Here is a 72,089-nt window from a genome sequence, read left to right on the forward strand (position 1 = left end):
GTACATGCTCCAAGGAAGTCAGATTCCTTACTGCTGATCTCAGACAGCGCCAGAAAGAATAATGGACAAGAAAGCACACGCCAGGGGGCAGAGCCAAGGACCACAGCAAACAGTGTACAAGCAAGTTCCTCCATGAACCAGAACCACAGCCCAATGAAGGAACCTCCTTCACCTCCCAGGCAGGGAGCCTTCATAACACCTGGCCAGTCGGATTCCCCATTGTGATGGACTAGTTACTGTTATGGATTTCCCAGTCTGCCCTTTTCCAAATAAGAGTCTCTGTGGTTCTCATATTCTTGACTCTTAATGTTGATGTGAGGCGTGTCACAGAGTTGGTGGGCATAAGGTTTGCCTTTGAATTCACAGGTCTTTGAGCCAGAGGAACGCAGGACCCAGAGTGCCTAGACCTTGTCCTGGACGTGATACCTGGGTGGAACTTTGTGTTGTCTCCTTCAGGAAGGAGGCTGCACAGATAATTGGTGGCCAGGGGCCAGTCTGTGGCAGAAATAGCTAACTGCTCCATGAGTTTGTACTCCCTTCCCTAGTGTTCGGTTCTTACTGGGATGTGCTACAGAACCAGTGATTGTGATCAAAGCTCCTCGAAATCTGGTGTATCCGTGTAACCAGCTGCTCTTCAGAGAAAGTGAATAGAAGGGCTATGTGCTTTGTCTACTGCCTGTTTCCCCTTCCAACAGCTAAAAACAGAGGTCTCAGTGGACTGTCTGAAGACAGCACACACAGATGGAAGGAGCCTGGATCCCAGAGTTGCCACAGACAGGAAATCTACCTGGTGTCCAGGAACACCATCATCAGACTATTCTACGAATGAGAGACTGACATCTGTTTTAAGACATCACTGGAATTAAAAAGTTTCTTTGCTATAGAAGCTCACATTAATTGAATTAATGTGCCCCTGAAAGAGGTGAAGGAGAGAGCAATAAATCTCTAGGCAGAGGGAAACAGGTCAGTAAATGCATGGCCCTTGGGCAGGAGAATACCAAATGTGTTCAAGGATTAGCAAGGAGCTGAGTGTGGCTAAAGCAAACATGGGAAAAATTGAAGGTGATAAGATCAGAGTTGTAAAAAGGTCCTTAAAACCTTGTATGCCACTGTAAGGACTTTAGCTTTTACTCTGAATAGGGTGGAAAGCCGTTGTAAGTTTTGGGAGAGAGAGGAGAACATGATCTGACATTTTAATTTGGATCACTGCAGCTGGTGCTTAGGAACAAATCACAGGGGAACAACAGAGAAATCAGCTTGGAGACTATGAAAACAATCCAGGGGAGACCTAGAGGTGGTTTGGAATTGGGAGGTGGTGGTGGTGGTGGTAATCGGTGTTTAGATTCTGAAAGTATCTTTAGGGTGTACGTCTGAAACTCAGGCACACGTGGCATTATGCTTCTGGGTGGCTCAGATTAGAGAACTATATGTGCATGGAGAGTAGAAATTGGTTCCCAGCAGCTCACAAAGTGCTTGGTGTCCTCTGCAGTGAAAAGGGAATAGTGCTATTGTCTTGGTACGGGTATTAATAACTAATGTGTAAAATGTTAATGAAACTACCTGAAGGTCTTATGAATGCCTTCTGAGTCCCCAGCCCATAAAGAACTCCTCACTGAGATTTAATGCTATTAACCTACACCCATCTTCGGTGCCACCTTTTATATTAACCATGAGATTGTCACTGGCCTCAGAGCCCAGGCTGCTTTGGCTTCGTTCTAACAGTCAACTACGACTGTTCTAAAGCAAACAAGCAAACATCGGCCACCTTTTTAAATAGGAAAACTACAAAGATGTCAGTTTAATCGCCATGAAATTCAGTGAAGCTTCCCCTCAGGCTACACGGAGGTTTCTTTCTCTTACTTTCTCATTGCATGTTGAACAAGAGAATCATCAGAGAATAGTGAACGCAAGACTATTCTTACTAGTGTGCAGATTTTAATTTATCTCTTGCTTTTACATGTTTAATTTGAGGCTGATAGTTGCAACATGTGGTATTCCCCACCAGCACTATCGTCTGCTTTTCCTCCCTTCACATGTCCCCGTTAGGCTTCAGCTGAGCTTGTAATTGTTTTCCTCCTATAGAGGAGTCACTGGGGGTGGGGGGGGGGGAGGTAAATCATTTATATAACTGTGTTTTTCCTCAACTAGCAATTTTGCTTGGTTTACACTGACACTGACTAAGGTGAAATCTTGTTGAAATTTTTCATTATTAAAAAAAAAAATTACAAGATTACAGAAAGTTGAGGAAAAGAGCAAACACCAATTACCCTAAGTGGATACTCCAGCATCATGCCCTGTAATTGCAAACATCAATAAAATATTTAACAACCATGAGACAAGTAAAGAAATCATGAAAATGGAAAAACACATTTCCAGGGTAAATTTTAGCAAGCTTAAGAAAACAGAAGTGGCCGTGTGGGAAGATAATTAAACAAAAAGAAACCCAGTAAAACTGGGTGTGAAAATAGGAAGAGATCCTCCTTGAATCAAAAGGATAGACAAAATTTAATTTCATCAGCCAAAAAAATGTTGAATAACTGAAATAAACAGGATTTTATACACACACACACACACACACACACACACAGGATATGAGACCATTTTACTATGCTGGTGTAGGTCTAAGGGGGAAAAATAAATGCAATAAATATTAGATATTATTTGCAAAAAAAGAACACATAAGGGTAGAAAAATATTGTCACTTCACTTAAACTATGTAAAATATAAGATAAAGTAAAGGAAATCATTCTTTCTTGTGGATAAGGACTACAGCTTTTAAAAATAACATTAAACAGAAGAAACATAATATTTTTGGCATTCTTTTGGCCAAAACACAATGATTTTTGATGGGCCTTTTATAACAGACAACATCTGGAGAAGGGAGAAAGAAAACTTATTTAAAGTATGTTCATCTTTAAAACGTAGATCAAGGGTACCTGGGTGGCTCAGTGGGTTAAAGCCTCTGCCTTCAGCTCAGGTCACAATCCCAGGGTCCTTCAAGCCCCACATCAGGCTCTCTGCTCAGCGGGGGACCTACTTCCTCTTCTCTCTCTGTCTGCCTCTCTGCCTACTTGTGATCTCTCTGTCAAATAAATAAATAAAATCTAAAATGTAGATCAAAAGACTATGTCCTAATTCTTAGGGACTTGTAGGTTCCTGTGCGATATGGTATCATTCTTCATACATGTGTGCAGCTGAATATAAAAACAAGACAAAAGTCTCTGTTCTACCATCTCAGAAGCAACAATTTATTTGCTAGGCATGCTCTCGATAACCAGTGAAGATTTTATTCATATCTTTTAAATCTTTGACAAGAATAATAATCTAGGGATCCTGAATGACTTTATTAAGTTGGTCAGGAAGGCTGCTGTTGTCCACACTACCTTCTGAATCCTTCTCCTTTTATGAGGAGACTCTTTCCTCCTATCTTGTTAGGTACACAGTGTCACCTTCCATTCAAGGCTTCCTCCAGGAAGAAGGACCAACTCCCACCCCAGTGTTACCAGATTCCGCTCACATCTGCAGCACTCAGCTACGGCACCCTGAGCTCTTTCTTCTTGGGGCCGATGCCTTCAGGGTCCTATTCTCTACAGCCACACTGATATACTTATCTGAGAGCTGTGAGGCCTTTAGTGCATATGCCCAAGAAGCAGCCATGTTAGTTTGTGACCAAAGGAGTAGAGAGGAGCATCTTGGGAAATATTTATGGAAAAAGGCCAAACTTTGGTCCAATCATGATGTCTCTGCTATTGAGAGGGAAGCAATTAGAAGAACATAGTGTCTATAGTCCAGATTTGGCCACCAGCCCAGGCCCCATGCTTAGAAAGGGGTAAGAAGGTAAAAAAAATAACTACCAAAAAAGATTGTTCTCAGACTCCCTATTTCAGCACAGAGAGGCACTGGCCTCATATGACTTTGCTGGGGGGTGGGAGGAGGGTGCGAGAGGACCCCAAGGCCATCTCCCGTACTCCATGGCAATAGCACCTCACAGAAGCAGCAGCGGCAGCAAGGCCAGTCCTAAAAGCAGTGAAGTTCCAGTGCTGGACTCATGTGATGACAGCAGTGGCAGCTGTCACCCTTGATGGGGGCACAATGGCCTCACAGAGTCTCCCAGACCTGAATGCCAATAGCTTTGCTGGCCAGAGGTGGCCATGCTCCTTGGAGACCCCTGCTGTCCCACATCACTTGTAGGGGCAGAAAGAAACCAACATATGATGTTCCCATCAGACAAGACGGGAAGGACCTCTTTGAGGGCATGTAGGACCGGGGACTCCCAGAATTCACTGGGGAGGTAGGGGTAAGTCTCTAAACAAGGCTAGAAAGAAAGTCCAATGTATTATGTGAAGTATTACACAGAAATTACCCCCATTTTCATCCCCAGGGGTGGGCTGACGAAAGATGTCCTACTGTGCTATGTGCGTAATGTTGGCTAAATGATTACTCTCTCCGGGAACAGTTGACATTTTAACAGGGGCTTCTGGTAGACAATACATTTACCTCTGTACATGAACACTTCCCTTTGGTTGTTAAGAGGAGGCCTGGGCTAATACATCTCCATTTGGGCTCCACTGGGCTCTACTTCTCTAGTTTTTCCAAGGTGGAAGTCCTTGCATGTGATAAGGTGGCTTTGGGTTAGGAAAGGCAGTATCTCTAGTATTTAAACATAAGATTCTAGTCCTGAGCTGCTAACTCCAAAGTCGTCTTTCCACCACTTCCAACCCCAACCTCCTCTTTCTAGTGCACAGTGAAAACATCTTCATGTGGTCCTGCAAAGGATTACAATGAATAAATGCTATGAATATCATGCTATTAGATAGGTATAAAAAGTACATCAAGCCATCTAATTCTAAGCTTAGAAGAATGAAGCTCACAAAGGTCATTCTTTGGCCTGATATTTTCTAACATTCTCCTTATTAATGTATGTGCATCACATAATGTAATAAGTAGAGATGTAGTCAGTTTCACCAAGTATAGAAATAAAAAATGATTTCAGCAGTATCCTTATATATCCATACTAAGTGATAAGGACTTATTACCAAATGGTTTTAAGATGATAACCTAAGTGTCAAATAAGTATTTAGAATGAATTGGCAGGTTTAGAGGACTTCCAAATCAACCCTACCACTTTATTTTTATTTTTAAAAAAGATTTATTTATTTGAGAGAGAGACAGAGAGTGCACATGAGCAGACGGAGGGCAGAGGGAGAGAGAATCCTCAAGCAGACTCCCCACTGAGCACAGAGCCTGGCACAGAGCTTGATCCCAGGACCCTGAGATGATGCTCTGGGCCAAGAAAACCTGGGGCCTAGGTATGCAAAACTTTTGTTCAAGGTTACCCAGCAAGTGCTGGCCAGACTTGGTCTAGAAACTCACTACTCTTCAAAATGAAGTCCTTCTCTTCTATAAGGCTCTGGAAATTAAGGTGAAGCTTGTACCTCATCTTCTCCACAATCTCAATTCCAGGGCACTGGTCAATTCCCATTTTTACTGTCCCACTCGCTGCGATCCCTCCGAACCACCACAACCAAACCTGCAGTATAAATATGGCACCATATACAGGGAGGCCCCATTTTATAGTCTCCACTATCACATTCCCAGAAACACCTTGACCAGCTCAAAATTCATCCTATCTATTGTGTTTTAGAACGTTTGTTACAGCACAACCCCTTCTCCACATCCTGGCCTTCAACATGCACACACAATGACACACGTACCACACATGCGCACCAAGGATGCTAGCTTTTCGTTCAGTGAGAACACAAATTACATGATCACTAAGGAAAATAACCTTGCTCCACAGTGCTAAAGATGACAAGGAGTCTGTAAAGATAAAGAATGAATTCCTCTGTTCCCTATGGGACATGTAATCACAGTTGAAGCACCTCTCTTAGAACAGCTGGACATCTGGATGCAATTTGAGATGGGAGCCATAACTGCCCTTTGGTATTACAATGATATTTTTTTTTTTTAAGTTTTCTTACTAAGGCTATGAGCATGAACCAATCATGGACTTATTCTCCTGACATTGCTTATAGTCAGCCAAGAATAAATCGTCTGTCTTCCTGAACTTGCTAGCAGTTAAAGAAACAAATGTATCACATTCCCAGGCCCCTGAATGGGTGAAGACAAAGGCCATTTTAAATGAGAGTCCTCAGTTTAAGAACTGTTAAACTGATCTACTCAAAGAGACCTGAGAATTGCCAGGATGTGAAGCCGAGGTCCTTCTGTTGCCCGTGAGGAGAACAATCAGGATGTCATTCCCTCTGTGACTACCCTTTTGAGAACAGATGCTCCACCGAGATGGTACCTGCGGGAGTGGAAGAAAAGGACAACATCTGAGGAAGCTGAAACAGTAACTGGATGGCTCAGACTGACGCCATGAATGAAGTATAATAAATCTTGGGATTTGGAACCCCAAAAGGATAAAAGACTATTTGCAAGTTTGAGAGGCTATGGAGCAAGTCTTTTGCACAGAGGAGGGTCACATGTCACCTGTGTCTATTCTCTAGATCACAGCCCTTGCTGCTCATTCTTCTGGTAAACTTTTACCTCACCCATGAGTTCTCACTGACCACCTCAACCCCTTCCAATCACACAGTGACACAGCCACAAACCAGTAAGAGCCAGTCGCCTGCAACTCTGCACCTACTCCAGAGAGTGACACACCCGCCCAAATCTTCACTGATGGCACCGAAAGCTCTATTTCTGAAACCATGGATTCAGAAGCATTCAAAAATACCGATGAGTAAGCATACAACCAGCACGACGGTAAGGAAAAAGACACTAGGCATTGGGGAAGAAATACCCAAGCCCAACTCCAGAGGAGGTAAACTGGAAGTCTCTGGGTATGGGATTCGGGTACTGGTATTTTTAAAAATCTCCCCAAGGGATTCTAAAGCACAGACAGAGTTGAGAACCACAGGCCTCATACGATATGGAGCCCCGAGGACTATGGCCATGTGCGTAGTACGATACTGTTCCAAAGTCAATGACCTTCCAGGCACAGCTTATAGAGGCAGAATCGCAAAATCAGCATGAAACCTGGTGTGACAATTTTAAAATATGGCGCCAAAGTGTTTGACATTTCTTCCACCAAAAGGTAAGGTCTGTCAAAATAAATTCAAAATGGATGAAAGGCCTGAATATGAGACAGGAAACCATCAAAGTCCTAGAGGAGAACACAGGCAGCAACATCTTTGATCTCACCATAGCAACTTCTTACCAGACACACCTCACCAGAGGCAAGGGAAACAAAAGAAAAAATAAATTATTGGGACTTCATCAAGATAAAAAGCTTCTGTACAGCGAAGGAAAAAATCAACAAAACTAAAGGCAATCTACGGAATGGGAGAAGATATTTGCAAATGACATATCTGATAAAGGGTTAGTATCCAAAATCTATAAAGAATTTATCAAAATCAACACCCAAAAATAGATAATCCAGTTAAGAAATGGGCAGAAGACAGGAATAGACATTTTTCTAAAGAAGACATCCAGATGACAACAGACACATGAAAAGATGCTCCACATCACTCATCATCAGGGAAATATGAATCAAAACCACAATGAGATACCGCCTCACACCTGTCAAAATGGCTAAAATTAACAACAAAGGAAACAACAGATGTTGGCAAGGATGCAGAGAAAAGGGAACCCTCTTAAACTGTTGGTGGGAATGCAAACTTGTGCAGCAACTCTGGAAGACAATATGGAGGTTCCTCAAAAAGTTAAAAATAGAGCTACCCTATGACCCAGCAATCGCACTCCTAGGTATTTACCCAAAAAATACAAAAATACAGATCTGAAGGGGTACCTGCATCCCAATATTTATAGCAACATTATCAACAACAACCAAACTATGGAAATAGCCCAAATGTCCATCTGCTGATGAATGGGTAAAGATGTGTGTGTGTGTGTTTGTGTGTAATGGAATACGACTCACTCATCAAAAAGAATGATATCTCACCATTTACAACAATGTGGAGGGAGCTGGAGTGTGTTATGTTAAGCAAAATAAGACAGAAAAAGACAAATACCATATGATTCCACTCATCTGGAATTTAAGAAACAAAACAGATGAACACAGGGGAAGGAAGAAAAAAGAAAGAGACCATTAACTAATGGCCTAAGTGATCTAACTAAAATAAGAGACCATTAACTACACAGCACAAACTGAGGGTTGCTGGACGGGAGGTGGGCGAGGGATGGGCTAAATGGGTAATGGGTATTAAGAAAGGCACTTGTGATGAGCACTGGGTGTTGTAGGTAAGTGATGGATCACTAAATTCTGCCCCTGAAACCAGTATTATCATATATGTTAACCAACTAGAATTTAAATAAAAACTTGAAACTAAAAGAAGAAAAGAAAGGTAGTGTGTGTGTGTCTTTTCCTCTCAAATATGGGTGGATTTTTGACTGTTTCGTCCAAAAAATATAGCAGAATTGATGTTATCTTCTTTCAAAGGCTACATCATAAAAGGCAATACAATTTCCACTTTGTGGGCTTGGGAACTCATTTTGGATCCCTGAGTCCCCAAGGAAGTCCAACTGCCTCAGCCACCATGCCATAAGGAAGGAAGATCAGGCTACACTGAGAAGCCATATGCAGGGATCCTTCTTGATGCTCCACCCAAGTTCCCAGTCACCATCAGTGTCAACTGAAGAATTGAGAGATTGACAGCTTATCTACAAAATCTGGGGCTTGAAAGCATCAAAGTAAATAAGTGTATTGGAGTAATGTCTCTGAATTTGCCCAACAAATGCTCATTTTCCAGTTTTCCTCCAAATTTAAGATCACTCTTACTTTAAGCAAACGATGAAATTACAAGAGTCGGAAGCTACATCATGAGTTTTTCTTGCTCTGAATAGAGGCTACATTTGAAATGAAATAGAAAAAAGACTCTGAAAATGCTAGAAAGGTCTGTAACAAAACTGCCTAACCTCAAAGTAACAACCACTATCATTTTGAAATATCAGAGAAATGAACAAACTTTAATAGTTTGAATGTGAGTCTAAAAAGCAGAATAGCCGAATAGTGGTCCCAAAAAGGAATATCCATGTCCTAATCCCTGGAACCTACGGCTGTCACCGTATTTGGAAAAGAGGTCTTTGCAGAGGTAATTGAGTTAAGGATATTAAGATGACACCATCTGGAATTAAACAATGGAAACTACATTCAGTAACAAGTGTCCTTGCAAGAGATACACAAGAGAGTTAACAGACAGAAGGATACCAGGCAATGTGACCACTGAGGCAGAGATCTGAGTGAGCCGGCCATACATCAAGGATTGCTTATAGCCACCAGAAGACGGGAAGAGGCAAAGAACAGATTCTTTTCTAGAGCCCCAGAGGGAAGGTGGTTCAGCCAACACCTTAAATGTCGACTTCTGGCCTCCAGAACTGTGAAAGAATAAATCGCTATTATTCTAAATCAAAGTCTGTGGTGATTTGTCACAGCAGCTACAGGAAATTAATACAGTTGGGGGGAAAAAAATTTCCTAATCCAATGTTCTGCTTCTATAGAAGTACAAAATTTAATAAATTAGTTTTATTCTTTATATTTTCTCCTTATGCTTCTACCTATAAGATAAATTTCAGTTCAAAATGTCATTTCTAATATAAAAATGTCAAATTACTGTTGTTATTTTTCTATATGTTTAATGTTTCCATGCTTGTCCTTTGAGTATGATCTAACAGTGATTTTTAGACTATGTTTATCAGCAGCCTAAACAGTACAAAGTGAAGGACTTGATTGGGCATTCTAAATTCTGCAGACAGTGCACTTAAATTCTGGGAGGTGAGGAGTGAATCTCAGAGCACTAGTTACAGAAAGGATAAGAAGAATGATATCCCTTCTGTAAAGTATATGACTTGTAGGGCAATGTCTGTAGACATGCTTTAAAAAGGCTGTCTCAAAATCCCAATAGCAGGACATCCTACAAAATGACTTACCAGTATTCCTCAAAACCATGGAAGACAGCAAAAACGAGGAAAGTTTGAAAAATTGTCACAGCCACAAGGAGCCTAGGGAGACATGAGCACTAAATGTACTATCCTGGAAGAGAAAAACATTAGGAAAAATGTAAGGAAATCTGAATAATGACTTCAGTTAAAGAATAACATATCATTATTGGTTCATTAATTCCAACAAAATACCACACAAACATAAGTTGTTAATAAACAGGTAAAACTGGGTGCCAGATGTAGGGGCACTCTGCATCCTATTTTCTCAATCTTCCTATAAATGGAAAACTGTTCTAAGCAATAGTCTACTAAAATACACACCGCATGCGCACGTGTATACACACACACACAAACACACACACACACACACAGCTGTCTCTATCAATATTCATATTTCAAATAAGAAACTAAAGTTGAAGGAAGTGAAACATTTAATACAAATCGGTAATGTTGAGGAAATTTTCTCGACTACTTCCCAGAATGCTGGTGCATGTCGCAAAGAATTATTTAATAAGGCTTTTTGCCCTTAATTATTGGCGATGTTCTCAAAAAGGCACACCACCAAAAACACTTTTCTGGAATTACAAAAAAGAAAAGAAAGGAAAGGAAAAGGAAGAAAAGAAAAGAAAAAAAAAAACAGCTGGTTCTGCTTGCAGTCTAGTTTCCAGGACTAACTGGCGTGCCATCTGCTCGCAGCATAGAGTGGTAACCATGGTTCCTGTGTCACACCAGCGTGCGGTGTTAGGAAGTTTGCCTCAACAAGCCTGGACACCTTAGCTTCCGCGCAGGTTGCGGGGGGGAGGGGGTGACGGCAGCGGCGTCCAGAGTGCGTATATCGTTTTTTTCCAAACTCCATCTGCTTTCCCCACCCCTGGCTGTGCCCGCGGTCTCCCAGCGCGGCAAGCCGAGGGGACCGGAGCGGGCCTTTTACGCATAACAAAAGAGCCCTCCTCCTCCTTCTCCCGCCGCCCCGCGCCGCCCCCACCTTGGCTTCCCGCGGCCGCCCGGGCCCGCGTCCCCGGCAGGAATTGGCTCCCGGGCCCGAGGTTTCCAGGTACCCGGAAGGGGGAGGGGGCTGAGGCGGCAACAATTGGGCGGGTGAGAGCCAAACGCGCGGCCCGGAGCGCCAAGACTTCGAGGGGCGGCGAGCCCGGGCCGTGCCGCCACGTGATTGGCCGGGACCGCCCCTCCAGCCTCCGCTGATTGGTGGATTCTCAAATTCGGTCTCAAGGCGCCAGAGGAGGTGTTTTAGCGGGGACTGCGATCCAGGGCTGGAGCGCTGGCGCTGCCCGGACACCGCGGGGTCCCAGCCAGCTCAGGGCACTCGGAGCGGGGATCGGCGCGCCTCACTTTCCCCGCCCGATGTCGCCGCCCGCCTGCTGATCGCCTCGTCCCGCTGGTCCAGCGCCGGTGTGGGGATCGTGGAGGTCCCCAGAGGCAGGAAGCCTCCTCAGAGTGGGAGTAAGTAGCGTGCGGCCCTAAGCGCTGTGAGGAGGCGGGAATTGGGGCGAAAGGGGACACCCCCGCCCAGGCTGCCAGCCTGCCACCCCTCTCCCCTGCTGGCGGGGATCGAGGCATTTCTGCCGCCGGACCAGGAGTGCGTGGGGTGTCCTGGTTCCAGCTCTGCCTCCCGTGGAGCAGTAGAAGAGACTTGTCTTTCCTCAGGATCTGAGGGGTTCATTGGAAGAGTTTATCCTTGGGGTCCGCTTGGAGGCCTGGGACGGGGCTGCGCTAAAAGCTGAGTGGGTTTGGTCTGGCGATCAGATTTCCTCCCCACCCCCCCATTCAAAACCCCCTCAAAGCCGAATTCCTCCCAGTTCTTTGCGCCAAAATTAACTGACCCAGGAGACCCTTTACTTTCTGACAGATTTGCCCTCCACTCTCCTGACTTGGTAACTTTGTTTTGTGCTGTTGCTTTTCATAAAAAATTACCATTTTTGTCGATTTCTTTTTCTTCACAGGTTTTTAGTAATTTCCAAGCACACTTTAAGTGTTCGTGTTCATTTCATGTGTGTTTTAGAGTTGGGGGCTGGCTACACTCCTGGAAATTCCCAGGATGAGTTTAGGGAAGGGAAGTTCATGTTCACGAGCAAGTGATAGATATTTTTGTTGGAGGAGAAAACATCCAATTGTAAAATCATAATTGTGCTTTACAGATGGAGGTAAATTGTTTAACACTAAAAGACTTGATCAACCCCAGGCAGTCCAGACTAGATTTTGCAATTGAAGATGGGGAAAATGCGCAAAAGGTAAGTGCACTTAAATACCTTAAAGCTCTAACATATTTAGGTTGGTGGTGTCTAATTCAATAAAGAGTGCCAACATGCCACCCATACTTGTCTTGTAAACATAATAATTAATTTGATGAACATTATAGAAATATACTTTTTTTTTTTAACAATGGAGACTTCCAAACCATTATTGTTGAGTTTCTCACTGATTTTGCAGTGGAAAGAGGCTAAGTTAAATGTAATGTTGGAACCAATTTATATGAATCAAAGATGTGCTGGACACTGCAATTGAAAGTTTGTAATACTTATTTATAGCTGTCAAGAATGGAGTTAGCTAATGCTGAGCAGAAATGTTAAGCCTCAATTCCCCAAAAAAATAGACCTTATACTGTAAACACTGTATTATTAAAGTGCTGTGGAATGTTCTTTTGTACCAATGATCGATCTCCTAGAGGCTGTTCCATTCACCCAAAATTATGACCTGTGCCTCCTGTATATGGGGAGATAAAATGACTTGGCCCACTAGTGTACTCTGAATATTTGGAAGTGCTGCTGCTGGTTTTGTACTAAGCCTCTCCCTCCCTTTTGGCACCCCTTGTGATTTTTAAGACCGTAGTTGTGTCTTCAAGAAACGTAATGAAATAAAGTGGTCGTAGTAATATCTAAGCTATCACTCACTATTGCCACATCAGCACAGCTGCACTCACCAGCCAGTGCCCTACTGAAAAGGTATAGTAGCTCGTTAGCACATGTCTAAGCATTTTTAGGCAGAAGCCAAATAGATATAACAAGCCCAGATATAGAAACTTTGCATACAAATCTGAGCATCACAACTTACTTGGGCACTGAACTTCTCTAGGTCTCTATTTTTAGGCTTAGTTAGCATCAACAGTGAAACTGCCTGGTGGAAAAGCACCTGTTATGTGGACCTTTGAAGAATACTTGACGACTGTTTATTTGGATAGGTGTGCAATTGTATGTTTTTTGTAGATTGTTGTTCCTAGCATTCAAAATTTTTTTGTTGGGAGAAGTATGCCAAAACATTATTGTTTTCAAGAGGACTTTCTAAAAATTACCTAAGCTATATGAAGATGAAATGCCCAGACTTTAAAATGTAGATTGAGAGTTTTGGCTTTGGGAGTTTCAGAGCAAGACTTTTTGTTTTTCTTTATAATTTGGATGGAACAGCCTTGAAGGAATGTGTATACATTTATATAAAGCCTGAGTCAGTGTCCACTTCTTTCCTTCTGGGTCAGTGATTTTTTTAAGTGCCTTCCACAAGGGCACTCTACTCTAGTTAGCATCAGTAAGGGCTATGTCCAGTTGAACTTTCCCATTTTAATGCATGTGGAGAAGAACTCAAATTACTCAAAAGAGATTGGAAAAAGTTAAAATATTTGAAATGGAATGTATGAGCAGGGATTATTTCACCTCTCAAAGAGAAGGAAAGGAATGAGAACAGTGCTTCTGCCCGGATACAGGAGGGGTTTTGTCCTTTTTTCACTTTGCTCTGTAGTAAAGAAAGGATTTCTAGTGATGGCGAGAACATGGGATTTGCAGTAACAGAGATCAGGGTTTGATTTCCTGCTCTGCCGTTCATTAGCTCTGTAACCTTGAACTAATACATTTATTCAGTCCCTCAATAAATATTTATATTCTAGGTGCTGGGACATAGCGGTTTAGGTTTCCTCACCTTTCTCAAGCCTGTTTTTTTCTTCCATAAATTAGAGCTAATAAATAACACCTCCCTCTTTAGGTATTTGTAACCCAGTAATACATGCTGTTCACGCTATCCTCAGTGGAACTGGCGACCCAAAGCCAAACGAGTCATCCCTGCCCTTACTTACCTGCAAGACTTTCAGGGTCTCAGATGCAAAACTAACCAACTGTACTGTGATTTGGTAAGTGCCATCATAGGAGCAGGCACGAAATATTTGGCAAAATAAAGAAGGAAGAAATAAATTCACAGGGAATTCTGGGAGATTTGGGAAGGTTCACAGAGGAGTTAACATCTGGGCTAAGCCTCAGTGGCTGAGGACATTCAACCTACAAAAAAACAAGAGTGAGCAAGATGGACATTGGAGGCAGAGGAAACCACATGAGGTGTAGGCATTCAAGAAATGCTCAAGATTTTCAGAGTGGCCAGAAGCTAGTGGTGTTGGATTGTTACTTGAAACCCTCTGAGAAATGCCTAGTACAGTGTTTTGTGGGTCAGCTGGCGTTTAGTGGATTTCTTTTTTGACTTTCTGCACATTAGTCAACAACTGTTAAGTACTGTATCGTGCATGCATTTTCTTGCTACTTATGAAGAAATTTTTGTAAACATATAAGAGCTTTCAATTTCATTACCCAAGTTTACTGAGTCCAGTTATGAGAAATAAACCAGAGTCTCTTCTTAAGTTGTTTACAGCTCTTTTGGGGAAGACAAAAGGAAGCAAGTGGTTTGGCACACAGAGGTGAGCAGTAAGGATTAAGCTGTCGGGGTGCTTAGTGAGATAATGCCTCACAAGAGCTGGAAGGAAGGAATGCTAACTTAAGTATAGAGGAAGGGAACTGGTAAGGAGTAGAAATGAGCAGGTATGTTTGGAGGCAATACTCAGACTTAGTGGGCACAGGTTCTCCTTGTAGGTCATTCATAACTTTTAGGAGTAATTAAGAAAAAAGGTTAAGTTCAATTTAGAATATATCTATATTTGTTTCTGTGTGATTACAAGTAGATAGATATGTGCAGAAGGCACTGGTTGTCTGATTTTGGAATTCATGAAAAGTTCTAGCCAGATACAAACTTGGGAACTGTCAGCATACAGGTTGGTTTTAAAGCCATGGACATGACAGTAGGTGAACTCTCCCAGAGCGAACAGAGAAGACTGAAGGGCAGAGGTTTTAAGAGTGGAAAAAGAGGAACCAAGGAAGAAGACTGAGAAGAAATAGTCCAAGAAGTAGGAAGAGAACCAAGAGAGGAAACGTGCTATTTTAGAAGGGCTGTGTGTTTTTTGTAGAGCAAAGAACAGTCAACAGTCTCAACTATGGCAGTGAGATCAAGTGAGGTATTTTACTATTGAACTGGCCAGTGAGAGGTGACCTAGGTGAAAGCATTGGATCAGAACAGCCTGGTGGTTTGAGGAACCCCTGGGAGATGGGCAGGGGAAAGCCCTTGGTGTGGATTATTCTAGAAAGTGTGCTCTGAAGGGAAAGAGAGTTATTGGTCGGTAGCTAGAAGGAGACACTTCCTAAGGTGTCATCTTTACAGTGAGTCCTAAAGCATAGATAGGGTTTCTGTGGGTGAAGTTTCACTGAGAGCATTAAAGACAAAGTCATGGTGTAGGGCAGGTTTGAAGAAAAACAAGTGTACTCTTTGGGTAAAATATGGAATAGGCGTGAGATGGAACTGGAAAAGCAGTTAGCAAAATATTGCCAAGGGCCTGGACAAGGCTGATCACCATATATGTTATTTGAGGGACACGATCAAAGCTGTATCTGAGACACAAGCAGGACTCGAACCAAGATCTACTAACTACAAAGCCTCTCTCTGGCAGTGTACGGCAGAGTCAAAATGCTGGTGTAATTCATGATCACACACATCTGTAAAGCACTCACAAGTTACTTCTCCGATCCCACCTTCCCAGCACTTCTATGGCAAGTAAGCCAGGCTGTGTGGTCTCCATTTGCATATGAGAACTGGAGAGCCTGTTTCATGGGTCACACTTCCCAGGCCCTCTCTAGCCAAGGAGGGGAGTTCCTGCGCATCGCAACTTAGGTTTCCTGGCAGGCAGATCTGACATGGAGTCAGTGCACAGGAGGTTTATAGGGGGATTCTGGGGGGTCCAGGCATGTGGGTGGAAGGGGAAGACCGCGGAACTGGACAGAGGGAGAAGCAGATCTGTAACACAGTCTCAGGGGAGGTCTGGACTTAACCCAACTGGAAGTTCTAGGATGACCCCTCAGAGCCATCCTGAGTCATTCGTTCCTGAAGAGATCTCAGTGGCTCCCTGTGACCACCACACAGCTGGGAAGCCTTGCTGGAAAGCCTCGGAGGTAGTTTCTATAGTTGGAACCCCTCATTTTATGATAAGGAAACTTGGGCCCAGATGGAACAAGCATTTCGTTCAGGATCAAAAAGATACAGAGCTGAGACAAAAGCTACATTTCCAGGTTATAACTCCCTTTCCTCTTAACACGGTGTGAGGACTGCAGGCTAGACAGACGAAGCAGGGTCCGGTTAGGGTATAGTTGACTTTTCCTGCCCATCTGAGATCTCAGAATGCAAATGCACGTGGCATTTTTTTTCTTTTGATGTAGATGTATGCTGCAATCATAACCTAGCAGGTAACCTAACTCCCCTCCTGCTTTAAGTTTTACTTAAACTGTAGTGAAAATATATCAAAGTGGTAGAGGAAATAATGCATCTAAATTGTTCCTCCGTAGGGAAAAAGTAGGAGCTCATCATTCCTACAAGAATAGGTACCCTAGAGGCAGTACAGAAGGAGGGTGGATCTCTGGCTACCTCAGTGAGCCTGGGCCACACCCTTTACCACAGGGATACTTTTTGGAAAACTAGATAAATGAGGCATAGTGTTCTTTCAGCATCTGTAAGGGGCAAGGCGTTGTGCCAAAAATTGTGAGGAATGAGACACATGGAACTTGCTCCCTGACCTCCAGAAGTACACAGTCTCATTAATGAGTCAAGATATGCACCTGAGAAGTTAAATAGCAATATGAGATGCTATGTATCATATTAGCTCTGAGTGCCAGAATGAACAGGAATAAAGAATGGGACAGAGGGTAACAGGTAACAGCTACGTTTTATTGAGAGCTCAGTATATGCCAGGAACTACTCTAATAACCCTTGAGGTTGGTATTTTTATGAACTTCATTTTCGGTGGAGAGAATTAAAATTCATTGAAGACAAGCAGCTTGCCCGTGCTCACACTGCTGCTAAGTAGGAGAGGCAGGTAACCTATCCCAAGAGCCTGCCTGCAGAGCTCCTTCCCCATACTGCCTCTCCATAGGTGTCAGTGAGGATCTGGGGCCTGCTGGGTACCTTTTGTGGGAGCTATGGTAAAGGTAACTTACCCCCAGTTTGCACCCAGGACAGGCTCATTTCTAGATGCAGGATTTCAGAAACTTCTGCTGTCAGCTCTTTCTTGCCTGCCAATGACTTCTATACTGAATGAAGGTCGTATGTGACCTCGGGCAAGTTATTTTACCTCTCTGTGCCTCAGTTTCTTCATCTGGGTCACAAGATTGGATGTAGAAAATAATAGCACCTAGGTCACAGGATTGGATGAGGAGGTAATCGATGTAAAGTACATAAAAAGGGTTGTGGCCCATAGGAAACATTTAATACTTTCCCTTCAGAGTTCCCTTGTAGGAGACTTCATCAGAACTGCACACTAGTAGGGATGTGTTAAGAGATGTGGATAGATGAAGTTTCCGGGCGGGCTGCTTACCATCGCTGTGGGGGGAAATCATCGCCCTCATCCCCACCTCCCTTCCTTCCAGTGACACGAGGGCAGAGCCTCACCATGGCCGACTGGCAGCTTCTGCCGATCCAAGGAACCAGAGCTGGGCCTGCTAACACAAACTCCAGTTGCTTCCAGTCTTTTTTGCCTCTCTTCATATGCTGCTCATTTATAGGAAAGCACCTTTTTTAAACCACTGCCCAGCCAAAATGTAAGCATGCAGTAGCTGCAGAGTGACGTGTGTATAGGAAAAGGAATGACGAATGTTTAACGCATCTGCCTTCATCATTACGTGAGATACTATTGCCTGGAGGTGAATTCTGGTATAGACCGAGTAGAATCTTTCTGTTTTTAAAAGACAAATACTTATTTTAGGGGAAAGAAACTTGTTTTCATTGCTTGGTAGTTCCAAATGTGGCTTTCATATACCCAGTCCTTCATAGTTGACTAAGGAACATATTGGATCCATCATTGATCTTTTCTTATAATTATCTAAGACAGTCTACTCAAAGTGTGGTCTGGGGGCACATTGCTAGTCCATAAACTATTACTGAACTGCAAAAAATTAAGAACAGAACTTGAATAATTATCATATGATCTCTCTGACATGAGGAATTTGAGAGGCAGGGCAGGGGCATTGTAAGGGGAAGGGAGGGAAAAATGAAGCAAGTTAGGATTGGGAGGGAGACAAACCATAATAGACTCTTAATCTCAGGAAACAAACAGGGTTGCTGGAGGGTAGGGGAGGGAAAGATAGGGTGGCTGGGTGATGGACATTGGGAGGGTATGTGCTATGGTGAGTGCTGTGAATTGTGGAAGACTGGTGATTTACAGACCTGTACCCCTGGGGCAAATAATCCATTATATGTTAATTTTAAAAATTGCAAAAAAAAAAAAAAAACAGAACTTGAGTCAAACGCTTAGAAAGCTCTGTAGCAATCTGATCTTGCCCCCTGTGGCATCTAAGCCTATAATCAAGGGTCTCTTCCCGTTGAACAGGCTGTAGGTTGTTTGAGTGACAAACTCAAACGGAGAGTCACAGGTGGTGGAAGTGGCATGTGAGTCCTATGAAGTAAAACCATGTTTCAGTATGTGGGAGTTTGGAAATAAAAAACCTTGGCCCTTCACCATGGATAGTTTGAAAAGCACTGCTCTAGGGGAATTACAGCCCTCCAGGTTGGTTTGACATGTGGCATTTTGTTGGATACTTTTCCATTGGTCCTACTACTAATTGCTGTCTTAGCACCGGTGAACATTGAATGACAAAAGCATAATTGTACTGCACTAGTTCGTGCAAACTTGTAAATAGGGAAGCACTATGGACTCAACCCACAGTTGCCCTTATCATCCTCAACTATTACAAGCATCTACCAGTGACAGATACACTCATGACTTTGTTCACAGAGATGCATGAGAAGTATGTTTAGAAGTGGTAAATGATGGGCACCTGGGTGGCTCAGTCAGTTAAGCATTTGGCTCTTGATTTTGGCTCAGGTCATGATCTCAGGGTCTTGGGATCGATCCCCACATCAGGCTCCATGCTTGGCAGGGAGCCTGCTTTGAGACTCTTTCCCCCCTTCCTTTGCCCTTCTCCCTGCTCTAAAATAAATAAATCTTAAATAAAATAAAATTTTTTTAAAAAAGCAGTAGATGATGATCATTTTCTCGCTGAGCCCCTCTTGGATTCCATGAGTTCTTTTGTCTATTTTCATTAGTCCTAGCCTGATATTTTTCAGCCCTAAACATGGGGTCTCTTTGTATCTTCATGTCTTGGTGAATCATGGGAACAAAATGCTCTTAGCTTATACCTGCCCTTTCTGTTTCTCGCTAAAAGGTCTTTTTTTTTTAAATAGGAAAATATATTTGTTGATCGCTCAAGGATGGCCCCGAAGACTCCAATAAAAAATGAACCAATTGATTTATCCAAGCAAAAAATCTTTACTCCAGAAAGAAACCCCATTACTCCAGTTAAGCTTGTTGACAGACAGCAGGCAGAACCATGGACGCCCACCGCTAACCTGAAGGTGCTCATTAGCGCCGCCAGCCCTGACATAAGAGACCGGGAGAAGAAAAAGGGACTGTTCAGACCTATTGAAAACAAGGATGGTGCCTTTACAGACTCTTTGCAGGTAAACAGGCTATACTCTTCAGGCTTTATAGATTTTTTAAATTTTTACTTGATTATTTAAGTCGTAGAATTCTCAATTCTTCAGTTACTATTGAGCCAAAAGCAGTATTAAACAAACATGCTTTCTTTTTTTGTTGTTTATTTGTATATTCTTGCTATTGGGGTGATTTAATGGCATGTCAAATACCTGTAATGGTAAAATACCTTTAGGTAGGCAGTATCCTTCATCTACAAATCCCTGTTGTTTATAGATATCAAAATATATCAAAACCTAATATCTTATTTATAGCTAAAATGGAATTCTTACTCTGTCTCATTTTTTTCATAATGAATGCTTTTTTCTCTTCTGTATGCTACTCCCTTGAGTACTCCTAGTACACATTTTAAAAATGACAATTATTTTTTTAAAATAATTTTTTAATAATTTTTTAAAAAATAACAATTATTTAAACAAAACTATAATTTTGATTTAATAAAGAAGCTTAGACTTTTTTTATGTTGCCACAAATTATAATTTTGCTCCTATTTTGAAGGCAATAGTGTATTTTAGACCTGGGAAATTTCATTGTTTTTATATATGTTCAGTTCTTTGGTTTGGGGCCTTAAAGTTAAATCATCTTTAAGTTATCTGTCCTCTAGGGAACCAGAGCTATTGAATAAACAACATATCTATATTTAAAAAAAGAATCAGTGTCAGTAATTTTCAATCTCCCATCAAACTTCTCAGATTTGCTAAGAAAAGTCAGTTATTTCTCCATTTTTCCTCCTTTTGGGCATTTTTCATGCTATAAATATTACCAAAATGAAGAAATTGGGACAGGAGAAGAGAAAAAGATGTCCTGAATCTGGTTTTGGGTGCTAAAGATATTATGTACATAATAAGTATGTAAATGTGTGTGTGTGTGTGTGTGTGTGTATGTAAATATATATATATAAAAGTATATTTTATATGACCAAATATTCTATCAAAAGATAATAAAGAATACATTTAAAGAAGATATTCCTCAGTAATTTTTAAGAATGTAAAGGGATTCTATGACCCAAAAGTTGGAGGACTACCATTCTAGGGTATGCATCTAGTAGTGAAATTATTAAGTCATTGGATATGGAAATATTTACAAAGTAATTGCTTTCCCAAGTATGTATGAACGTTTATCAATCCACATTCTCTCTGACATTTGACACTGTCAAATTTATTAATTTCTGCCGACCTAATGGGTATACAGTTGTGTATTTTTGTAGTATTCATTTGCTTTTCCTTGGTTACCAATAAGGCTAAGTCTCTTTCCACATGTTTATTGGCCACAATGTTTTTTTTTTCTTCTGTGAAGTGTCTGTTCACATAATTTGCTGATTTTAGTTGGGTTCTTTTTCTCCATGCTGCTATATATGAGTTTATTGTATATTCTTGAAAATAAACCTTTATCAGTTTAATGTGTTACTTTTCAATTTGGTGTATATCTTTTTCCATGTTACTTGTTGTAATCAATTGTCCCTGTACTCAGTCCTTCTTGTTCTCCCAAGTTGGCCGTGCTATCTCTGTCATCTTTTTCTTGGCTATCTTTTATTCCATTGGCTAATCTATGCATCCCTACACCAATAACATATTGTAATAAGCATTGGTATCAGGGAAAGCAAGACTCAACTTATTTTGCCTCAGAATATATGGGCTATTCTTCACCTTTTGTTTTTCCTTATATACTTCAGATTGGATTTTAATTGGAATTGCATTACATGTAGATTAATTTGAGAAGAATAAACCTGTTTATGGTAATGCACCCTCCTATCCATGAAGATAGTATATTTCTCTAAGTTTTAAGTGCATTTCTCGATGATCTAAGTTTCAATATTTTATGCAAATAGATTTTTGCTAGATTTGTTCCTAAAAACATCACTCATATTGCTATTGTAAATAATGTCTTTTCATTTCATTGTTCTGTTACTACTGTATGGCAATACAAGTGATTTTTGGGATACATTGTTTTGTCTTTACATTGCTAAATTCGTTCATTATTTTTAATAATTTGTCTGAGATACTTTTGAGTTGTATATAAACAATCGTGTCTTCTGCAGAATGAAAGTCTTGCTTATTCTTTTCTAATCACTTGCCTCACTTTCTTTTTCTTGTCCTCATGCACTGGCTAGGATCTTCAATATGGTGTTGAAGAAGAGCAGTGATAATGGGCATCCTTATCATTTTTCAGATTTTAAGGGAATGCTTCCAAGATTTTCCCATTAAGACATGTGTTTGCCATTGGATTTTTTTATGGATACGCTTTTTATTAAAGAAGTTCTCCATTTCTAGTTTTTAAGGCTTTTTTGAAAATCATGAATGGGTGTTAAATTTAGCAAATCCTTTTTCTGAAAGCCATTGAGAAAATCATATCACTTTTCTCCTTGAATCTGTTACTGAAAAGCCTTTTACTTTCTCAGGCTTGAATTGAGCCTTTTTCAAATGTGGGTTGATGAGACAAGGATATTACTCAGGGTACTTGCCATAAGAAAGAATAAGGAGGAATAAGACTTAGCTGCCCTTGTTCAGTTCCATTTACCCTTGGTCAGTTGTTAAAAATAAAACACTGGTGACACAATGCCGGCCAGTGGATCTCAGACTTTTATGTCGGGAGGAATCACCCCCGATCTAGATTCGGATACATCAGGTCTGGGATACGGCCTGAGACTCTCTAACAACCTCCTGGTGATGCTAATCTAGTGAGCACATTAGTAGTGAGGGTGTAACAAGTGATAAACAACTTCATTTTTCACTTTTTAGGCTTTTAACCAAAAGACTCACCTTTAAGTTTCAAAGGAGAAAAAATTCAGCCCAAAGAAAATAATCAGTGAAACATCAAGAAAATTGGATTAGGAAATGTATTTTAACCAGAATCTAGCATGATATGAACTGGGATGTCCCCTTCACTTTGCTAATAACTCTCATTTCTCTATACATTTCTCGCATTTTTCATGCAATTTCTCTATTAGGATGTTAAGTATGACATCTCTCCCCTCCCTTTTGTCTGCCCTTTGTAGCTTGATGTGGTTGGGGACAGTGCTGTGGACGAATTTGAAAAGCAAAGGCCAAGCAGAAAACAGAAAAGTCTGGGACTCCTGTGCCAGAAGTTTCTAGCTCGCTATCCAAGTTATCCGCTGTCAACCGAGAAAACAACCATCTCCCTAGATGAAGTTGCTGTCAGTCTTGGTATGTATCATCAGATTACCTGCAGTCCTATCTGTAGTCACAGTGGGAAACCGGTTTCCTTGGGCAGGCCGAAGTCTTCAGATAGCTTCTCATTAAGCAAAGGGTGGGCTCCGAACGGTAAGGATGGAGGACCAAGTCGAGCTGCCTTATGTCATCAAATTTCTCATCCTTATGCATAGGATTCCAGGGAGTCTTCTGGGCCTGAGGGTCAAACAAAAATTGGGTTTGTTTTTTTTTTAACCTTATAAAATATTTGTATAAAAAGACTCACACTAAAAATTAATATCTCATTTTTAATTTCAGATTATTTCAGACAGATAAAAAACACTTAAAAATGCCTTGGTCTTTATTTTTAATAATGCTTCTAAGAGTTCAGACCTGGTGTTATTTCTGTTATCAAACAGGATTTGAGAGCAAGACCATTATGTTTGAAGCCATATACTGGGATAGTCACAGCCTGCAGCCTGCAAAACGAGGAAAAGCTCATCTGGACATAACTCAAACAGCTAAACCTCATAACAAAGAGGAGTGCATGTGTTCACATGGCTTGGGTGTGTGTAATGTGCAGTGGTGTATGGGCTGTAGATACGCAGACAGCCGCCTCAGAATAGAGACCCCTAGTGGACATGGATTGTAGTTCGTCTCAGTAAACATTGTTGACAATCTTTAATAAGCAGAAATCACAGTGGTAGAGGGTGTCCCCTTAAAAAACAAGGAGGTTGTACATACAGAAAAAATTAAAAAATCAACTAAACAGGCTGTATGATAGATTATATTTTTAATTTGGGGTTTTTTTGGTTCTCTTTCTTCCCATAGCCCCGAGAAATGTGTCCTGGTAGATGATTGTCAATCTGAACTATTCAAACTGATGGCTAAAAACATTTTAGTTACCAGAGACTGAGATAATGAGAAAGCAATAGGTTATGATAGAAAGACCATGGGTTCGACTTTGGGTCAGATGGGGTTGGATTTGAAGCCCAGTTCTCCAATTTACAGGCCGTGAGAGTTTTAAAAAAAGGTTAATTAACATTTTCCTGTCTACAACACAAGGATCATAGTGCCTTGCAGAAACTTAGCAAAGTTGGGGATATCAACAGCATGCCTAACTCAGGGCCTAGCATGGATAATGTTATTCTTATGTGGAATAATTTCTACTCCACTCTTATTAGATCTCCCTCTGCCCTCCCCAAATTGTCCTCTCAACCTCTAGGATGAGCAAGCATGGTGTCTTGGTTGGGGAGCCCAGAAGTAGAACACAGTATTTCGCATCGTTGCCAATGAAACAAGAAGGGGAAAGTGACCCAGTTGGATAGAGGCTTAGGATACACCCATTCGAGGTACAGGGTCCTACAAACTGGTCTTACAGAGGGTGAGAGTAAAACAATAGCACACAGTGTCCTTTTCACTGGGGTTCATGAGGCCAGCTTCCACCCTGTACCAACTTCCATCCAGGGACCTTGAACTGATATCAGTGGGAAGATAAGAGATTGGATGTTGGAAGGCTTTGTTACAGATCTGGGGGTGAGAGGGATCAGACAGGAAACTGGACTCCTGCTCTCATGTAAGCTACAGATTGCCCATGTTATGGCTGGTTAGAACAGAATTCCAGAGATTTTTACAAACAGCTTCCTAATGCCTCACGATCACCCAGACCTGCCAAATGACCTTGCCATCTCTCTTTCTGTGATGCCCCAAAACAGGGTCCCTTCTTGGAAGTTACCACCATTGTGGGGTTGAGTCTAGACTCCCTGCTCTATCCCAGGTCACAAGCTCTAAGAACATACGTTAACCAAGAATGTTCAGAGCATTTCAGTCGCATTATTTCCCAGATTGTGGTCCCATGTAGATTTGACATGGATATTACAGGTAAGAAGTTAAAGAATTAGGGGCGCCTAGGTGGCTTAGTCAAGTAAGCATCCAACTCTTATTTTTGGCTCAGGTCCTAATCTCGGGGTGGTGGGACTAAAACCCAGGATTGCTTCTAATCCAGGCAGTCTGACCTCAAAGTCCCTGGGCTTAACTGCTGTACGTATTTTTGGTAAATGTGATAGACAGCTCTTTTGAGTGTTGGGAAAGTGGGTAGACAATTGATGAACTCTACATTCAGCAGGGAGTCTTCTTGGGATCCTCTCCCTTTGCCGCCCACTCCCCGCTTGAGCATGCTCTCTCTCAAATAAATAAATTCATTAATAAAATCTTTTTTAAGAAAAAGAAGTTAAAGGGCACCTGGGTGGCTCAGTGGGTTAAGCCTCTGCCTTCGGCTCAGGTCGTGGTCTCGGGGTCCTGGGGTCGAGTCCCGCATCGGGCTCTCTGCTCAGCGGGGAGCCTGCTTCCCCCTTCTCTCTCTGCCTGCCTCTCTGCCTACTTGTGATCTCTCTGTGTCAAATAAATAAATAAAATATTTAAAAAAAAAAAAAAAAGAAAAGAAAAAGAAGTTAAAGAACCGGGAGTGACTTTAGTAAATGGATAATAGCACAGCCTTAGAAATGAATTTATTGGGCTGAGAGATGTTCTCGATTATCTCCCTCGAGGACTCAGGGAAGCATGGTAGTGACCGTTAAATCCTTGGGGAGGCATAACTAATGCCATGACCAGAATTAATAGGATTGTGTTGATCCAAAAGAAAAGGAAGGCTGGGTGCCAGTAAAAACCTTCCCGACAGAGCGAGCCCCAGAGTAACCTGAAGATCTTGAGACCTGTGAAATGGGACTTTTTAGTGCCCCAGCCTGTAGGCAGTTAAACAGTCCAGACTGAAAAGATGATTATCTAGGCAGGCAGCTGCCAGTGTGGCTTTTATCAGCATCACCTATTAAGCACCCATTGTACATCTTAAACATTCATCTCACCCTCCAAGTGGTCAGAATCTTCCTTTATTTTCCCCTTTTTAGGATGTCTATCCACTAGATGGAGAGGGAACAGTTTGTATCTAATACAAAATAACAAAACAGCCCAGCATATGGCTGGCCCTGGGGTGTCTCAGTTGCATTCACATGACATTTCTAATGGGAAGGTTTATAGAATGTTACACTCTAAACAAGATGTGTTAATATATGAAAACAGACTGGAATAGAAAACCAGGCAGATCTGGACAAGGGGCCGCTCACTGCCCCTGCCAGCACCTTCCAGCAGGCATCTGGCACTGAAGCCTGAGCTTCTGAGGGTGAAGAACCTTTCGGGGTCAGGAGCCGAAATGTTCTGGTTGACTGTGAAATGTGTCTTCATGCATAGGAAAGAACTTCACTTCACCTCCAAAGTTTTCATCATAATTTGGTCAGTTTTTTCTATTAAATCTTAGAAGGGCCAGGAGCTACGTTCACTGAGTCTGCTCTGATTATAGAACAGCTTCTGGCAAGTGAGCAGAAAGAGAGCATCTTTGTAGCTGGACCAGTTTTCTGGGAGCTGCCTGGAGGCTTTTGTTATGGGGACTTAGAGGAGAGCAAAGGAGCCAGTGGGTTCCAAAAGCCTAAGGGCCCGTTGCACAACAGGCTGAGGCAGAGGAAGGTTTTAAAATCTGTTTCTACTGTGACCTCTCAGGCTAGCAGGGATTTGGGGTATTTCCGACGCTTTGCAGGAAGTATTTACAACATAGTATACAAACAGTAGATAACATTGGCACCCTGTTGTAGACCCTGTACATTTATGGCCACATTTAATCCTCATCACCTTATGAGATAAATACTAAGGCACAGTAAGATGAAGTGACTTCCAAGGATCACACAACTACTAAGGGATAGAGCAGGGTTTCTTCTAATCCAGGCAGTCTGACCTCAAAGCCCCCAGGCTTAACTGCTGTACACATTTTTGGTAAATGTGATAGACAGCTCTTTTGAGTGTTGGGAAAGTGGGTAGACAATTGATGAACTTCATGGTCAGCCTGAACTGTACATGAAGAGTCTCCGTGCTTTCTGCTGGGCTGTTGGGCCCAAATGCCCCTGAATGGGAATGGAGGGACAGCTATCAGTGGATGAGATGAACAAAAGGAAACTCATATGTTGTTCAGCCGTGGCTGTAGCTTCCTCCAGCAACTTGAGAAGGTTGCCCAAGCTCTTGACTCCTGAGTTTCCAATGCAAAATAGGAAACAAAAAATTTGCCATCTGTTTTTCTAACCGGCCCATTAAGAGAGTTAACAAGATCATTATTTCATATCGTTCAAACTCCAGGAGAGGCTAGAATTGTCCAAATGAGGTATCATGCATTGGACACAGTTTATTTTATAGTCTGCATAATTAAGAATACAAGTCCAAATCAACCAGTGTTCATCAGGCATCCATCAGATACTTTAGTACATGTGGTGCTCAGTCCCACCTATTTAAACATGCTGAAATGGTGGCGCGGCTTACCAAACAGGTCCAAAGAAATGACATACTACTGTTTATGTAATAGAGATGGAACTATCGTCCATGTCTGGGTAGATGTTTTATCCCAGCACTTGTTAAGCATTGGATCCCAAGAACAAGAAAGAAAAATAATTTCTGTTGCTTGTATCCTTAGAGGTTGAATTTTTAGAGCATCTGCACTGGCTGGCCATTATACCGGGCACCATGTAAATTAGTTTACAGACACGGTCCAGGCTCTCAAGGAATTTTTACTCGAAAATGTTTGCCTGCATGACCGTCAGCTTCTATTTCCCAAACAGGCGTTGAAAGGAGACGTATCTATGACATTGTAAATGTGCTGGAATCACTGCATCTGGTCAGCCGGGTGGCCAAGAATCAATATGGCTGGCATGGCCGGCAGAGCCTGCCAAAAACCCTGAGGAGCCTCCAGAGACTGGGAGAGGAGCAGAAATATGAAGAACAGATGGCTCATCTCCAACAGAAGGAGCTAGATCTGATGGATTATAAACTAGAACGTAAAAAAGACGGCTGTCCAGATTCTCAAGACCAACAGCTACTGGATTTCTCAGAACCCGACTACCCCTCTTGTGAGTGCACTGGAACCACACAAGTAATGGCCGAGAGGGAGGGATGGTCTCTTCCGTAGAAACTCACGGCTAAGGTGGGGAGTGCCAGACTGACAGCCCTGGAGGGAGATGCCCTCCGATTTGATCTACTGAAGAAAGGGAGACAGATGGCTCCCTGAATGGGCTTCCCCCCTCAGCCTCACTTCAAGCCTGTCTAGTGGCAGTTTGTTTGGTATTGGGTATGTTTGGACCACAGATCGTGGACAGTGCTCCATTTCAGACTGACGGCCCCATGCTGACGTCTGTTTGTGAGCCTTTAAGGAAATTTTGCTCTGAAAGAAGCTATCTTTTTAGAGAATTCAATTTTTTTACTTAGAAAAGAACCCCATTCGGAGAACATGCTGATAAGAAAGATAGATAATCTCTCCTGTCATCTGATGCAGCATTTTTTAAATATATGTCTCCATTATTCTTCCCCATCGGCTCCTATGTATCCTCTCCCTGTTGTAACCATTGATCTCCATCATTCTCACCCTGTTCCCCATTGCTAAGACGATAAAGTACAAGTAGCAATCCCGTTTCACTTGCAAATATAACAGGAATGGAAATGTGGTCCTGGTTTTCATTAGATTTACTGCCTCGTGCTTTTTAGCACCACCCCCTGAGCCAGTTCTTATCCTAATAACCAGAGGAGACAGCCATCTGTCAGGGATGGTTCACCTGCCTTCGATAGCAGCACACGTCTGATCAGTGTCTTGTATTCATTTCTAGCTTATTTCTTCCCTTCCTTCTGAAAAGCAATGGCAAGGCCGAGCGCCTACTGTGTTTCAGACAGTCAAATTATTGTAGGCACAGAGAAATAAAAACAAGCGTTCTCGCCCTTAAGGGAAGAGTTGATGTTCTGAAAACAGTCCCTGAAGTCTACCCTCTCCTATTTTCCTTCCCCATTAATCTTTGCAAAAAGTTGCTTCAGGAAAACTACCTCATGGATTGTATATTCTATGAAGTAGAAGTATAAAGCATGATGAGTGGTTTCAATTATGCATTTCAGAGTTTATGCCTACTGGAGAGGAGTTGCACAAGCCATTAGAAAATCCATCTTGGGGCGCCTGCGTGGCTCAGTGGGTTAAGCTTCTGCCTTCGGCTCAGGTCATGATCCTGGGGTCCTGAGATCGAGCCCCGCATTGGGCTCTCTGCTCAGCAGGGAGCCTGCTTCCCCCTCTCTCTCTACCTGCCTCTCTGCCTAATTGTGATCTCTCGCTCTCATAAATAAATAAAAAATCTTTAAAAATCTATCTCACTTCTTCGGGCGCCAGGCTGCCTATAGGTAGAACTTGCAACTCTTGATCTCAGAGTCATGAGTTGGAGCCGCACATTGGACATAGAAATTACTTAAAAAGGAAAGAAAAAGATGTCCTTCTCATTTCTTTACCAGCCACTTCTTTGCGATGTGTGTCCAGTAAGCTTCTGCCTATAACCAGAGTGATCTTTGCATCTGCTATTAGAGTTCGCAGTTCTGGCAAACCCCAAGTACCATCTTTCGTGTGGTAAATTAAATGTTTTGATGCTTTTGTTTCATTCCCTTTGTAGCATCTGCAAACAGTAGAAAAGACAAGTCTCTGAGAATTATGAGCCAGAAGTTTGTCATGCTGTTCCTCGTGTCCAAAACCAAGATTGTCACTCTCGACGTCGCTGCCAAAATACTGATAGAAGAAAGCCAGGATACCCCGGACCATAGTAAATTTAAAAGTAAGTTATCTTCACCTAAAATGACTTATCAGTACAAAAAGGGTGGGAGTTCATGTGTTGATATTTTCTGCCTCTGAGATTGAAAAAAAAAAGTTTTTTTTTTTTCTTAAGAAGTGCAGTCTTTCCTGCACCCATAAAGGTTCTTGAACGGTGCTGTGAGAGGTAAGCTGGTGAATACCAGAATTCCCATTAAAGTTCTGTCAGATGCCTTTTCCTCAGCAATCAGAGGGGATGGTGGAAGCAGAATGCCGTCCCACAAATGCAGGTCAGGGAGGGTGTAAGATACTTTGCATTTCTCTTTAGTATCGCTGCATCCAAGACGGAATGTCTGAGTTTTCTTTCCCCTTTTTTCCTCACCCCCTGCCTACTCTTCTGATGGGTGGAGATGAAAGTTGTCTGCAGGTAAGAACCAGAGGAATGACCAGGGTAGGGTAGGGGTGGTGGGACAGAGCTACTGGGCAAGGAGAGAGTTTCTGAGTTTCACACCCAGGGCATCTTCTTTTCCTGTCAAGCCTCGGTGGAGCCAAATACCCTCGGCCACCAGTAGCCCTTTCAAGCCCTGGGAAGCCATGAGCTCAGCTTTCTCTGCATTTTCTGTTTCCAGTGGAATTATAGCCAACCTGTGGGAGAAATGAGTAGATAAAATTCAGCTCTATCAGGATTGGGAAGAAGGTTGCGTCTGGGGTGAACGTTTGATGTTTCTGGACCTTAATCACAGCTCCTTTGCTTGATCTTAGCCCAAGGTCAAGTGGTTTCCTACCTATAAATCAATTTCTTGAATAGAAATTACTTTGTGGGCATTGCCCTGCCTGTCGAATGCCTTACCACCCCTGCTGAAATTCTCTTCTAGTACCTGCATTTTCAAATGTCTCTCCCCAGACTTCCTAAGACTCAGGGAATGCCCATCCCACCCCTCCCCCACTAGGCGGCCAGACACTAGGATTCAGGTGAGGAGCTGCCTGTCCTTGGCACAGCTGAACGTCATCACCATGACCCCCAAATCCTCTTGTGTACCCCGGAGTGCAGACTCACAGGAAGCTCTGGGGCATCCCTGTCATTTTCACAGGCCAGCTGCCTGCTCGAGCTGGTGCCACCACCTCCTGCTGGGAGAAACTCAGAGCAAGCTTTTGACATGCCACATAGCAGAATTACATTCACTAAGCCTTTAATTACAGCCCCTGTCCCTCCCTTGGTGTTTTTGCCATCTCAGCGCTCCCTGCCTGTCACCAGGTGCCTCTTAAAAGGGCTGTGAAGTTGTGGAAGAGGAAAGACACACTGACCTTCCCTTAGAATGTGTCTTCGGACACATCAGATACATAAATCCCAGGTGACTGCATGACAGAGCCGTCGGCCTCTGCTGCACCCCACTGCTTTCTGCTGGAGGTTTATATGGTGGCTGAGGAAAGTGACCTGTCACATCAACTAAAATATAGTGGTGTCACAGACGGCGTGACTGTAATTGTGTTTTATATCTTTAAGCAAAGGTACGACGCCTCTATGATATAGCCAATGTTCTGACCAGCTTGGCTCTAATAAAGAAAGTGCACGTGACAGAAGAGCGGGGCCGTAAACCAGCCTTCAAATGGATCGGGCCTGTGGACTTCAGTTCTAGTGGTAAGGTCGGGTGGTTTTTTGAGGCATCTCTTTTATTTGCAATCCCCAATTCCTGTTCCAACTCATGCATCTTCTACACAGTGAGATTGATCTTCATTTCCCATAACCCACGTCACATTCAAAATTAGTCTAGTGGTATCCCTCGAAACAGCGAACGTTTGTCTGTAAGTGGTGTGTGCCACGGCCCACATCCCACTGGAAGGGAAGTCCTGAGAGCTTTTGACGTGGGAGTTTCTGTAACTATTAAATTATAGCTCATTAGCTTTTTTTCATTTTATTCCAAAGCTCCTGGAAGTTTGGGCTTGAGGATTAAAAATAACCCTTCTTACGAACTCTGGTGGTTTCTGCACCAGCAGAATAAAGCATTATTTTTCTTTGAAACTCCAGGTAATGTAAAAATTGTATCAGTTACTATCACGAAACAAGTATGTGGTAAAGATGGCTTCAAATATGGTATGGATGTAATGAACACATCTTTGGTAATTTGTTTAACAGGTTACAAATGTCATAATTACACTAGAGCAAAAAGGGTATTATCTTCTCCTTATTTGATGGGTAATAGCTGAGCAATTGGGGACTAGATCCTACTGTACCATCTACTTTACATACAGCTATGCTGCCTGGAAAAAAAAAGCCATTAAAGTTATTTTTAAATTACCCTTCCAATTTTGGTATTAGAGGCATAAATTCCTGCCACTTAACCCAGGCTTATAAAAGATATAGCTCTCTACCTCGCTTAGAACACATTATTCACTTAGGAGCTAGATGAAACCACTTAAAATCAAGTATAACTAATTCAACCCAGCAAGTACTTACTTGCATGCGGACTGTGCTCAGCTACTATACTAAATGCCACGAGAGGTTTAAAGACGTGTATGACACCATCCCCGCCTGCATGAATTCTACACCTTTGCCATTTTCCACTCCTCTGGCTTTGGCTTCTATTCTTTTCACCTGTGAAGCCCTCTTCTTTTCGACATGTAAATATTCTACTCAACTTTCAAGATCTGGCTCAAATGTCAACTCTTCCAGTTTTCCCTGGGTACCCAGAGCAAAGACTGTCTCTTCGGAGCTATTGTGATTTAATATTGTCCTGTTGTACTCAGGGAGGTTGATACATCTTGCCATCATTGTCCACCCCAGCCCCCCTCCCCCCCACCGCAGCTCTATACGTTTGAAACCAGACTACGTCTGTTTTGTTCGTTTGGTTTTTTCTTTTTTTGAATTTTTAACAACTGTATGAAGATATAATTTTGCATAAGATATGATTCATATAATTCATCAATTTAAATTTAGTGCAGAGTTGTGCAATCATCACCGCAATTACTTGGAAAACAAAGTCACAGTCCCCAACAGAAACCCTGTACACATTAGCACTTTCCACTTCTTCCCAACCTCTCCCTTCCAGCACCAGGAAAATCACTAATATATTTCCATCTCTATAGATTTACCTATTTTAGAGACTGCCTATAAATGAATCATATAATATATGGTCATTTGTGACCAACTGCTTTTACTGAACAGTATTGTTAAGGTCCTTCAACATTAGAATGTGTGTCCTTATCTCCTTGCTTTCCATTGTGGAATACTACGCTGTTGTATGGACATGCCACATTTCTTCATTCAGCAATTGATGGACATTTCGATTTTTTCCACTTTTTGGCTATTATGAATGATGCTGCTTTGAACACTGATGTAGAAGTTTTGATATGGACACCTTTTGCATCTCTTATTGGCATATCTAGGGATGGAAGTGATGGCTCATATGGTAGCACTATGCTTAACATTTTAAGGAATTATAAGGAATTTTAGGGGAAAAAATTTAAGGAATTAACATTTAAGGAACTGTTTTCTGAAGAGGTAGATTCCTAATGAGTTAAAAGCAGACTTGGTCTTTATTTATCCATGATTACCTGTTAGACCCAGATCAGTGCTTTTACTCACTCTTGTTGATTATGAGCTTCTACTGAAGGTATAATGAGCATACATTTGAAAATTAGAAAACAATTAAGCAGTATACATGGTGGTCCTGGCTCTTCGGGAGCTCAGGATATGAGTTACGGTTTAATGGACAAGACTGTTAGGTTTTGGAGGGAAGGAGAGCTTTCCAGTTCAAGGAACAGACACATAAAAACAAATCTGGTGTGTGTTTAGAGAACAATCGCCCTGATTTAAGTGGAGGGCTGGGGATAGGGAATAATGAGACATAAAATGTGATTGGTTGGGACCACATTTTGGAAGCCTTCAAAATAAACCCAGAAGTTTGTCCTAAATGTAACAGTCAGAAGTGATGAGGGATCTTTAGATAGATTAAAGGAGAAGAGGACTCAAAAGTGGTAGTGTCATTGAAGAAACTGGGTAGCCAGGGAACCGAGCTGGTGTTGAGGAGTCATGAATTAAGGGATTTGTGTAACCACAAGGATAACAGCCAGAACAGCTCTGCTCTGAGAAGGGGAAGAAGACTTGGGACCTGGTCAGGAACCTCAACGTGAACTCACTTTCTCTACCTGACAGAAAACTGATCTTTTTTCTGTATATCTGGTTTCCTTACTGACAATAAAACTGTCATCATCAACCCAGCCATCAAATCCAGAACTTCAAGTTACCTTTGATCTTCTTAATTCACTCTCCTTCACTCCTTGAGTAGTGATTCCTCTCAGATAAACTTAATAAATATCTCTTTTCCTCTTCTCCTTCCTACCACATAGCCTTTTCATCCTTTCGCAGCATTTTTGAGATCTTATGACATAGAGTAAATGGCATATCGTTAAAATTACAATTTGGTAAGTTTTGTATTGTGTGGGCCCCTGTGAAATAATCACCACAGTCGAGATAATGAACCCATCACCCTCCAGAGTTTCCTGCCCCTTTGTAATTCCTCCCTCCTGGCCCCCCAGCCCCCGCCAACCCCAACCCCAGGGCAACCACTGATTGCTCTCTTTCACTCTAGATTTGTACATATGTTCTAAAAAATTTTATAAGGGGCTCATATACAGTTGATGCTCATCATTCAAAGTGCCTATTTGCAAATTTATATATTAAAATTACTTGATAATTCCAGAATCAGTACTCATGGTATTTTCTCATTCACAGACCTGCAAAGTGGCAAAAAATTTTGGCTGAGAGCACACTCGTGTTCCCAGCTGAGGTTAAACAAGGAAACACTCTGTTCTCTTGTTTCTCATACTCGTTTCCACATGGCTCTCCTACTCTAAACGAGTGTCCTTTTCGTGGTCTTTTTAGTGCCGTGTTTTCACATTTTTGTGCTCTGTGTTGGGGATTTTGCTGTTAAAATAGTTCCCAAGCGTCCTACTGAAGTGCTAATGATTTCAAGTGCAAGAAGGCGTGATGTGCCTTACACAGGAAATACGTATCTTAGAGGAGCTCCATTCAGGCGTGTGTTCTAGTGCTATTGGCTAAGAGTTCAGTGCTAGTGGATCAACTATATATGTTAAATAAGGCATAATAAACACATATACAACAGGTTTATGTGTTTATCAGTTGACAAAAATGTGACCAGAGGCTGGCAGCAACCTAACCCTTTATTATTCTAAGAGCAGTGGTTTAGTATTTGCTAATTCAGTGTTCATGGTAACTTCCTAGAACATAACTGCCATGAATAACAAGAATTGACTGTTGTTTGTATACTCTTTTTATCGAAATTCTTTCACTTGGCGTATTTTCAAATTAATAATATTATAGCATGTATTGATAATTTTATTCCTTCATATTGCTGAGTATCCCATTGTATGGATATATCATTCTTTATTCATTTACTTGTCAGTGAACATGTGAATTATTTCCAGTTTGGGGCTGTTAGAAATAAAGCTAAATGAATATTCACATACATGCCTTCCTATGGTAGAATTCACCAGTGAAGCCGTGTGGGCAAGCAGTTTTCTACATAAGAAGGTTTTTAATAACAGGTTCGATTTCTTTAGCTATAGGGCTATTGAGGTTATCTCTAGTAATCTTTTCTTCTACTTTGTGTCCAATTTGCTCTTTTTCTAGTTTGTTAAGGTAGAAATAGAGTTTATTCAAGATCATTTTTTTTTGTTTTTAGTGCTATAAATTTTGCTGTAAGTACAGCTTTATCTCTATCCCACAAATTTTGATGTGTTTTGTCTTTCAATTTAAAATATTTCCCTTTTTGGGGCACCTGGGTGGCTCAGTGGGTTAAGCCTCTGCTCTCCGCTCAGGTCATGATCTCAGGGTCCTGGGATCGAGGCCTGCATCCTGCTCTCTGCTAGCAAGGAACCTGCTTCCCCCTCTCACTGCCTGCTGCTCTGCCTACTTGTGATCTCTCTCTCTCCCTCTGTCAAATAAATAAATAAATAAATAATAAATAAATAATTTTTTTTAATTTCTCTTTTTTTGATTTGCAAGTTATTCAGATGTGTGCTCATTTCCAAATCTTCTGGAATTTTCCAGATTTTTTTCTTATAGATTTCTAACTTCAGTGAACAGAAAATATACTTTATATAATTTGAATCCTTTCACATTCATTGAGGTTTGTTTTATGGTACAGATATGATCTCTCCACATATACTTAAAAGAATGGATCTTCTGTTTTGTTAGGTGGAATCTTCTATAAATGACAACTAAGTTAGGTTGGTTGATTGTGTTGTCTAATTCTTCTATATCCTCACTAACTTTATTTATTCTATCAATCATTGATAGAGGAATGTTGAAATGTCTGATTTAATTGCAGATTTGTCTATTTCTTCCAGCTCTCTCGAGTTTTGCTTTGTGTATTTGAAATTGTCATTAGGAGCATAAACATTTAAGATTGATCACTATGTCTTCTCGGTGAATTGACCCTTTTATCATTATGAAATGGCCCTTTTTTATGCCCGATGATATTCTTTGCTCTGAAATCTACCTTATCTAATGGTAATATAATCACTTCAGCTTTCTTTTGATTAGTTATCATAGTGTATATTGTTCATTCTTTTCTTTTTAACCTTTGGTATCTATATTTAAAGTGAGTTTCTGGTAGGTAGCCTACAAACAAGAGTTTTTTAATCTAATCTGACAATTTCTGCTTTTCAGTTGACTTCTTTATACCGTTTACATTTTATGTGATTACTGATGTTTGATTTTAGTCTATCTTGCTATTTCTTTTCAGTTTGTCCAATCTGCTCATTGTTTCTTTTTACTCTTTTTCTCCCTTCCTTGGGATTTATTATTTTTTTATGCTTCCATTTTACTGGCTTATTGATTTATTAGCTTTACGGGCTTATTAGCTATAAGTCTGTTGTGTTATAATAATGGCTGCCTTAGGGTTTATAGTATTCACCTTTAACTTATCACAGGCCACCTTCAAATGATATTATACTATTTATATTGCATAAGAACCTTACAATAGCATACTTTCATTTCTCCCTGCCTGACTTTTGTACTGTTGTTACCAAATATTTTACTTCTCTGTATGTTAAAAACTCCAAAATGCATTGTTATCACTTTTGTTTTAAATAGTCTATTGTTTTCTAAAGTGATTTAATAAGGGGAAAAATTGATATCTACCCAAGTAGTCACCATTTCTGGTACTAGTCATTCCTTTTTGTAGATGTAGATTTCTTTCCATCGGATATCGTTTTTCTTGCCTTAATGGACTTTAACAATTCTTATTGTGCAGATCTGTCAATGATGAATTCTTTCTCCCAGCTCTTCTGTGTCTAAAAGCATCTTTATTTTGCCTTTTTTCCAACTTTATTAAGATATGCTTGTTTATATCACATGTTAAGTTTAAGGTGTACAGTGTAATAATTTGACATATATTGTGAATTGATTACTGCAATAAGTTTAGGTAGGATCTATTATCTCATATTTAATACAATGAAAAGAGAAAAAAAAATTTTTCCTTATTCTCATCCTTATGATGAGAATTCTTAGGATTTACTCTCTTTACAACTTCGAATGTAACAGCAGTATTAGCTGTAGCCATCATGCTGGACATTACATCCCTAGTACTTATCATGTAACTGGAAATGTGCACCCTTCTCCTTTGTTTTTGAAAGATATTTTCAGTGGGTAAAGGATTCTAGAATGAAGGTTTTTTCTTTCAGTATTTTAAAGAAGTCACTCCACTGTCTTCTTAGATTGTTTCTGGTTAGAAATCTATCATCATCTTCCTCTTCCATATGTAGTGCATCTTTTTCTCTGGTTGCTTTTGAGATTTTCTTTCTGACTGGTTTTAAACAATTTGGTATGTGTGCATCGATGTTCCTTTCTTCATGTCTCTTATACTAGGATTTGTTGGCCTTCTTGGATCTATGGGTTGGAAGTGTTTATCAACTGACAAGTTTTCAGCCCTTATTTTTTCGATTATTTTTTTCTTTCCCTTCTTCTGTTCTTGGAGACTCCAGTTATGCTTATATTTGACTGTTTGAAATTATCCCACAGTTTTCTGATGTTTTGTTTCTTTCATTCTCTTCACCATCATTTTGGATGGTTTCTATTGCTACGTCTTCATGTTCACTATTTTTTTTCCTACGGTGTCTAATCTGCCATTAATCCCCTGTATTTTCTTCTCCAGCATTATGGTTTTTAACCACTCAAAGTTTAACTTGAGTCTTTATATTTTTCAGTGTCTTTACTTAATATGCCTAATCTTTCTTCTGGTTTCCTGAATTCATGGAATACAATCATAATACCTGTTTTAATGTGCCTGTCCACTAATTCTATCATTGTGTCACTTTTGAATCCATTTCCTTGATTTATGTCCTCATAGTGGGTTATATTTCCCTGCTTTTTTGTGTACCTGATAATAATTAATTGTAAGCCAGACACTGAGATTTACATACTGTTGAGTACTAGATATTTCAGTATTTCTAAAAATATTCTTCAACTTTGTTCTGCAATGCAGTGAAGTTGCTTGGAAACAGTGAACCTGTCAGGTCTTGTTTTTAAGCTTTGGTAGACAGGATCATCAGAAGTTCATTTTCAGTGCATTACCCTCACTATTGAGGCAATAATACCCTTTTTGGTATTCTAACCAGTAATCCATGAATTAGGAGATTTTTCCATGCTGGCTATTGGCAATAGGCACTATTCCCAGCCCTGGATGAGCTGCAGACACTATTCCTTCTTCTCCTTTTAAGTGGTTCCTTTCCTGACCTTGGGTAGTCTCACATGCATGAGTACTCCACTAAACACTTAAGTGGGGGTGGGACCTTCTGCAGATCTCCAGCATTCTTTTGGTATGGCTTTCTTCCCTGGAGTTTTGCCCTGCAAACTCTAGCTACCCTGGCTTGCCTTGGCTTCCAACTCCAACCTCAAGTTGGGGAGATTTCCAATCTCTGTCCAGATTCCCTTCCCTATACTCCAAGCAGGAAATATTCTCTGGGCAGTAAGTGAGGGCAATATTGGTCTCACCTTATTTGATTCCTATCTCTGAGGATCACTGCCCATTTTTTCCTACTGTCCAGTGTCTTGAGAGCCATTGTTTTATTTGTTTTGTCTGATACTGTGTTTAAGGCAGGAAGGTAAATGTATTCCCTGTTATGATCTTTACCCATTTTCTTTTTGATTTTGTAATTTTTTATTTTCTAGAAAGAGTATTTTGGAGGGTTTTGTTAGGAGAAAAAACTGTAAAAGTGATTTTTTAAAAATTTTTGTGTGTTTTAGAAAATGTAAGTCTAGCTGAGCCTTTCCATTTATTAAATTAGTCTTATAATTAAAACGTGCATGCTTTGAACTTGGAAAAATCACACAGATGAACAGGGTAGGAATGACTGAGCAATGGGGACTATTTCTCTGTAGAAAATAGGCCTGGTTCTACCTAGGAAATTCTGTCCTGATTTTACACAGGCTCCTTTAAGCATAAAATGGGCCTCTTAACACTTCTGTTCTCACTATTCTGCAACATTTCAACCATGAGGCTTTTGCTGACCTTATTCCCTTGGTCACTTAGTAACTGAGCCTCCTACTGCATAAGAAAGACATAATAAAGCAGCATAATAGAAAGTAGAGATTCTTATTGCCATAGAGCTGTGGCCTAAGAGGCTGATCTCAATTAGTGTTAAAATCTCTAAATCTGTGTGTTGGGCTGAGCATGGTTGGGTTTTCCTTTGATATCTCTGCCCAGAGAAAGCATCTGAAATGTCAGGTCCATTCTAATTTGGGTTGGAGAACATCTTGCTCTATTTTTGTTGCAGTTTAGATAATTTTAGAATATATGTGGATTCAGTTTCACTTTATAGTCTTTTACTAACTCTTAAAAAATTAGTACATCAAAAGAAATTGGGGTTTGAGACAAGGCTCATAAAATTCCTTTGATTGTCTTAGTTTTTAATTTATAGAGTAGCTCCATTACAATTACAGGCTCTCAAAGCTATATCTTTAAAAGACTAAAATTATCCAGAATTACAGCTATATAACACTACCAATTCTCTCATTTATTTAGATGAAGAACTAGTGGATGTTTCTGCATCTGTCTTACCAGAATTGAAAAGAGAAACATATGGCCAGATTCAAGTCTGTGCAAAACAGAGGCTGGCTCGACATGGTTCTTTCAGCACAGTTCAGGCTTCTGAGAGGATCCAGAGGAAAGTGAACTCGGAGCCCAGCAGCCCTTATAAAGAAGAACAAGGTATCTGCCTTTCCATATTCTGTGGAATCCGTCAGTTGTCCTGTAACAGTCACCCCACCCAGGCATTTTAAAATAAGCTGACTCTAGGCCCTGCCTGTTTCTTCCACTTACCTGAAGTGAAATGATGGTTGGGGGTAAAAGAGTTGCTTGCTTCACAGGGAGTGAACATGGCCCCATGCCTGAAATTCATCCTAGTCCACCAGTGAAGATTAGCTGGTTTGCCAAGGTTGGTCTGTTTGATGCATGTCAGACATTCATCAGATTTACAAAACAACACGTGTTTTGTCTTCTTTCTAATTATTGATAAGACCTAAATTCCCCATTAACAGCTAGCTTCTGGAAATTTCTCTCTTTGAATCAAAACCGGAATTGATTTCAGATAATCTTATAATCCCTGAGCAGTGAATAATGAATCCAGCTGTATATAATTGGTGTGTATAAATCCCCTGCCGTATTTTGTTAGAGTTTTATTTTTCTTTTCAGGGTCAGGTGGCTACTCCTTAGAAATTGGAAGTCTGGCAGCTGTTTACCGACAGAAAATAGAAGACAGTTCACAGTGAGTAGCCTTCAAAAACTCTGAGTGTATTCTTTTTTGTTTTTTTAAGATTTTATTTGAGAGTGAGAGAGAGACAAAGAGAGCATGAACAAGGGGAGGGGCAGAGAAAGAAGCAGAGTCCCCGCTGAGCAGGGAGCCCAATGTGGGCTCGATCCCAGGACCCCAAGATCATGACCTAAGCCAAAGGCAGATGCTTAACCAACTGAGCCACCCAGGTGCCCTGAGTGTATTCTTTTCTATTTTCTGGTGTTAACTTCAACTCCATTGAAATGCCACCTATCAGAATGTAAATTTTAGCAGTCTTGCCCCTAAGTTAGCCATTTGTACATTACAAATTTTCTGGATTTCCCCTTTGTGCTCATCATTGTGCTGGGTGTAGCATCAGGGACACAAAAGTATGAAAAATTTATACCCTAAGCTAATGAAAGCTTATAGGGGAAAAAATAAAAACAAATACATTGATAAAAGTTCACTACTAACATGGCCCTGAGAACTGATGATTGTAGTTCCTGGAATCACTTGTCATCACTGTAGCTAACTTTGTTTATGAACTACCAGGTCCTGTTCTGAAAGTTTTTTGTATAGTAACTCATCTAATCACAACAGTCATTTGAGATTGGTACTCTCATCTTCATTTTACAGAAAGGAAACAGAAACCCGAAGAGGTTAAATAACTTGCCCAAGGGCACAGTGCTAAGTAGTGACAGAGCCAGGATTCAAACCCAGGCTATCGGACTCAAGTTTTGGGTCTGATTTTGAAGGAAATCACATATTATGGGAGGAAGCAGAGGAAATGCTAATGTGGGAACTAGAGAGGATTTTAATGACCGATTTGGGAAGAAACAGTTTGTGAGGCAGGGTCAGAGTATGGGGACCATACACTGATTAGTTTAGCCATAATGATTTGTACAAATAGGAAAGCAAAAGGAAACCTCATTCATAGGGTGCCTGGGTGGCTCAGTGGGTTAAAGCCTCTGCCTTCGGCTCAGGTCATGATCTCAGGGTCCTGCAATCGAGCCTTATATCGGGCTCTCTGCTCAGCAGGGAGCCTGCTTCCTTCCTCTCTCTTTCTCTGCCTGCCTCTCTGCCTACTTGTGATTTCTCTCTGTCAAATAAATAAAGTCTTAAAAAAAAAAAGGAAACCTCATTCATAAAAAGAACTTGGGGTGTTGGGGGTAAATAGGTCAAACTGGTAAAAAAAAAAACTTTAGAAGCCAGGTAGAAGAGTATGGGTTTATGAGACAGACAGTAAAGACCTACAACAGACTTCCTGGAGAACACCGTGGCTGTTTGAAATCAGTGTAAGACGGTGAGTCAGCACAACTCACCAAGATAGAAAGAGACCTCACACAGGACACCTAGGTCTCAGATGATGGTGCTGCTATTGGTGGAGATGCGGAGGGTGAAGGTAGATGACTGGAGGTAGGTAGGACGGTGGGGGATATACTCAGTATGGGTATTTTGAGCTTCACAGAGCTGAGTAGTAGTGATTTCTCATTCAGAGGGGCTGCGGCCAGAGAGCTTTACTCATCTCTGCAGCCCAGGGCCCTCCATCTGATTCCCAACAGCATGTGGACAACAAAACAAGGCAAAATACATCTCACTGATTCCATCAAAAAGGCTCAAAGAAATCCCTCTCCTCTGTTTACTAGTTCTTAAAGGAGTCTTAAATGGGTTTTCCTCATCTGTTTCCAAAAATACACTAAGGACATAAATGTTTTTTGTTATTTAGGAATCTTTCTGTATAAAAGGCCCAGACATTGTTTTTAATCTATTAAATAGGGCTTAATTTTGAAAATTGTGCCTAAAAATTGGAATTCTAGCAGAATAAGAATGACAGAAAATAATTTAGTAGATAACTTTATTTCCTCACTCACTGCCCACTCCATTTGTCTCACAGTGGATTTGAGACACACCAGATGTGTCCTTTAAATGAAGCTCTGGTCCAGTCTCGGCTGTCTACCCAGAATGTCATTCAATGCCTGAGTGTGAGGCCCATCTTCCTTACATTCAAGCAGGCTGGTTGACCTTCAGTAGGCTGATCAGTCACTGAACTCACTTTTCCTCCCTCGTCAACTGGCAGGGGGTAACTATCATTATAATTATGTAAAATTATTATATTATGTTAGTCATGGGGCATCTGTGGGCCTGCTATAGGGTAGCAGTCACTATGTGCTGATAATTATTAGACATAGAGGAGTCAGGGGAGAGCCGGTGTGATCTCTAAGCTGAGAGTCCCCCAAGGGCTCACCCACCCCATCCCTAACCATCCGTCCAGGTTGTATGGTCATCTGCTCTGGAGTCAGGTCGTAGGTGCTCAGGGGCACACTTTAGTATCAGCTTGAGCAGCATTATCTCATTTCTGCTTTGGTACGTCTCTCTTTAGGAAAGCAGAGAATCTGGAGCTGGTGGAATGTGGTAACTTGATGGGACCCATTATGTTCCTTTTTACCGCAGGAGGAAAGCCTTCGTCAGTAAGAGAGTGATGCCTCCGTCAAGCAGCCTGGACCCTGCTGCTCCTCTCCCTGGCTTGTCTGTTGACTCAGAATATTCTGCTAATCCTTTACCACACCAAGTATTTTCTGTGGCCCAAACGGACCTGCAGGCCTTCTCCATGCAGAACAGTCTGACTGGACGAATGAGTGTCTCACCAGCTTCGGCTGCCTCGGACACGGAGACCCTGAAACCAGCCCTGCTGGCCAGCCAGCCTGTGGTGTATGTGCCCTCCACCTCGCTGTTCATGCTGTACGGGAGCCTACAGGAGGGACCGTCCCCAGGGTCTGGCTCGGGGTCTGAGAAGGACACATCCACACCCTCAGTTCAGAAGCGCCTTGGGGAGGAGAGGAGGCCTCAGGAGGAGGAGCCAGCCACTAAAAGACAGAGCAGGGACTACGAAGACAGCCCTCTAGCTCTTGTCGTGCCCAAGGTAAGGGAGTTCGGGTGTACAGATGTATAGATGCTAATAAGCCACTGAGTCTGAAATGGGAGGTATTTCATGTGTTGCTTATATAATTAAGCCCAGGACTGGCTCTGCCATAAAATCTTGCCATAAAGTAGTACCGTAATAAAAGTGACTTTTATAAAATTCCCACTTTGCATAAAATGCTATAAAGTGTTAAAAAAAAAAAAAGACGCATAATCCTACCACATAGAGTCAATCACTGTTAATATGTTTGTATATTCCTCCCCGTCTTTTGGCTTATCCTTTTTTTCTTAAATGAGTTGAGGTCACTGACATAATCATCTAAATCCAGGGTCGGCAGTGTAGGGGCTGCTGATCTTTCAGTGTCTGTGTCCATTCTCATCACAACTTAGAGATCCTGTTTCCCCAGCTACAAAACGAAGGGAACACAAATATGAGCTGTTCACATCTCCCACTCAGTAGCCATTCAGAGGTGAACAAGATCTGACCAATCCAACACTCAGGAAGCAGAAGCACGATCATGGCAGGCATCTGTGCTGGGTTCACTAGGCACCCGCATGGAAATCAGTCTATTACTGAGGATGCTTTCTCTTCTGTTCCTTTCTCTCGCCAGAGTGACTCCTTCTAATTTTGTATATAGCCTGGGGTTGCAGAATGGCAATGAAAGACTGACTAGTATATATAGGTCTTAGATAACCAAGACTGGCTTTGGGCCAGTCCTCCTGCAGTCGTTACTGGGCCACTCAAAGTCTGGGACCCACACCCTTTATGTGTCAGCAGCTCTGAAATTTATCTCATTGTCTAAACACTATGGCCAGTCTGTCATTGTTAAAACTCCATTATGTCTATACTTAAGAATCCTAAGCCTGTAGAAGTATGTGATGGGACACTGATTTTCAGACCATTGCTATAAGCGTGACTGAAACAACAGACATACTCAATTCAGTGTGGCACACGTTGGTCTTTGACCTGTTTGTTTATGTGTTAGCTGTGTTGAGAAAGCTGCTATCAAAATTTACCACTGGGATTTTTCTTGCTTTTCCGGTTCCTCATTGACTGTGCGTAGAAACCCTCAGAGTCCACAGACATTGCCTCCCCCAGGACCCCAGGTAACAGTGGCTCTGTACCCCTCGAAGACATTCACATGGAGGCCCAAGTCTCAGCTGCAGAGGAGCCTTCGGCAAAGGCCACAGCCAACTACTTCGTTTCTTCTGAGTGGGGAAATCCTTCAGGAGACACAGAGATCGAAAAGTCTTCAAAAGAAAATGAAAGCACCAAAGAGCCCTCTTTGCAACAGTACCTTTACGTGCAGTCGCCGGCCGGTAAGGAGGGTCCTCGTGTCTTAGGGCCCCTCGGGGTGGTCGGGTCATAAATTAGATTTTTACATCTTTTCCATGTCACCTGACAAAGTGGTTCATCAGTGAGCTGCTGTCTACACAGCCTCTGAACCATTTTACTCTCGGCCCTTTCTTTCCCTCCATCAATGAAATGAAGGTAGAGGCTGCTTTTACTTTGGCCAACTCGAAGGAGACTATGAAGATAATTAGGGCAAGTCATCTTTTTTAAATGCATTAAACTTTTGGTCACCTTGTACAGCTAACGTGCTGATGTCTTGAATATCCAGAGGTACTCAGCACGTCACTGTGGTCAAGGGCTGGGTCTAGAGAGGGCTGGACATTAGAGCTGTTCATTACCTGCATGAACTTAAATATTCAGGCGTCTTTGTGGTAAAGCAGCACTAACAATGGCACCTGTGTCGTGTGGGTGCTCTCGAAACTGAATTAAATTTTATAGATAATACATCTAAAACACTTCGGATGATAGTGCCTGACAGTAAGACTCCAAAGCTGTCAGTGTTTTGAAATAAAGCTGAAATATAATAGATCCCTAATTTTTAAGACATGCATTGTGTACATAAATCTGCTCTCGATGCAGAGACTTAAATTGATTTTCCTGAATTTTCCATTCACTTCACAGGTTAGGTAGGTGTTATTATTGAGTTATCTACAAAACATTCTTTATTCCATTAGCAAATATTTTCTGAGGGTTTGATATAAGTATGATATTCAAAGGTGCAGATACACCTATAAACAGGAAACAGACTGAGTCCCTGCTGAATGGAAATGACAGCCCAGCACTGGGATTCTTAGCTTTTGCTGACACTATGGTAAAGCCTGTGGATTCCTCCTCAGAAAGTTTAAAAAATGCATAGAATTAATAAATACATAGGATAATAAAGGAGGCAAATTATATTGAAATACCATTAGAAAAAATAATTTTTTTAATTATAGTAATAAGAAGATCCGACAGTAGTTCCAGTGTTCTCATAATTTCAAAGTCGTAATGAGCTTGACAGTCTAGTAACAATCTCCCAAAGCTCTAATGTTATAGGAATATATATGTGCTTTTTACTAGTGACAATTCAAGGTGCTAGTAATACTGTTGGATTTGTTGCCTGTGATCCAAGTTGAGGGAAATACAAATTTGTTAGAAGTTTACAAAAATAAAGATAAAATTTTTCCCGTCCAAGTTCACTTTCCTCCTCAATTTGCATTCAGTGGAACACATGTTAATTGACTATCTCGGGAGACACTGAGATCCCCCACATTATCCCACAGGTGGGTGGGATTTCAGTGGTGTCCACTGCTGGGGAGAAGCGGTGCAGGGTGGGGAGAGCAAGGGAAGGGGATTGGCCTGGTCAGGTCAATTCATTCACTGTGGGTTCCCATTTGAAAGGGCCGTGGGGGACATGTGCTGGAAACATACATTCTGTTGACTTTCACCTTGTTCTTCTGTTTCAGGATTAAATGGTTTCAATGTGCTCTTATCTGGCAGTCAGAACCCCCATGCCATGGGACCCCCTTCAGGTCAGCTGCCATCTCTCAGCATTCCTTGCATGGTCTTACCATCTCCGACACTGGGCCCTTTCCCCATCCTCTATTCTCCCACGATGGCCAGGCCGCTTTCCTCTGCCCCCGGTGCTCTCCCAAATGCGGGACCTGTGAATTTTGGCTTGCCTGGCCTCGGATCAACAGCTCATCTTCTCATCGGCCCTGCAAACATGGTTAATCCAAAATCATCAGCACTCCCCTCCGCAGACCCTCAGCTTCAGGGTCCGCTCTCACTCAACCTGAGTCCAGAGATGCCAACATCACACAACGTCATCCAGCCTGAATCCCCTGTGTATGCAGGGCATCCTGTCCCCATAGTAAAATTACAACAGGTGAGTCGTGCCGTGAGCCCAGGAAGGTCATCATTCTGCGATGGGGTCAGTTCAGTCTGCATTTCATGAGCTTTGCTTTTAGTCTCATGCCAGCAGTAGAGAGGCTCCAGGTCAGGGTCTACCCAGCTTCTGTTGGAGACTGGAGGCTAGAGATGCTGTGCTTTGAAGACAAAAATATTTTTTAGTTGTCAGTATGTTCCTTAAAATTAAAGGGACTTATTTCAAGGATGGTTCAGGGGGCTTGTTGATGAATGCTGAATATTCCGATGATTTCTCCAGGCTTTCATTTCATTAGATGAATGGCAGGAGAGCACCCTGAATTTTCATTGTACAGCTGTAGAAACAATTCAGGGAAACAGAAGTCTGGATACAAACACAAAGATTCCTAGCATCTGTCATTTCTCAAAATGCAGTGTTTAGGAGGCTGTACACACACACACACAAATGTACATATATGAATTTTATAATCAATATTAATTAATCAGTACTGTATTTCCCCCAAACTCCCATTTGTAGTTCGTCAGTATGCAAGCGTTGTTGCCTTAGGCATTGTCCAGAGTGGTTCCTTTCTCTCACGGAGACAGAGTTTTATGTTGTGGCCCAAAATATTTTAGACAAGTAAGTCAGAGGCTCACAAGTTTGCTAGATGTTGAAATTAAACAAGTTAGTTTTTAAACAAGGTGATGAGAATGTGACATGCTTTCTGATCACCAGTCATGTGCCAGGCATTCATCCAGCCAGTTAAGATAGGAAAGTAAACAGGATAATTAATGGTCCTTGCCCTTTTAGGGCACATTAAGGAGATCAATATGCAACATTTAACACAAGAATATACATAGTAGCAAGTGTACAAAAAGAGCCAAGACACACATACTTACTGTATGCCTAGCATAGTCCAAAGTGCTTTATAAATATTATCTTGTCTAATTCGTGCAGCCCCGTGAAGTCGTCACCTTTGTCACCCCCACTGTATGGATGAAAACAGCGAGGCACAGCTTGGTTAAGTGGTTTGCCCATGTCAGCCAGCTAGTCGTGCTGGTGGCACGCTCCCAGCCTCTTCATTAGGCTGCCTTTCTGCACACAAAACAAAGAAGTGAATTTCCAGTTGTGGGAAGTGTTGGGGAGGAGACAAAGCAGAGGAGTGGGACAGAAAAGCGAAAAGAACGACACATAAAGATCGTACTGACACAGGTCAAGAAAGAGCTTAGTTCAGAGACTGAGAACAATTTGACTTCACCTGTTTTTGTTTGCTCTTTTAGTCCCCAGTTCCCGTGACCCCCAAGAGCATCCGACGCACACATCGTGAGACATTTTTCAAGACGCCTGGCAGCCTCGGAGACCCTGTCCTTAGGAGAAGAGAAAGGAATCTGACACGAAACACCAGCTCAGCGCAGAGGAGACTCGAAATCCCCAGCAGCGAGGCTGACTAATCCAACGCCGTGCCAGACGGGGGTGGGGGCCCCCCGGGCTGACCTTCCCCATCCCAGGTGATGCCCTGACACTGAATACAAAGCGGGACGCAAACCATCCGGTCTTCGGCACACATCGTCCTCTCTCTTTCACCCGCCGGTTCTAATGATAACTTCCCATCATCATGAATCATCTATTCCTGAAAGCAATTGTTATTAATTGTGCATTTAATATCAGCTAGAGTCCAGACTCTGTGCGTGGTGTCACAGTGAAAGCACCGACTGACTTTTGTGGTTTCGATTCAAAAATCCTCTTATTGCTGGAAGCCAATCTGAACAGGCTACTGGAGCCTTGTGGTTTTTCTGCTGGGGGAGGGGACTGTCTAGCACTTAACTAGGGTGAGCATTCTTGGCAGGTTTTTCCCCTCGCCCTGAGCATAGATCTGTGGTGAGAGAAACTTCTTTTCTGCAGTTTAAAAAAAGCTACTGCTTCCTTAGGCTTCATCAGGAAGCCGACTCCAGTTGTGAATCCTATGGTATTATTTATTTTGTTCCTGAAATGGGATTTAGTGCAAAAAGTTTACAACGACAGCAAAATACATGTTTTTCAGGGTATGACGACTTGAATGTTTATACTTTTTTCCTATAATTTGCCCTGCACTTACGTTACAACCTACTAATAATGTGGATAAATGTGTATGCAGACGGAATGTTACGACCAAAATAACTGTGAACGACACCCTTGCTATCATGAACTGTGCTGACCCTGTCTGGGCATGAGAAGCAAGATGAATGCTAGCAGCCTAAGAGCTGACCTGTGTGAACATTAAGGTTTTACTGTTCATTTGTAAAAATCCTACCATGTGCAGTTTCCTTCACCACATGCACCGTGGGTTTTTTTTTTTAATTTAAATATTAACTGTAGAGTATCAGGTATGGATGCCTTCGAAGGATATCTGTCTATTGAATAAATCAGGATGGTAGCAAGTGATTATATGGAAAATTGGAACCTAGATGGGACCTTTTGGTAGAATTCTGAAGCATAATGATGTAGAAATTGATATAGGACCAATAGGTGATCGTTTTATTTTTTTTCCTTTGGCTTTTTTTTTTTCTTTATTTGTGGAAGGGTAAGAGGGAATATGGACACGTTATGTTCAGTATCCAAGAATATTCAAACCAGTTATTTTTCAGAACGTTTCTGAAAAATAAGAGCGGTGAGTGCAGGGATCCGTTGTTCTAGCATGAATACAATTCTGGAAACTATTATGCAATACCCCTTTGTTAAACCATACTGCTTTAGGATTTCATTAAGTAGCCAGACTAGTTCTTTATATTCCTAGATTTATTGACGTACCTCAATCTTGTCTCTTCCAGTAAATGCCTTCCTCTCTCCTTCCTTTTTTCCTTCCCTCCTTCCTTTCCTCATTCCTTTCTTTTTTAAGCTTCTGTCTTAGATTTGGAATCTTGGTGTAGGATTCTATTTTATTTTTATTTTTGGACCCAATAAAATGTTATATGAAATAAAAATATTAATTTAAGAGACTCTGGGAGTCTGACTAAAGTAGCTTTATATTAACTACACGATACTATTAGCCTTATTACCCCCACAAGATTTTTGAAAACTTGAGGTAGGTAGCCAGATTAAATAAATTTGTTACTATATAAAATTTTTTATCAACACTAAACTTTTAAAGTTTACAAGATGACATTTTTTCTTTTTTTTTTTTTTTTAACAATCTTTTCTAGTGTTAAACAGATAAAATTATGGTTCTAATCAACAATCTCCCAGTAATGATTACCCAGAGCTAATACGAGGAGTTCCCTTAAACAAAAATATGCCTTTTTCAGTGAAAGTACAGGACACACAGCATCCCTAGCCGCACAGGGTACGTGCGTGTTTAAATCCACCATGCTTAAAAACTTCCACAAAATATTTTCACTTGCGAGGTCTACATTTAGATGAAATCACAGTCTGATTTTCCCCGCACTGTTTTTGGACGCTCGCCACTTACTATTTTAACTTCTTTGCTTTCCTTTTTTTCTTTCCTTTTTTTTTTTTTTTTTTTTAAATTCTGTTCATGATATGACCATATAAACCTCAGAGAATTCACGGTTTCTTGGGGGGTGTGAAGAAGCAACCCCATAAATCAGAATATTATGACTCTGTGACCATACTCAGCAACAGAAAACGGAGAAGCAATTTGTTTTGTATTCAGTGCCCACTTTTTAATGTGGCTTTGTGATGTGTAAAAAGATAAAAATAAAACAATGCAGGGGTTGTTTCTGTCAGGAAAACATAGCGAAGCTGCTAAGCTAGACTTGGGTATTCAGAGTAGTGAAGAAGCAATGGCAATCTTGAATCTATCATTGTATAACTTAGTAACAGACAAAAATAATTGTTGGGGATCCTGCTAAGGAAATGCAGCTTTGACTTGGCACTGAGGGAGGTATGTGTGCCCTACACTGTCCAGGGTTTGTGAAACCCTTTCATTCTGGTACAAGAGTTGGGAGTATAACTTTTATACTTGAATCTACCTACCAAGTTTACATTTCTCAATTCTTTTTTGTAAGGTGCTATTTCTGTATTTAAGTAACTTTTTTTTTTATTCAATGTAAAGCTGCTTTCAGCTAATCTTATTGCACTGCTAGTTTTGTGTAGGTATTAATTTTATTGCTGCTTACTGCTTTCGTCTTCATACTATTTAGCTCTGTTCTTTTTTCTAATGGCTATATTATCTATAGCTATCTACTTGTAACTTTACTACATGTAAACTGATTTGTTTCTCTTAGAAAGATATTAAGCTTTATAAATTAGCAATAAAAATTAATTCATTCACGAGACGTTGGTTGTATTTGGTGGTGGGCCGTGTGTACCAATTTCAGCAAAACCATTAACTCTTGCAGCACAGCTAACCAGGCCCTCCGAAACCCAAACGAGATCCTTTTATTGAGCCCTCCCAGTAGTTCCCAAACAAAAAACTTAATGTTTCACAATTGCACGGGAGCTTGAGAGGGTAGGAGGATGATGCCCTTGAGCTTCGGATTTCTACTGAGACAGACTCTCAGGTTCAGAGCTTCTGGATGATTCTGAGGCTTACCCACTTCTAAGAATCACTTTCCCAACTTCTCATGACATCGGCAAGGTTAAATGCTTCTCATTCTAGCAAATGCCCACCCTTACTTAGTTCAGAGCCAAATTCTATTGTTAACCCTCACTTTCAGATAAACTCCGAACAGACCTCATCTGATTTTCCCTACTTTGTTATACTTGCACAGTCATTTAGGTTATGTGGTTTTTGGTCCCTCCTGCTAAATTGTGAGGTCCTAGGGAAAACAAGAGCTTTGAAACCCCAGTATCAAACCCAGTCTGGGTACTCAGCAGCCCCCAAAATGGTGAATGGAGGAACTATAGGACCCCCCACAATAGTACCTACCTTTTCGCTAGGGCTGCTTGAGTCCGCTCTCACCAATTATTTCACCACAACCTCTTTATTCTGACACATCACATTCTGACACATCACCCAGTCCATAGCCTCCCTTCTCACAAGACATATACAGTTGACCCTTGAACACCACGGGGTTTAGGGGGTGCCGACCCCTATGCCAGAAAAGTCCAGCATAACAAACTTCCCAAAAACGTAACTACTAATAGTCTACTGTTGACCAGAAGCTTTACCAATAACAACACATTTTATAAAAGTACTGTATATTGTATTCTTACAATAAAGCTAGAGAAAAGAAAATGTTAAAATCATAAGGAAGAGAAAATACATTGACAGTACTGTATGTATTGAAAAAAGTCCATGTAAGTGGACCTGTGCAGTCCAAGCCCATGTCATTCAAGGGCTAGCTGTATGAGATAACAGCATAAAATTGCTTCTACACAAACGCCAGTATTAGGATCTCACTAGCATACAGTCAGCGGTATATTATGTTATAATGGGGTTGCGCTGTTATTACAGGCATCTACCAATATCCTCCCATCCGCCCCTCCTTGTTGGTCTTTAATGGTGTAAGTGTACTGAACAAGCAGGACTCATGAGGTAATCATGAAAGCGATTTTGTCTCCTGGTGTTCCTGCTAAGCCTGGTTAACAGGGGTAACCCATTCGCCCCAGTATGAACTCTAGGTCAGGTGCTGTGTCTTCTCTGGTTACAGTCAGTCAATAACAGAACTGCTAACAGTCATTTTAAGTTACAAAGACAGTCTCAATTTATTATGCAAATGAGCATTTAAAACTTCTGCACCTGGGGCTCAAGATGAGCAAGGAGGGCATGGATCTTTGCTTCTACTGAGCATTTCCCCTTCCTCGGCGTGCTTGCCTAGATTTCTAAACCCAGCAAGGTCAAAGTGTGGGAACATTTGCCTGAACTTCCCGCAATGCAGGCAATACATTTTCCTCCACCTGCTGTTCTCCTTTAGTCTCTGGTTTTCCTGCAGTCCATTCCACACAGGCTCTTGGGCAAGATTTTAAAACAGTCCCAGGCTGGGCCCGTCTGCCATTAGCCCACCTGAGGTGTCCTTTGCCCTGATTCTTGGAGAGAAGCTCCAGCCAAACTCATAGGAGCATCTCTTTCCTTTTGCTGCAGGAGCTACTGGCTCACCCACATCCCCTACATCAGACAGAGTCTGACCCAGAGAAGAGAGGCAAGCAACGACACTCCCCACCTCCCCCTTCCTGATTCGGAGGCAGAGGTGTGTGGAGCCATGGTACAATTCTCCAAAGAAATCACAAAATCCATTTTAATTTCCATTTGCTCAACCTTTCAAGGCCTATGGTGAAGGGATTCCATAGTTGCATAACGTATTTGCAAAACCTGCTCTATCGATTCTTTGGAATGCCGCATTTATTAGAATTTGGTGCTACAGCCAAGCTATTTAACATCCTGTTACAATAGTTATAAACTTCCATTGTCTAAGAGTTGCGTTTTTCTACATGATTGTTAAGTGCTTAATTGCTCACAAAAATGAGTCAAGATGGCGGAGAAGTAGCAGGCTGAGACGACATCAGGTAGCAGAAGATCAGCTAGCAGCTTATCTAACCATTGTGAACACCTACAAATCCAATGGGAAATCGAAGAGAAGAAGAGCAACAATTCTAGAAACAGAAAATCGACCACTTTCTGAAAGGTAGGACCTGCGGAGAAGTGAATCCAAAGCAACGGGAAGATAGACTGCGGGGGGAGGGGCCGGCTCCCGGCAAGCGGCGGAGCAACCGAGCACAAAATCGGGACTTTTAAAAGTCTGCCCCACGGAGGGACATCGCTCCAGAGGCTAAACTGGGCGGGGGGGGGGGGGAAGCCCAGGTGGGGTCAGCGTGACCCCAGGTCCCACGGGGTCACAGAAGGACCGGGGGTGTCTGAGTGCCGCAGAGCTCGCAGGTATTAGAGCGGGGAAGCCGGCTACAGCGACAAAGCCAAGGAGTGAGCTCTCAGCCCAGGGTTACCTTGTGCTGGTTGCAGGCTGGATGGGCTCGGATCGCGGCCAGAGGCCACGGAGACGGAAGCGACAGGGCGCATTTCTCCAAGTGCCAGCAATTGACCGCTTTCCTACCGGCACAACCGCAGGCCAGGGAGGCAGGGCGGTTGGGCGCTTTTCTCTGAGGGCGCACTGAGGAGCGGAACCCCAAGCTCTCGGCTCCTCCTGGCCAAGAGATTGGGAGGCCGCCATCTTCATTCCCGTCCTCTGGAACTCTACGGAAAGCGCTCAGGAAACAAAAGCTCCCGAAAGCAAACCTGAGCAGATTACTTAGCCCGGCCCCTGGCAAGGGTGGTGCAATTCCGCCTGCGGCAAAGACACTTGAGAATCACCACAACAGGCCCCTCCCCCAGAAGATCAACAAGAAACCCAGCCAAGACCAACTTCACTCACCAAGAACAGCGGAATTCCTCAGGAGGAGAAAGCAAATCTTATCTGGACAAAATGACAAGGCGGAAAACCTCACCTCAAAAAAAAGAACAAGAGGCAGTACTGAAGGCTGGAGACCTAATCAATACGGACATTGGTAACATGACAGATCTAGAGTTCAGAATGACAATTCTCAAGATTCTAGCCGGGCTCGAAAAAGGCATAGAAGATATTAGAGAAACCCTCTCCAGAGAGATAAAAGCCCTTTCTGGAGAAATAAAAGAACAAAAATCTAACCAAGTTGAAATCAAAAAAGCTATTAATGAGGTGCAAACAAAAATGGAAGCTCTTACTGCTAGGATAAATGAGGCAAAAGAAAGAATTAGTGACATAGAAGACCAAATGACAGAGAATAAAGAAGCGGAGCAAAAGAGAGAAAAACAAATACTGGACCACGAGGAGAGAACTCAAGAGATAAGCGACACCATAAGACGACACAACATTAGAATAATTGGGATTCCAGAAGAAGAAGAAAGAGAAAGGGGAGCAGAAGGTATATTGGAGACAATTATTGGAGAGAATTTCCCTAATATGGCAAAGGGAACAAACATCAAAATCCAGGAGGTGCTAAGAACGCCCCTCAAAATCAATAAAAATAGGTCCACACCTCGTCACCTGATAGTAAAATTTACAAGTCTTAGCGACAAAGAGAAAATCCTGAAAGCAGCCCGGGAAAATAAGTCTGTAACATACAAGGGTAAAAACATTAGATTGGCAGTGGACCTATCCACAGAGACCTGGCAGGCCAGAAAGAACTGGCATGATATACTCAGAGCACTAAACGAGAAAAACATGCAGCCAAGAATACTATATCCAGCTAGGCTATCATTGAAAATAGAAGGAGAGATAAAGAGCTTCGAGGACAAACAAAAGCTGAAAGAATTTGCAAACACCAAACCAGCTCTACAGGAAATATTGAAAGGGGTCCTCTAAGCAAAGAGAGACCCTAAAAGTAGTAGATCAGAAAGAAACAGAGACAATATACAGTAACAGTCACCTTGCAGGCAATACAATGGCACTAAATTCATATCTCTCAATAGTTACGCTGAATGTTAATGGGCTGAATGCCCCAATCAAAAGACACAGGGTATCAGAATGGATAAAAAAACAAAACTCATCAATATGCTTCCTACAAGAAACTCATTTTAGACCCGAAGACACCTCCAGATTTAAAGTGAGGGGGTGGAAAACAATGTACCATGCTAATGGACATCAGAAGAAAGCTGGGGTGGCAATCCTTATATCAGATCAATTACATTTTAAGCCAAAGACTATAATAAGAGATGAGGAAGGACACTATATCATACTCAAAGGGTCTGTCCAACAAGAAGATCTAACAATCTTAAATATCTATGCCCCTAACAAGGAAGCAGCCAACTATATAAACCAATTAATAACAAAATCAAAGAAATACATCGACAGTAATACAATAATAGCAGGGGACTTTAACACTTCCCTCACTGAAATGGACAGATCATCTAAGCAAAAGATCAACAAGGAAATAAAGGCCTTAAATGACACACTGGACCAGATGGACATCACAGATATCTTCAGAACATTCCATCCCAAAGCAACAGAATATACATTCTTCTCTAGTGCACATGGAACATTCTCCAGAATAGACCACATCCTGGGTCATAAATCAGGTCTCAACCAGTATCAAAAGACTGAGATCATTCCCTGCATATTTTCAGACCACAATGCTCTGAAGCTAGAACTCAATCACAAGAGGAAATTTGGAAAGAACCCAAATACATGGAGACTAAACAGCATCCTTCTAAAAAATGAATGGGTCAACCAGGAAATGAAAGAAGAATTGAAAAAATTCATGGAAACAAACGATAATGAAAACACAATGGTTCAAAATCTGTGGGACACAACAAAGGCAGTCCTGAGAGGAAAATATATAGCGGTACAAGCCTTTCTCAAGAAACAAGAAAGGTCTCAAATACACAACCTAACCCTACACCTAAAGGAGCTGGAGAAAGAACAACAAAGAAAGCCTACATCCAGCAGGAGAAGAGAAATCATAAAGATCAGAGCAGAAATCAATGAAATAGAAACTAAAAAAACAATAGAACAAATCAACAAAACTAGGAGCTGGTTCTTTGAAAGAGTTAATAAGATTGACAAACCCCTGGCCAGACTTATCAAAAAGAAAAGAGAAAGGATGCAAATAAATAAAATCATGAATGAAAGAGGAGAGATCACAACCAACACCAAAGAAATACAAACAATTATAAGAACATACTACGAGAAACTCTACGCCAACAAATTTGACAATCTGGAAGAAATGCATGCATTTCTAGAGACGTATAAACTACCACAACTGAACCAGGAAGAAATAGATAACCTGAACAGACCCATAACCAGTAAGGAGATTGAAACAGTCATCAAAAATCTCCAAACAAACAAAAGCCCAGGACCAGACGGCTTCCCAGGGGAATTCTACCAAACATTTAAAGAAGAATTAATTCCTATTCTCCTGAAACTGTTCCAAAAAATAGAAATGGAAGGAAAACTGCCAAACTCATTCTATGAGGCCAGCATCACCTTGATCCCAAAACCAGACAAGGATCCCACCAAAAAAGAGAATTACAGACCCATATCCTTGATGAACACAGATGCGAAAATTCTCACCAAAATACTGGCCAATAGGATCCAACAGTACATTAAAAGGATTATTCACCACGACCAAGTGGGATTTATTCCAGGGCTGCAAGGTTGGTTCAACATCCGCAAATCCATCAATGTGATACAATACATTAATAAAAGAAAGAGTAAGAACCATATGATACTCTCAATAGATGCTGAAAAAGCATTTGACAAAGTGCAGCATCCCTTCCTGATTAAAACTCTTCAAAGGGTAGGGATAGAAGGCACATACCTCAATATTATCAAAGCCATCTATGAAAAACCCACCGCAAATATCATTCTCAATGGAGAAAAACTGAAAGCTTTTCCACTAAGGTCAGGAACACAGTAGGGATGTCCGTTATCACCACTGCTGTTCAACATAGTACTAGAAGTCCTAGCCTCAGCAATCAGACAACAAAAAGAAATTAAAGGCATCCAAATTGGCAAAGAAGAAGTCAAACTATCACCTTTGCAGATGATATGATACTATATGTGGAAAACCCAAAAGGCTCCACTCCAAAACTGCTAGAACTTATACAGGAATTCAGTAAAGTGTCAGGATATAAAGTCAATGCACAGAAATCAGTCGCATTTCTTTACACTAACAACAAGACAGAAGAAAGAGAAATTGAGGAGTCAGTCCCATTTACAGTCGCACCCAAAACCATAAGATACCTAGGAATAAATCTAACCAAAGAGGCAAAGAATCTATACTCAGAAAACTATAAAGTACTCATGAAAGAAATTGAGGAAGACACAAAGAAATGGAAAAATGTTCCATGCTCATGGATTGGAAGAACAAATATTGTGAATATGTCTATTCTACCTAAAGCAATCTACACATTTAATGCAATCCCTATCAAAATCCCATCCATTTTTTTCAAAGAAATAGAACAAATAATCCTAAAATTTATATGGAACCAGAAAAGACCCAGAATAGCAAAAGGAATATTGAAAAAGAAAGCCAAAGTCAGTGGCATCACAATTCCAGACTTCAAGCTCTATCACAAAGCTGTCATCATCAAGACAGTATGGTACTGGCACAAAAACAGACATATAGATCAATGGAACAGAATAGAGAGCCCAGAAATAGACCCTCAACTCTATGGTCAACTAACCTTCGACAAAGCAGGAAAGAATATCCAATGGAAAAAAGACAGCCTCTTCAACAAATGGTGCTGGGAAAATTGGACAGCCACATGCAGAAAAATGAAATTGGACTATTTCCTTACACCACACACAAAAATAGACTCAAAATGGATGAAGGACCTCAATGTGAGAAAGGAATCCCTCAAAATCCTTGAGGAGAATGCAGGCAGCAACCTCCTTTGACCTCAACCGCAGCAAATTCTTCCTAGGAACATCGCCAAAGGCAACAGAAGCAAGGGCAAAAATGAACTATTGGGATTTCATCAAGATCAAAAGCTTTTGCACAGCAAAGGAAACAGTTAACAAAACTAAAAGACAACTGACAGAATGGGAGAAGATATTTGCAAACGACATATCAGATAAAGGGCTAGTATCCAAAATCTATAAAGAGCTTATCAAACTCAACACCCAAAGAACAAATAATCCAATCAAGAAATGGGAAGAGGACATGAACAGACATTTCTGCAAAGAAGACATCCAGATGGCCAACAGACACATGAAAAAGTGCTCCACATCACTCGGCATCAGGGAAATACAAATCAAAACCACAATGAGATACCACCTCACACCAGTCAGAATGGTTAAAATTAACAAGTCATGAAATGACAGATGCTGGCGAGGATGCGGAGAGAGGGGAACCCTCCTACACTGCTGGTGGGAATGCAAGCTGGTGCAACCACTCTGAAAAACAGTGTGGAGGTTCCTCAAAAAACTGAAAATAGAGCTACCCTATGACCCAGCAATTGCACTACTGGGTATATATCCTAAAGATACAAACATGGTGCTCCGAAGGGGCACGTGCACCCGAATGTTTATAGCAGCAATGTCCACAATAGCCAAACTGTGGAAAGAGCCTAGATGTCCATCAACAGATGAATGGATAAAGAAGATGTGGTATATATACACAATGGAATACTATGCAGCCATCAAAAGACATGAAATCTTGCCATTTGCGACAACGAGGATGGAACTAGAGGGTATTATGCTTAGCGAAATAAGTCAATCGGAGAAAGACAACTATCATACGATTTCTTTGATATGAGGAAGTGGAGATGCAACGTGGGAGGGTTGGGGGGAGGTAGGAAAAGAAAAAATGAAAAGATGGGATTGGGAGGGAGACAAACCATAAAGGACTCAATCTCAAAAAACAGACTGAGGGTTGCTGGGGGGAGGGGGGACGGGAGAGGGTGGTGGGGATATGGACATTGGGGAGGGTATGTGCTATGATGAGTGCTGTGAAATGTGTAAACCTAGCGATTCACAGACCTGTACCCCTGGGGATAAAAATACATTATATGTTTATTAAAATTAAAAAAAAAATAAAACAAGTTTGTAAAAATATGTGTTAACTGCAAAAAAAATAGCTCACAAAAGTAATCTTTGATAGCTATTAATTTTTTGTGTTTAGATCAGTTTGATTAGGTCAATGTACTTTTGGACCTGAAAATGCCTAAGAAATTAAGAAATAATAAAGTTAAAATAGTTTTCTTCTTTCCATCCCATTTTGTAAATAGCCTGCTTGTAGTCTTCAGCTGAACTTGTTCTTCTATATAAGCACCCAGTCTTTCCCCAACTACACCCTGAAGAACTCAACTATTAATAGATATTTAGAGTCAATAGAAGTTTAATTTTAAAATTAAACAGTTAATTTATTTTTACTACAGGATTTATTAGACTTAATTTTTGCAAGAAGAAATACAGTATATATACAACATTTTTAAACTGGTTTGATAGTGGGACCATTAGGGTTTTTTTCTTAGAGTAATGTGCAAAATTAGAGTTTGGCAAGAGTCACTTTAAGAAGCAATAAATTAATCCACCAAACAACTCTAAAACTTTCTTATTCTTCACTGAAAAGAGAAGGGATCAATATTAGCTTCTTAAAGTCAGAGACCATAAATTATTTATATCTGTATTCACAGTGTCTTCCATAAAATGTGTACCCAATTAAAAATGGGGAAGAACACCGGAGAATGAATTACCACAAATCACTAAAAAGAAAAAAAAAAAAACACCTTTGAAGACTTTTTCAATGCATGGCTCTAGGTACCTAAGAGTTGTTGAATAAATAATAGTATAGTCTTTTTTTCTTCTTTTTTTAGTTTATTATTATTTTCTTTAGACTTTTCATTAGAGAGCAAGCACAAGAAAGGGGAGGGGCAGAGAGGGGGAGAAATAAAGAGGGAGGGGGAGATGCAAAGGGGGAGGGGGAGAATCCCAAGCAGACTCTGAGCCAAGCACGGAGCCCAGTGTGAGGCCCAATCTCAGGACCCTGAGACCATGACCTGAGCTGAAATCAATAGTCAGATGCTCAACTAAATGAGCCACCCAGGGGCCCCTCTTTTTTAGTCCAAAAGAATGGCCTCTACCAAGCCCACCAATGCTTATAAAATAAATTGAATTGTCATAACCCTGCTTCTGAGCTTTCAAGAGCATCCCATGCAGCATTTTCCTGACCCTTTTAGCGTGGCTCTCTGGTCCCTTCACAGTCTGGCCCCAGCTTCCCCTCACAGCTCTAGACCTAGAAATGGTCTATTGACCCTTATGTTCATTTCACTCCTCTTCCAAGCTCTTTATCACAGGTTCTGAAAGCGTGGGAACTAAATTTCTCAGATCCCCTTGCTACCAGGTTCCAGTTGTGATTCTGCCAGTTATAAATCCTCTCGTGCAGGACTTGGTAAGAGAAAAGCAGCTGGGGCTGTTCTTCCTCAAGCACAGACTGCTGCACACTGAGACTCTGCAGCAGCCAGACTTGATGCTACCGTCTAGTCCAAGACCATGTACCAGCCATGATACTGGCCATGGTTTGATGTTGTTCCCGACCATCAGGAGGAAACAGCACCCCCTGCAAGCTCTGGGTAGCAGCCATGGTGACATAATCTGAACACCTGTTTTCCCTGCCTTCAGTGATTTTATTAGCACCAAACTCCTGTATTAAAAACTTCCTGCTGGAAATACCTAGAATGTTTCCTAATTTCCACACAAAACCCAGCAGTCTTGGGCACCTGGGTGGCTCAGTTGGTTAAGCGACTGCCTTCGGCTCAGGTCATGATCCTGGAGTCCCAGGATCGAGTCCCACATCGGGCTCCCTGCTCGGCAGGGAGTCTGCTTCTCCCACTGACTTCTCTCCTCTCATGCTCTCTCTCTCTCTCTTTCTCTCTCTCTCTCTCTCTCTCTCATTCTCTCTCTCTCAAATAAATAAATAAAATCTTTAAAAAAAAACAACAAACCAGCAGTCTTGTCTGCACCATTCTTCCCTCCTTCTCTTCCAGCCACCTCTGTCCATCGTGTCACTCTCTGCGTCCACATTCCTCATATTCCTTTTTGCATCCATGCCTTTGCCCCACCCACCCTCTCTTCCTAAAAGATCCAACTCCTGTTCCCACTCCTCTTTCTCTCTTGGGCTGTTGCATATGCATCTTCCAAAATCCAGTTCAAATGTCCCTCTCTCAGGAAGAATGAGTTGGTTTCCCCCACCACACCATGAGACGCTCCCAGGCAGAAATGAAGTTTTTCTTATTTAGAGCCTAGCACCATGCTCAGTGAGTGATGAATCAAGCTGAAGCTACATGATAGTGTACCCTGAGATCGGGGAAGCTCTAAGCGCACCCACAACATGAAAATGGTGGGTACCAGAAACAACAGCTTTTTTTTTTTTTTAAGATGTTATTTGCTTATTTGAGAGAGAGAGTGTGCACACAAGCAGCAGGAGCAGCAGGCAGAGGGAGAAGCAGAGTCCCCACTGAGCAGGGAGCCCGATGTAGGACTTGATTCTAGAATCCTGGGATCATGACCTGAGCCAAAGTCAGACGCTCAACTGAAAGAGCCATCCAGGCCCCAGAAACAACAGCTTCTAACCAGCATCAGATCATGCACAGCTCTACTCCACTGAAGTCATGCTAATAATTCATTCACTCAATAAATATTACCATTACTATGTAAAAGGAAGTACTCTTGGGTGAGTGTGTGTTGGGGGGGGTCAGCCCCTTTATATCTTTTTTTAAAATTTTTTCTTAAAGAACTTTTTTTAAAGATTTTATTTATTTATTTGACAGATAAAGATCACAAGTAGGCAGAGAAGCAGGTAGAGAGAGAGAGGGGGAAGCAGGCTCCCCGCTGAGCAGAGAGCCTGATGTGGGGCTCGATCCCAGGACCCTGGGATCATGACCTGAGCCGAAGGCAGAGGCTTTAACCCACTGAGCCACCCAGGCACCCCCCCCCCTTATCTCTCTTTAATAATGGTGCAGAATTATAGAAATGTAGTGCCAAAAGGAACCTTAAACATCATCTTATTTACTCCCCTATTTTCTAGAGAAGAAATGGAAAACAAGGAGGTTAAGTGAATTACCTTGGGTTATACAGCTACTTAACTACAAGGGTGAGGAGAGAACACAAGACTCCAAATGTTCCTATCCAGCATCTTTGTCCCTTTGCCATGCCACACCTATCAAGCTAAGGCAAAATCTTTTAACAAGATGTCGAAGGAGTCATTTGTACAAAACTACCCAGTTTTCAGCATGTGTGAATTTTACAGATCACTAATTTGGGAGTGCAGAATGTTGGGACTTTAATACACAAGCAGTGCTCTCTTTGCATAGCAAGTGGACACTGTGCAAAGTAACCTCAGCATTTGCACTGGGTTTCAGAAGATACATAGGAGATTGCCAGGTAGAGGACAGAAACATTGGGGGTTGGAGGAGAGCATTTTAGGCAGAGGTGCAAATGTGCATGGAGGCATAATTGCAATTGTTCTGTCATCTTTAAAATTCTCTATCTGGGTACCAGGTTGGTTAAGCATCTGACTCTTGATTTGGGCTCAGTTTATGATCTCAGGGTCGTGAGATCGAGCTGGGCACTACGCTGGGCATGGAGGCTGCTTAAGATTCTCTCTCTCCCTCTGGCCTCTCCCCTACCCCCACAAATAAGTAGATAAATAAATATCTCTATCAAAACATCTAAACTCCCTTACTGTTGACTATAAATATTTAGGGAAATTAAAAAATAGTAAAACTAATATTTGTTAAATATGTAATCTAAAACATCAGAACGTCAAGGGGATGCCTGTGGGGCTCAGTCGGTTAAGTGTCCAACTCTTGATTTTGGCTCAGGTCATGGTCTCAAGATCATGGATCCAGCTTCAGGTCACGCTCTGATCTCTGCACAGAGTCTGCTTGAGAACTTTTCCCTCTCTTTCCGCCTCTGTCCCTCCCCCTACTCTCTCTCCACTCCCCCTAAAATAAATACATAAATCTTTAAAAAATATATCAAGAATAGTTTGACCAGCACTTTTTCTTCTTATCATATAAATGAGATAAGTACTGATCATCTTTCCTATAGCTTGCTGGATTGTTATATTCCTTCCTAAGTTTGGGTCATCTTCCAAATTTTATCCTTTTACTTTAATTTTTTTATTTTTTTAAAGATTTTATTTATTTATTTGAGAGAGAGAGACGGAGATAGCAACACAGAGCACAAGCAGGAAGGAGACGAGAAGCAGGTTCCTGGCTGAGCAGGGAGCCCCATGTGGGGGCTCAATCCCAAGACCCTGGGATCATGACCTGAGCCTGAAGGCAGATGTGCGATCAACTGAGCCATCAAAGCACCCCCTTTGTACTTTTAATTCCATAAACTATCTCCAAGAGTTCACTCAATGTAAAGTTTTTGCAGGCAGCCCTTACCCAGAGCATCTCCAACCTTTCCCCATAATCGTCACTTATGCCGATAAGCTCACCTTCACTATATCCAGCATCTCTCAAGTGGTGACATCAACACTGTCATCAACATCAACATCAACACTGCCCACTGTTTCCTTCTATGTGGATATCTGATTCAAATTTTAACTCAAGCCTTATCCCTTTCTGCTTCTTTGCCTCACTTTCATCTTTGCTGACAAATTCTCTGTTTTGAGCATTCATTTTATTAAAAAGTCACGTGTTCTTATCATTGGGAAGAAGACACAACATGACTATGCTTTGCTGTGTGAACTGAGAACTCTGTAAACAACAGAACTGGAAAGGGGTGACACTGGATGTTGGTCCTGATGGGCATCTGCTCTTTGTGTAGTGATTTGTGGGCTGAAGCAGCAAAGTTTGTACTTTATGCAATTACTCAGGGTTAATATAGCATATCCTATCAGAGTAACTGAAATCTGAGCCATGCTATGGGGTGGGGAGACTGGTGTTATTTAACTAAACCATGGTAACTGACATGTGTGCCTGTCAAAACTGTGTAAAGCAAGGACTGCTTGTATATATTCTTTTTTATTTATTTTTATTTTTTTGCTTGTATAGATTCTGTGATTGAAATTAATTTCTATTTTAAGCCTTCATTCTACCTTGTGGCACAAATTAATTTCAGTGAGTTCAGAATAATACCAGTCAATTCAGTTCTCTTCCCCCCACCACACACTTCTTCCCACTCTCTCGAAGCAGTACTTTTAGTGGCAAGTACTAAAGAACATATTTCAGGGACTCCCGGGTGGCTCAGTGGGTTAAATGTCTGCCTTCAGCTCAGGTCATGATCTCAGGGTCCTGGGATCGAACTTCACGTCAAACCCCTTGCGCAGTAGGGAGCGTGCTTCTCCCTCTGTCTGCTGCTCCCCCTACTTGTGCTTGCTCTTTGATGAATAAATAAATAAAATCTTTTAAAAAAACAACACGTATTTCAGACTGGCTTCAACAACATGGGGCCTTGGTGCTTACAAAGCACCAGGTGGAAGTCTGGAGGCAGGACGACTCCAGCTTTTTCACTCCAGTCCCTTTTGTTCTTTTTTCCATATGCCAATTCTATCAGACTGCAGCAGTCACAGTTCCACACAAACCAAGTTCAAAGAGAAGAAACATATCTTTGAAATGCCTTCCAGAGGAGTAAGGAAGAAATTTTGCAGAGATCCTCCAGAAAACCCCTCCTCATTATTGGCCCAAATTGCCTAACATGTCCATTTTGAGGCCGATCATCAGCATGGGGTACAGGATTACCTTTATTCCACTGAGACCTGCCCCTGTAACTGAAGCATGGGGGTTTAGCAGGGGCCAAGGTGGGCCCTTGAACAAAACCGGGCTTCTGTTAGAATGTAATAAGCAGGAAGTAGATGCAGGCCTACAGAGCAATTTCACAATGGTCCTCCCGGACTCCCTGCAGCCACACAGCATCGCATTTTGGGGTAGGACAAATGGCTTCTCAGTCCTCGACTCTTCAAACTGACCTCGGTGGAGAAGTACATTTTTCCTTCTGCTCTCTGGTCCCTCTTATCCCTTTCGACACCCACTGTGACTTCCTTAGACCCACTTCGACCTCCCTGGTATCTCCTACCGGGTCTTCCTCATCCAGCCACCGGCAGGTTTTCAGGCCCACATTCAACACAGCACGGGCAGCTGCAAGGAAAACTTCTAGTTCTCTAGGGCGATTATCTTCCCTGCTTTGTGTGTGTCTCAGGGGCCCAGAGAAGTCTTGTCAGGCTGTCTCTAACTCTCTGCCCAGATGGTTTCAGGTAACGCTGGGCCTCATGTCTGTTCATTCTTCCCTTTGGAGCTGCCATCTCTAAGCTTCAACTCGATATGCAAAAGCAATTAGCCCTTTCAACCCCCCAAGGCCACTCTAGTGAAGTGTTTCGATCGTTTTGAGGACATAAATCTTAGAGAAACTCTTGTCTTATACAAAGAAACACACGTAAAGGTGTTTATCATTCCATTTTTGTAACACGAAGCTATAAGCAAAGTTCCAACAATGTGGATAGTGACCTATTCATATCACATACTACTGAATACTTTCAGTGAAATAGCTAAATCTGCACGCATCAACACAGATACATCTAAGACTTACCATATTGAGTGGAAAGAGTAAAATGCTAAAGACATGTACATTTTACATTATGTATATTTTTAAAGCACTTTTGTAATAAATATATAAAAGAATAGATGCAAGGAATACAGTCTCGCATCAGGATAGTTATTTCTTAGAAGGTAGGGGCTTAAAAGAGGAATGAGATGAGGTTGGTGGTGGGCTTCAACTTCATCTACAATGTTTTATTTCTTCCTTTAAAAAAGATTCTAGGGGCTCCTGGGTGGCTCAGTCGGTTAAGTGTCTGCTTCGGCTCAGGTCATAACCCCAGGGTTCTGGGATTGAGTCTGGCATGGGGTTCCTTGTTCAGTGGAGAGTCTGCTTCTCCCTCTCCCTCTGCCTGCTGCTCCCCTGCTTGTGCTCTCTATCTCTGTCCAATAAATACAGAAAATCTTTTTTAAAAAAGATTCTATTTATTTATTTATTCTAGAGACAGAGAGCAAGAGAGCGTGCATGCAAGGAGGGGAGTGGGAGAGGGAGAGAATCTCAAGCTGACTCCATACCAAGAGCTGGGCCCAACTCAGGGCTCCATCTCATGACCCTGAGATCATGACCTGAGCCTAAACCAAAAGTCAGCCCTTAACCAACTGAGCCACCAGGCGCCCCTATTTCTTTTTTAACAAGGGGATCTGAAGTCAATATGGCAAATGTTAACATTTGGTAATTGTAGGATATAAGTACTCCTGTTTTTGTTATGTTAATCTCTATTGTATGTTGGAAATAATTTGTAATTTTAAAACTAAAATAAATATTTTTACATTTTATATATTTATATTTTAATACAACAATTTTAGAAAATGATCACCATCTCTTTACTATAAGTCAGTGTTCTTGGACTTGGTGTTTTCACGGGTGCAGGGCTTTATAACATCAGTCAGGATATCTGCTGCCCCTTCCTGGAGGAAGTCTGTATATCCTTATCAGTGTTGGACTCAGCATAGACTCTACACTTACTTTTCCAAAAAAATACAGAAGAAGTGATGAGGGTCCCTTTGGAGCAGAAGTTTTTGGTTTTTTTTTTTTTAATTTTTTTTTTTTTATTGGACAGACAAAGATCACAAGTAGGCAGAGAGACAGAGGAGGAAGCAGGCTCCCTGCTGAGCAGAGAGTCCCATGCGGGGCTCAATCCCAGGACCCTGGGACCATGACCCGAGCCGAAGGCAGAGGCTTTAACCCACTGAGCCACCCAGGCGACCCTGGAGCAGAAGTTTTAAGAGACTGATCAGGGATTTCTAGGCCTGTTTTTCCCTCTGCTAAGAAACCACGTGTCCCAAGGAAGAGCTGTGCTGTCACAGTCTTAAGCAAGGAGCAGAGCTATAGCCCACCTACAATGACCATACTGCGTGAGCATCAATAAAACTTGTTCTCAGATCGCTGAGATTTACAGTTAATCAGCTTAATTTTTAATTTTTAAATTTGATTTTTAAAACTTAATTTTAGTTTTTAAATTCACAATTTAAAAAACATAATAAATGAGGAATCGACATAGCACGGGCTTTCAAAATCACTCTTAACTTCTCAGAACACCATTTCTCTCTCTCTCTTTAATGCAGAAGATGAAACAAAATAAGGAAGAGTTATTTAAACTCAACTAATTCAACACTTTGAATGCTTGACTATGCCCACATCAGTCCCCATCAGCCCCAACTGCCACAGCCCAATTTGGTATCAGACTTCAGGCAAGCATCATCACAGAGTGGATTTGGGGATAAACCAGTGATTTCAAACTGGATGTGTAAAGAGTTTTCAAGGGATAGGCATATATTCAAATAATTTTTCAGGGAATCGGCTTCCCTTCCATCTTCAAATTTCATTTGTATTCATTTTAAAATCATATCATAACTGATAATCTTGGTAATTTCTAAAACTGATAAACTTGATAGCCTTGGTAATCTCTGGTCAACTATTATTCTGAAATGACAAGTTCCCATCTCCTCTTTCTAAGCCCCTCCTCCCATTAAAGAAAAAGAGTTTGCATTCCACCCAAAGATTACAGAGGTGCACTGTTTTGAGTATAAAATCTATAAAACTGCCTTCTGTGATGTCCATCACCGAGATTATTTTAAATATTGGTATATATGCTGAGAAAGTAAATAATTCTAGTGACTGGGCACCAAATCCTTTTGCAGGTCAGGGAGCTTCCAATTCTGTCACTGTCAACATCATTGCAGCAAAACTAAGCCAGTTGTCACTGATTCTTAAAATAAGTAAGTAAATAAATAAATAAATATATAAATTGCACTAGGTCTATTTTGGCAAGTACCTCAGAAATCAGTTAAAGAATTGGGTTACAATGCCTAATAAAATTTCTTCCAGTCCCATTAACTTATTTCTGTGAATGAAATTTCTTGAGGCTTACAACCAGGAAAAAAAAAAAAAAGATAAATACATATAGTATTAATGCTGATCATTTTCTCATTCTAGCAATAATGAATTTTCTTCATTAAATGAGTGAACTAATGCAGATTTCCACATAAAGGACTACTTTATATTGTTTAATAATTACTGATCAGCATTTGTAATATATTTGTGTTTTTTAATCAACTGTGTACTAAAAAGCATAGATAACTAAAGCCTATAGTCACAGAAAAAGTCTATAATTTAAATTTCAATTTATAGACTTGGAGGAAGATGGCGGAGGAAGAGGGGACCCTTCCTAGTTTCATCTGGTCTCTGGAATTCAGCTATGTAGCTATCAAATCCATCTGAACACCTGTGAACTCAACCCAAGATCTAAGAAAGTAATTGCTACAACTCTACAAATAGAAAAGTGACCACTTTTTGCAAAGTAGGAGGTGTGAAGTGAATCTGAGGCGGTTATGTTGGAAAATAAACCACGGCAGGGAGGGAGCCTCCGTTAGCAGCTACTGGAAAGTGATAGAGCAGTGGAGCACAGAATCAGAATGTTTAGAAGTCTGCTCAGGTGAGGGACATTTAGAAGGTGCTCAGGTGGTGAAGCAGGGCAGAATGCTAGGTGGGACAGTGTGGTCTCAGGATCCCCTGGGGCCACAGAAAGAACGGGGGTGTCTGAGTGCTCCAGAGTTCCCAAGATTCAGAGTGGGGAAGCCAGCTGCAGTCAATGAGCCAAGGAGTGGGCTTCCAGCTCAGTGTTGCCATAAACCATGAACTGCTGCTGTGCAATCGGGCGACCACTCCCAGCAGGGGCCCGGCAAACAGCAGTGAGATTCCCCCCTTCCCTCCCCCCAGGAGCAGCAGCTTAGTTGCACATTGCAGAGTTTGGAGACTCAAATTGGGGTCACATGCCTGAAATAAAAACACTTGGTCACAAGCTGGGTGATCACAGAATGTGGACAGAAACCAGGGAGACAGCAGAAACCCTTCCAGGAACAAAAGCCACAGAGAGCAAACGGGAGCAACTTACTTAGCCTTACTTAGCCTGACTGCGCCCCCCCCGCACTCCCCCACCCTGCAAGGGCCATACAATTCCACGGTGGCAAAGACACTTGAGAATCAACACAACAGACCCCTCCAGAAGATCAGCAAGAACATCCGGCTAAGACCAAGTTTACCCATCACACAGACCTGCAAAACTCTAGCGCTAGGGGAAGATGGTATATGGAATTGAAGGTTTTCTCTCATTATTCTTTAATCTTTCAGTTAACATTTCTTTTTCCTTTTTTTTTCCTGTTTCAACTAGTTTCTTATTTTATCAACTTTTTTTTTTTTTTAAGATTTTACTTACTTATTTGACAAAGAGAGAGATAGAGAGCACAAGCAGGGGGAGCAGCAGGCAGAGGGAGAGGGAGAGGGAGAATCAGGCTCCCCACTGAGCAGGGACTCTAACACAGGGCTTCATCCCAGAACCCTGAGATCATGACCTGAGCCAAAGGCAGATGCTTAACCCACTGAGCCACCCAGGTACCCCTTACCAATTCTTTTTTTTTTTTTTAAAGATTTATTTATTTATTTATTTGACAGAGAGAGATCACAAGTAGGCAGAGAGAGAGGAGGAAGCAGGCTCTCCACTGAGCAGAGAGCCCGATGTGGGGCTCGATCCCAGGACCTTGAGATCATGACCTGAGCTGAAGGCAGAGGCTTAACCCACTGAGCCACCCAGGTGCCCCACCAATTCTTTTTTTAAGTCTTTTTAAATTTTCATTTTTACATTTACATATATATATATATAACAAAAATGAAGAATATATATATATTCTTCATTTTTTGTTTCCTTTCATTGTATTTAATTTTACTTTTATATATATATAAGTTTTTGTTTTTGTTTTTTACAATTTTGGGATCCAGTTTCTTTTAAAAAACAGACCCAAATACACCCAGGACCTAGTGTATTACCCTGTTCTGTCCTCCTGTTTGATTATATTCTTGCTTTTTCCCTTTTTTTTTTTTTTCTTTCCTTTTTTGGTTTCTGATCTCTTCTGGTTTGTTTAGAATATATTTTGCTGGGGTCATGGTCAATATTTTTGTATTTTGTTCTCTCATTCATCTATTCTTTTCTGGACAAAATGACAAGACAGAAAAACTCATCCCAGAAAGAAGAACAAGAGGCAGTACTAACTGCCAGAGACTTAATAAATATGGATATTAGTAAAATGTCAGAGCTAGAATTCAGAATAACAATTATAAAGATACTAGCTGGGCTTGAAAAAAGCATAGAAAACACTAGAGAATCCCTTTCTGGAGAAATAAAGGAATGAAAATCTAATTAGGCCAAAATCAAAAAGGGTATTACTGAATTTGCAGAAAAAATGGAAGCTCCAACTGCTAGGATAAATGAGGCAGAAAGGAGTCAGTGACATAGAAGATAAAATGATGGAGAATAAAGAAACTGAGAAAAAGAGAGACAAACAACTATTAGATCACAAGGGGAGGAGTCAAGAGATCAGTGATACCATAAAGCAAAATAATATTAGAATAATGGGGTCCTAGAGGAAGAGGAAAGGGGGGGGCAGAAGGTATACTGGAGCAAATTACAGCTTTACAGCTGGGAAATTCCCTAATCTGGAGAAGGAAACAGGCATTCTAGGCCAGGAGGGCACAGAGAACTACCCCCCTCAAAATCAATAAAAAATAGGTCAACACCTAATCATATAATAGGGAAGTTTGCAAATTTCAGAGACAAAGAGAAAATCCTGAAAGCAGCTCAGGACAAGATGTCCTTAACCTACAGAGGTAGAAACATAAGGCTGTCAGCAGACCTGTCCACAGAGACCTGGCAGGCCAGAAAGGAGTGGCATGATATATTCAGGGTGCTAAATTAGAAAAATATGCAGCCAAGAATAGTTTATCCAGCAAGGATGTCATTCAGAATAGAAGGAGAGATAAAGAGCTTCTGGGACAAACAGAGAGTAAAAGAATTTGTGATCACCAAACCAGCCTGCAAGAAATATTAAAGAGACCCTTTAAGTAAAGAGAGAGCCCAAAAGGAAGAGACAATCTACAGAAACAGTGAATATACAGGTAATACAATGGCACTAAATTCATATCTTTCAGTAGTTACTCTGAATGTAAATGAGCTAAATGCCGCAATCAAAAGACACAGGGTATCAGATTGGATAAAAGAGCAAGACCCATCAATATGCTGTCTGCAAGAGACTCATTTTATATACAAAGACACCTCCAGATTTGAGTGGAAAACCACTTATCATGCTAATGGAAATCAGAAGAAAGCTGGGTTACAATCCTTATATCAGAAAAACTAGATTTTATACCAGATTGTAGGGATGCCTAGGTGATTCAGTCAGTTAAGCATCTGCCTTCAGTTCAGGTCATGATTTCAGGGTTCTGGGATTGAGTCCCACATCAGGCTCCCTGCTCAGTGGGGAGTCTGCTTCTCCTTCTATCCTTCCCTCCTGCTTGTGTGCAGTCACTCTAATAAATAAATAAAATCTTAAAAAAAAAAGAGAGATGAAAAGGGACACAATATCATACTTAAGGGGTCTAACCAACAAGATTTAACAATTATAAATATTTATGTTCCTAATTTGAGAGCAGCCAATTATATAAACCAATTAATAACAAGATTAAGGAAACACATTGCAAATAATTCAACAATCATAGGGGACTTTAACACCCCACTCACTGCAATTTACAGATCATCTAAACAGAAGATTAACAAGGAAACAAAGGCTTTCAATGACACACTGAATCAGATGGATTACACAGATATATTCAGAGCATTCTATCCTAAAGCAACAGAATACTCATTTTTCTCAAGTGGACATGGAACATTCTCCAGAATGGATCACATACTGGGTCACAAATCAGGTCTCAACAGGTGCCAAAAGATTGGGAATATTCCCTGCATATTTTCAGACCACAAAGCTTTGAAGCTTGAACTCAATCACAAGAGGAAATTTGGAAGAAGCACAAATGCATGGAGGTTAAAGAGCATCCTACTGAAGAATGAATGGGTCAACCAAGAAATTAAAGAATTTTAAAAATTCACAGAAACAAATGAAAATGGAAACAGAACTGTTCAAAACCTTTGGGATGCAACAAATGCAGTCCTAAGAGGGAAGTATATAGCAATACCAGCCTTTCTCAAGAAACAAAAGAAGTTTCAAATACACAACCTAAGTATACACCTAAAGGAGCTGGAGAAAGAATAGCAAATAAAGCCTA

General features: G+C 41.4%; 1 protein-coding gene across 1 annotated transcript; it reads left to right on the forward strand.

The window, feature by feature from the left end:
* Nucleotides 1–11,196: 11,196 nt before the first annotated feature.
* On the forward strand, nucleotides 11,197–47,975 carry E2F7 (E2F transcription factor 7; the record flags this gene model as incomplete). Its single annotated transcript, XM_080811370.1, has 13 exons — nucleotides 11,197–11,424; nucleotides 12,120–12,212; nucleotides 19,510–19,785; nucleotides 22,815–22,983; nucleotides 27,621–27,908; nucleotides 29,478–29,636; nucleotides 31,116–31,250; nucleotides 39,658–39,843; nucleotides 40,327–40,399; nucleotides 42,857–43,325; nucleotides 44,389–44,644; nucleotides 46,124–46,545; nucleotides 47,805–47,975. Exons 2-13 carry the CDS (start codon nucleotides 12,120–12,122, stop codon nucleotides 47,973–47,975), a joined length of 2,697 nt encoding a protein of 898 aa, XP_080667496.1. The 5' UTR covers nucleotides 11,197–11,424.
* Nucleotides 47,976–72,089: the final 24,114 nt, after the last annotated feature.

This window comes from Martes martes (assembly GCF_963455335.1).
Source record: "Martes martes genome assembly, chromosome: 8".
Taxonomy (NCBI): Eukaryota; Metazoa; Chordata; class Mammalia; order Carnivora; family Mustelidae; genus Martes; species Martes martes.